Raw genomic sequence first — 72,089 nt, 5'->3', positions numbered from 1 at the left:
CTCTTCGGCCACCAACGCCTCTCCGTCAAATACACTACGGCTGCTGCTCCTAAACTCCCAACGGGCCCTCGTGCGCCTACTAGGTGAGCCCCGCCGTGGTTTCCCCTTTGTCTGATGCTCAATCTGCTGCTATTGCTTGTTGTTGCCGGTGGTGTTACTCCGGTCGTCGCGTTTACCTCGTCTCATCGCGCCCCGCCTTGTTCCTGGCCGGAACCGCCGTCGCGCGCCTGCTCACCCGCGTCCCTACTGGCCGCTGCGCCCGCGAGCCCCCTGCTCGCGCCCACGCGCCCCAGGCTGCACCCGGCGCCCCCATGTCCAGGCCCTCTTACGCCCGCGTCCGCGCGAGGCCTTGCTACCGCTGTTGGCCATGGCAAATGCCATGGCAGTGGGTTGTGCAATGTGTGTGTGTGTAGTGTGTGCGTGCAGTGCGTGTGCGCGTTGAGTGTGGCCACGCCCACCTTCGGCCTCGCCTCCACTCGCCGTCGTCCGCGCCCGCCTGCTAGCTTTGCTGTTTCTACATTGAGTAGCCCTCTAAACAGCCCCTAAACACAAACTAAAAAGTTGTTAACAGTACTAAAAAAATATGGGAAGGTAGTATACTTGACAAACTCCATTTAACCCCACTGGACAAATTCCTTTCGATGCATGGATTAAAGTCTACGAAAATCGCAAAATGCTATGTTCTGTTAACAGAATAACCGGAAAACAGCTTTATTTTCATAGCTACTTTAGAGCTGTTGTTGATCAAACAAATGAACTCTAATATGGATGAAAGTGTTAGTAGCATGTAGATCACAGAAAAATGCTCACAATTGATTTAAGGCACAAAATTATAGGATGTGCAGAACAATAGCTTTAGCCTCTAGAAAACAGCTAAGTGATGTTTAAAAGAACTGACGAATTCTCAGACTTGGTGAAATTTCAGGGATTTTCCGGGTATTGTTAAAGCTTTGAAAAATCTTAGAAAATAAACCATATCTCGGATGAAAATGTTTTCTACATGAAAGTTGCTCAGAACGACGAGACGAATCCGGATACACAGCCCGTTCATCCGCCACACGTCCGTAGCATAGCAAACATGCAATCGCCCCCCTCCATTTCATCTGTCCAAAAAAGCCAAACAATGGGAACACTTTCTCGGATGTTTCCCCCTTCGCCGGTATCACCTAGTACTGCGTTAGGTCACCTCTAGCACAGCGTATTTCCTTGTTATGCTTTGTGATGCTTTGATTGCTCTGTTATATGTTGTGTTCCCCCTCCGTTACTTCTTTTCGGTAGACCCCGAGACCGCTACCGGTACCCCAGTGATCGACTACATCGATGACGAACCCTTCTCTTGCTAGAGCAACCAGGCAAGCCCCCCCCCCTTGATCACCAGATATCGCCTATTCTTCTCTATACTCTTGCATTAGAGTAGTGTAGCATGTTACTGCTTTCCGTTAATCCTATTCTGCTGCATAGCCTGTCTTTTGCCACTACTGTTGTTACCTTTACCTGCAATCCTAAATGCTTAGTATAGGATGCTAGTTTTCCAGCAGTGGCCCTACATTCATGTCCGTCTGCTGTGCTATACTATCGGGTTGTGATCACTTGGGAGGTGATCACGGGTTTATACTATATACTTTATACATTATACATGGGGTGACTAAAGTGGGGTCGGCTCGTGGAGCACCCGCGAGTGATTCACGGATTGGGGGCTGAAAGGACCTTTGTCCCGACGGCCCTCTGGGTGAATCTTTGTGGCGGAGCGACAGGGCAGATTGAGACCGCCTTGGTGAGAGGTGGGCTTGGCCCTGGTAGGTGTCCGTGGTTACATCAATTAACACGCTTAACGAGATCTTAGTATTTGATCTGAGTCTGGCCATTTGGTCTATACGCACTAACCAACTACGCGGGAACAGTTATGGGCACTCGACGTCGTGGTATCAGCCGAAGCCTTCGTGACGTCAGCGACTGAGCGGCGCGCGCCGGGTTGGACCGCGTAACGTGACTTCCTTTGAAATGGAGGTTGCTAGGTCTGCTCTCCGGCCGCGTACGCAACGTGCAGGTGTGCAATGGGCGATGGGCCCAGACCCCTACGCGCATAGGATTTAGACCGGCGTGCTGACCTCTCTGTTGTGCCTAGGTAGGGCTGCGACATGTTGATCTTCCGCGGCCGGGCATGACCCAGAAAAGTGTGTCCGGCCAAATGGGATCGAGCGTGTTGGGTTATGTGGTGCACCCCTGCAGGGAAGTTTATCTATTCGAATAGCCGTGTCCCTCGGTAAAAGGACGACCCGGAGTTGTACCTTGACCTTATGATAACTAGAACCGGATACTTAATAAAACACACCTTTCCAAGTGCCAGATATAACCCGGTGATCGCTCTCTAATAGGGAGACGAGGAGGGGATCGCCGGGTAGGTTTATGCTATACGATGCTACTTGGTGAACTTACCATCTACTCTCTCCTACATGCTGCAAGATGTAGGTGGCCAGAAGCATAGTCTTCGACAGGATTAGCTATCCCCCTCTTATTCTGGCATTCTGTAGTTCAGCCCACCGATATGGCCCTTTACACATATACCCATGCATATGTAGTGTAGCTCCTTGCTTGCGAGTACTTTGGATGAGTACTCACGATTGCCTTTCTCCCTCTTTTCCCCCTTTCCTTCTACCTAGTTGTTGCAACCAGATGCCGGGGCCCAGGAGCCAGACGCCACCGTCGACAACGACTCCTACTACACCGGAGGTGCCTACTACTACGTGCAGCCTGCTGACGACGACCAGGAGTAGTTTAGGAGGATCCCAGGCAGGAGGCCTGCGCCTCTTTCGATCTGTATCCCAGTTTGTGCTAGCCTTCTTAAGGCAAACTTGTTTAACTTATGTCTATACTCAGATATTGTTGCTCCCGCTGACTCGTCTATGATCGAGCACTTGTATTCGAGCCCTCGAGGCCCCTGGCTTGTATTATGATGCTTGTATGACTTATTTATGTTGTAGAGTTGTGTTGTGATATCTTCCCGTGAGTCCCTGATCTTGATCGTACACATTTGCGTGCATGATTAGTGTATGATTGAATCGGGGGCGTCACAACACAGGAAGTTTATACTGGTTCGGCCCCTTGCGGTGAAGGTAAAGGCCTAATCTAGTTTGAGGTGGTGCTTATGTCTCGATTACCAGTGAGCGAATACGCTTGACCTAGCTTTCGATCTCTTGTTTCTTGCCCCTAACTCGCTGTCGGGTCGTCCCTTTATATACATAGGTTGACGCCCGGTGGCTTACAGAGTCCGAGCCGGCTCATAAGCAACGTGTCCGGCTTGGTGACTAAATATACATGCCTTATAATACAAGTTACACTTATATGGCGGTTTACAATTATTGGGCCTTAAGCTACCTTCGGGCTTCGGGCCCTCAATGAGTCTACATGATAAACCGCCTCTTCATCAGCCCATGACTTCATCTTGATATATCACCCTGGGCTTAACCCGGCCCCTCCTGGGCGGGTTACCTCAATAGTTATCTCCCCAACAGTAACAGTGATACTAATGGTTTTGTAGCAGTAGCAATAGTAACAGCAGCAGTAGTGTTGGGGATATTCCCCACGACCAAGACCCGGCTCATAAGGATAAGCCGCCCTGAGGCTTAAATCTTTTCTGGGTTTAAGTCGCCGTGACGTTAAGTCATTTCAGATCTTAACCCGGCTGGGGAGACCCGGCAGGTGAGACCCGGTAGACAGTTATGACCCGACAAGTACTTAGCCATGAAAATGAGTCGCCTGGAGTTAAGAAGCCCAAGGTGTTAAGAAGCCAACGGAGAAGCCCGTGATGAGAAGTCAGAATCGGTTAAGTCTCAATTCGACTAGGACTCTATATGTAACTTGCCCCTTCAACTTTTATAAGAAGGGGCAGGGCACCCCAAGAGGGTCAGGTTTTTCTAGACGTCTCAATAGACAGGTCTTAGACAATGTCAAAGTAGATGCTCTCGAGATAGAGGTAGCGAAACCTCGCCCTTGTAACTGAGATCGTCATGATGATCAATATCAATCAAGCAGGATGTAGGATTTTACCTCCACCGTGACGGGCCGAACCTGAGTAAAATCTCGCGTCTCTCTTCCCGCTCAACCCCTCTCAAGCTACCAGTTAGATGCGTTGGCCTCACGACTAAGTCCTCACACTAAGGACATCTACCGTGAGAAATCCACGACAAGTAGTAACTTAGCAAGATCAATATGTAGGAAAATCGTAGGCATTGGATCGGAGATTTGTTGGATGATATTCATCATGTGACAGTTACAACCTAGGGCGATACAACACTAGCTCCAGTTCATCAATATAATGTAAGCATGCATTCCGTAAATAGTCATACGTGCTTATGAAAAGAACTTGTATGACATCTTTTGTCCTACCCTCCCGTGGCAGCGGGGTCCATAAGGAAACTAAGGGATATTAACGCATCCTTTTAATAGAGTACCAGAACAAAGCATTAGCACATAGTGAATACATGAACTCCTCAAATTACGGTCATCACCGAAAAGTATCCCGCATATTGTCACTATAGGGTTTACGGATCAAAACACATAATAGGTGACTATGACTTGCAAGATCGGATCTAGAACATAGATATAATGGTGATAACATAAACGGTTCAGATCTGAATTCATGGCAGCCCAAAGTGTCAAGCATTAAGCATAGCAAAGTCATAACAACATCAATCTCAGAACATAGTGGATACTAGGGATCAAGCCCTAACAAAACGAACTCGATTACATGATGAATCTCATCCAACTCCTCACCGACCAGCGAGCCTACGAAGGAATTACTCACTCTCGGCGGAGAGCATCATGGAATTGGTGATGGAGGAGGGTTGGTGATGACGAAGACCGAAGATTCCCTTCTCCGAAGCCCCAAACGGACTCCAGATATGGCCTCCCGATGAAGAACGGGAGGTGACGGTGGCTCAGTATCGTGAAACGAGATAATTCTTCCTCCCTGATTTTTTTCTCCGAAAGTAGGATTTTATAGCATCGGAGTTATGGTTTGCGGGGCCACCAGGTCGGGACAACCCACCTGGGCGCGCCTGGAGGGGGGTGCGCCCTGGTGTGTTGTGCCCACCCAGGTGCTCCCCCTCCGATGGTTCTTGGCTCCAGTATCTTTCTTTATTCATATAAAAATCCTCGCAAATTTTCGTTCCAATCCGAGAACTTTTATTTCTGTACAAAAACTACACCATGGTAGTTCTGCTGAAAACAGCGTCAGTCCAGGTTAGTTTCATTCAAATCATGCAAATTAGAGTCCAAAACAAGAGGAAAAGCGTTAGGAAAAGTAGATACGATGGAGACATAACAATGATGTCATTGCTGCAGAAATGGCACATGCGACACCTTCAGAGAATGAACCGAAGGAGCTGGAGGCAACCGCAAAGGCCTACTTGGAGGTCTTGGCCTCGCCGAAGAAACCTCCTTATGCGGGTGCCAAAATATCTCAGCTGGATGCCATCTCGCAGCTGATTGCAGTCAAGGTTGAGTACGGTTGTAGCCAGAAATGCTTCGAAGCATTCCTTGGAGTATGGGCTAACAACCTCCCTGAGGGTCATGAACTACCGAAAAGCATGTACGCTACAAAGAAAATCATGAAGGCGTTGTCTTGGATTATGAGAAAATACATGTTTGTCCGAAGAATTGCCTTTTGTTTACGCACGAGTATGCGGATGACAAGTACTGTAGGGAGTGCGGTTCGTCTCGGTACCTTGAGGTAGTCGGCGAGGATGGTGAGAAAAGGTAGCTAGCCATCCCCGCGAAGGTTCTTCGGTATCTCCATTTCATAGAAAAACTGCAACGCCTTTTCATCACAGAAGAGTCTGCCAAAATGATGAAGTGGCACAAGGAAGGTATAAGGTACCATCCAAATAAAATCGTACATCCATTGGAAGGGGAAGCATGGAAGTCGTTCGATGAAGAATACCCCAAGGAAGCAGCCAAGGCTGGGAATGTCAGAATTGCCATATCAGGTGATGAGTTCAATCCATATGGTATGTCGTCCAATCCGTACAGTTGCTGGCCCGTGTTTGTAATTATGCTCAATCTCCCTCCCGGTGCCCTAATGCAACGCAAGACCATGTTCTTGTCGCTCATCATTCCGGGGCCTGAATACCCCGGGAAGAAATTACGTGTGTTTATGCAGCACTGGTGGATGATTTGCACCATTCTTGGTACTTTCCAAGATGAACATACGACCAGGATCTGCAGAGAAATTTCTTGATGAAAGTTTGGTTGCACTATTGCATGCATGACTTTCCCGGCTATGCCCTATTCTGCGGATGGTGTACAAGTGGGAATATGCCATGCCTAGTGTGCATGCAGGCTCTGCATTTGATTTGGCTGAATAAGGGTGGCAAGTATGTAGCCTTTGACCTGCATCGACAGTTCCTCCGTCCAGACCGTCTAGACAGGGAAGACTAGAAGAACTTCACGAAAGGCCGGGTTGTCCATTAAGTAAACGAGATTCCAACGTTTTCGGGGGCAGATATTCTTGCTCAGCTAAAGCTCTCAATCCTAAAGGCAAAGGCAAAGGCTTCAAGGGATATGGTGAGACGCACAACTGGACTCACATTACCCCCTTCTCGAAGCTTCCCTATTTCAAGGACCTCAAGCTTCCTTACAACATCGATGTGATGCACACTGAAAAGAATGTCGCAGAGTCCCTTTTCCGCACGATCCTCAACATTCCTGATAAGACGAAGGATAACGTTAAAGCTAGAGCCGATGAACAGGAATTTGTGATAGACCACATCTAAACATGAAGCCTCCAACAGGCGGTCGAAGAAACTGGTTCAAGCAGATGCTGACTTCGTCCTTAAACCGCCAGAAAAGAAGGAAGTACTTATATGGCTCGAACTCATTTTGAAGTTCACTGATGGTTATGCATCAAATATAAGTAAGGGAGTCAATCTTTCAACGGGTGAAGTGACCGGTCTCAAGAGTCATGACTACCATGTATGGATTGAGCGGATAATGCCGGTGATGGTTCGAGGCTATGTCCCCGAGCATGTCTGGCGAGTGCTTGCCGAGCTAATCCATTTCTTCCGCACACTCTGTGCTAAAGAAGTAAGTAAAGACGTGATTGAACAACTGCATAAGAAGGCACCGGAGTTGATATGCAAGCTAGAGAAGATCTTTTTGCCAGGCTTCTTTACTCCGATGACACATCTCATTTTGCACCTCATGAATGAGGTATTGTTGGGGGCTGCAGAATCATTGGTAGTACGACCCTGAGAGACAGAAGAAGCATCTCTGACAAAAATGTGGAAACAAAGCTAAGATTGAAGCTTCCATAACTGAGGCAGTTATCCTAGAGGAGGTGTCAGACCTCAGGACATCGTACTATCCAGACCACATTCCCACTCTGCACAATAAGGTGCCTCGATACAATATAGAAGAGCCCAAGTATCAACCCAAGCTCCATCTATTCAGCGGGCAAGGTGGCAGGGCTGGGGGCTCGAAACCTTATAACATGCCACAACAAGAGTGGGAGGACCTCATGTCCTATGTCTTGCACAATACCAAGTAAGTTGAGGATGAGGTAATACGACTACACCATTCCTTTATGTCTTGCACATCATCATGTTCTATGTTCACTTAGTCCCGGTCTAACACCGCTTTTAGTCTTTTAGTGAATTCGTTCAAGAGAAATGGAGGGGAATGATTCCTCCTACTGAGGCGGAGGCACTTACCCTTCTCCGGCATGGAAACCCTGGACATAAAACTTTTGTTGCTTGGTTCATGGAGAAAGTATTTTTTTCACATCCCCCTATTAAGTACCTAGTTCAACATTTATTAGTTAACCGAACTAATGCACCCAGCAATTTCAATTAAACTTGCAGGGAAAATATCGGAACATATCTATGGATGACAAATTGAGATGGGTTTCCATGGGTTTTGACCCTGCCGTAATGACATGTAAAAAGTATGATGTGAATGGGTATCGCTTCCATACAGAGGAGCACCAGAATACCCGGCCTGATCCTAAAACTGTAAATACCGGAGTGTACACCCCCAGTCAAAATTCAGTAGACTACTACGGAAGGGTACAAAAAATATACGAGCTTACATTCAGAAAAGGGCATGAAACCCTAAGTCTCCCGGTGTTCAAATGCCGATGGTTTGACCCGCGGGAGGGGCTGAGACATACGTCTTCCATTGGTTTGGTCAAAGTTAAACTATCAACCGTCTATGCCGGAGCCGATCTCTTTATTGCGGCTACCGAAGCCACACAAGTTTATTATCTTCCTTACCCATGCCAGAAAGAGTACCTAAAGGGTTGGGAAGTTGTGTTCAAGGTGTAGCCACATGGTAAGCTACTGGACCCGAACGAAGACGATTACTACAACATTAACCCCATGACATACGACGGAGTGTTCTATCAAGAGCAACCTGATGATGATGTGGTCAGAAACGATGACGCTGACGCCTTGGGTGATGATGATGTGGATCCAAACAATGACGATGCACGGAATGATGGTGATACCATTGTTAATGAAAATGACATACTTATGCTAGAAAGGTTAAACGAAGACGCTGACGATGAGGAAGAGCCTCCACCTCCGTCAGACAACGAAGATGATATGCATGATAGTGACGATGAGACCGATCGAGAAATCGGTTACAAAATTGATGATTTGTATGGGTTCTAGCAGATGTACGTTTCATGTCTTTTTTCTATGGTTTAGGAATATGCCATTTATGCTTATTTATTAATGTGTTTTTTATTCCTCGTTATTATGTTTTTTCTTCATTATTAATGTACTAATTTTTTATTCTCTTTTCAATGCAGGTTCGCGGAACATGGGCAAGGGGAAGGCCGATGGCGCGGGTTTCCTAGCCAAGGTCGTCGGCATGGTTAGTTGGAGTGGTCGACCCCGTACTCTTCCCCCAGACTACTTGAGGATGACTCATCACAGGGAGGTCGAGGGAGAGGTGCCTCTAGAGGAGGAGGGGGTGGGGGAGAGCCCCTAGAGGGGGACGGGGTGGGGGAGAGCCACTAGAGGGGGTTGCGGCCAGAAAGAGCCCTCCCTCACCGATTTAGGGGCGTTGTCTTTGAGGCCCTCCTCTAGTGAGGTACCCTCCTCTAGTGAGGCACCCTCTACCGAGGAGGAAGACGACGAGGAGGAGGAGGTTCGCGAGGAGGTTCAGGAGGACGAGGAGGAGGAGGAGGTATGGAGGGGGGCGAGGAGGAGGGGAGGAGGTTGGGGAGGGGGGCGAGGAGGAGGAGGCAGGCGAGGAGGATGGTGGTGGCGGGGAGGGGGTTGGCAACAAGAAGGGGTGGCTGCGCGGTAACGCAAAGCTCCCTACCCACCTTCCTGCTACCGAGGAGCAGAAGTGGCTCATTGAGCCCACGGGGAAAGAGTAAGTGCCACTTAATCATAATTTAATTCTTTTGCTTGTACACATGCTTATATTTTCATTCTTTTGGTTGTACACATGCTAATATTTTCATTATTTATATCTTTTGCGGCAACTGGAGAATTCCTAAAGGGGGCCGCCTTCCCAACGGCCTCATCAACGTCTTGCTGAAGACACACTGGCTGGGGCTGTTCTGTCCGGATCCAGTCAGGCAGCCGGAGCGCCGGGTTTTGGCCACGAGCTGGGACCACTAGGAAGCGGCCCCCACCCAGACCATGAGTCGCATGCTAAGGCCGTGATCACAAATTTTTGGGTGAGTTCTCTACAGAATCACGAGTCTTTAGTTCCGTTCATAGTTTATCATCGAATGGTTTAACTCATGGCTTCTTCCATTCTGGTTTCATGAATGATTGTACAAATACTATCGAGTTCTTCATGAGCACAAGTCCACTGCCGACGAGATCGTGTTGCGCCAAGCGAAGAAGAAGGCCCGCCAGACGCAGTACGAGGTGCGTTGGGTGGCCATCTCGCAATATTATCACGATGCTCTTGGCGTGAAGATGACCAAGGGAGAAGCACGGAGGGACAACCTTACCTTGCAGAGGGACGAGTACCTGATGGTAAGTATAACAAATTTTTCATTCCGACGTTTGTGGTAAATTTCATCATTTCGTGTTGACATGCCATTATGCTTTCATTATGTAGGTGTGTTCAAATTGGTCTTACGGAAAATACGAGGGATGGGCGGCATTGGTGGATCTGTGGCTCGGTCAGGATGGAAACCGGGCGGCTAAGAGCACGAAAAACACGGCTAACCGAGGGAACGAGGGAGTACATGCCCAGGGAAACCGGAACCACTTTGTCCACAAGACACTTCAGGTATATCTATGTACATTAAACATTCTTCTTCTTCTATTTATCGTCACTTTCTTATGTATGACTAACCTCTGTTTGGTGGTGCAGGAGGAGAAACTGAAGCGGCCGCTCTCACACATGGAGGCGTGGGAGATCGCCCATACGCGGAGAAAGCCCAAGCCTGGCGAGGCCAAGTACTACGGCAAGACCGCGGAGAAGAAGGAGGCCTACTCTCAGGAGTATCTGAGGTTACATCCTGACACACCTCTGTTGGGAATCGTAGCATAATTTAAAATTTTCCTACGCTCACCAAGATGCATCTATGGAGTCTACTAGCAACGAGGGGAAAGGAGTGCATCTACATACCCTTGTAGATCGCGAGCGGAAGCGTTCCAATGAACGTGGATGACGGAGTCGTACTCGCCGTGATCCAAATCACCGATGACCGAGTGCCGAACGGACGGCACCTCCGCGTTCAACACACGTACGGTGCAGCGACGTCTCCTCCTTCTTGATCCAGCAAGGGGGAAGGAGAGGTTGATGGAGATCCAGCAGCACGACGGCGTGGTGGTGGATGTAGCGGGTCTCCGGCAGGGCTTCGCCAAGCTTCTGCGAGAGAGAGAGAGAGAGAGGTGTTGCAGGGGAGGAGGGAGGCGCCCAAGGCTGTAGCTTGCTGCCCTCCCTCCCCCCCACTATTTATAGGACCCCTGGGGGGCGCCAGCCCTTGGGAGATCAGATCTCCAAGGGGGGCGGCGGCCAAGTGGGGGGAAGGGGGTGCCTTGCCCCCCAAGGCAAGGGGAAAGCTCCCCCCTAGGGTTCCCAACCCTAGGCGCATGGGGGGAGGCCCAAGGGGGGCGCCCCAGCCCACTAAGGGCTGGTTCCCTTCCGCTTTCAGCCCACGGGGCCCTCCAGGATAGGTGGCCCCACCCGGTGGACCTTCGGGACCCTTCCGGTGGTCCCGGTACAATACCGGTAACCCCCGAAACTTTCCCGGTGGCCGAAACTGGACTTCCTATATATAATTCTTCACCTCCGGACCATTCCGGAACCTCTCGTGAAGTCCGGGATCTCATCCGGGACTCTGAACAACTTTAGGGTTTACGCATACATATATCTCTACAACCCTAGCGTCACCGGACCTTAAGTGTGTAGACCCTACGGGTTCGGGAGACATGCAGACATGACCGAGACGCCTCTCCGGTCAATAACCAACAGCGGGATCTGGATACCCATGTTGGCTCCCACATGTTCCACGATGATCTCATCGGATGAACCACGGTGTCGAGGATTCAATCAATCCGTATGCAATTCCCTTTGTCAAACGGTATGTTACTTGCCCGAGATTCGATCGTCGGTATCCCAATACCTTGTTCAATCTCGTTACTGGCAAGTCTCTTTACTCGTACCGCAATGCATGATCCCGTGACTAATTCCTTAGTCACATTGAGCTCATTATGATGATGCATTACCGAGTGGGCCCAGAGATACCTCTCCGTCACACGGAGTGACAAATCCCAGTCTCGATCCGTGCCAACCCAACAGACACTTTCGGAGATACCCGTAGTGCACCTTTATAGTCACCCAGTTACGTTGTGACGTTTGGCACACCCAAAGCACTCCTACGGTATCCGGGAGTTGCACGATCTCATGGTCTAAGGAAAAGATACTTGACATTGGAAAAGCTCTAGCAAACGAAACTACACGATCTTTTATGCTATGCTTAGGATTGGGTCTTGTCCATCACATCATTCTCCTAATGATGTGATCCCGTTATCAATGACATCCAATGTCCATAGTCAGGAAACCATGACTATCTGTTGATCAACGAGCTAGTCAACTAGAGGCTTACTAGGGACAGGTTGTGGTCTATGTATTCACACATGTATTACGATTTCCGGACAATACAATTATAGCATGAATAATAGACAATTACCATGAACAAAGAAATATAATAATAACCATTTATTATTGCCTCTAGGGCATATTTCCAATAGTCTCCCACTTGCACTAGAGTCAATAATCTAGTTCACATCACCATGTGATTAACACTCACTGGTCACATCACCATGTGACCAACATCTAAAGAGTTTACTAGAGTCAACAATCTGGTTCACATCACTATGTGATTATCACTCAATGTGTTCTGGTTTGGTCATGTTATGCTTGTGAGAGAGGTTATTAGTCAACGGGTCTGAACCTTTCAGAACCGTGTGCTTTACGAATATCTATGTCATCTTGTGGATGCTACCACGCGCTATTTGGAGCCATTTCAAATAATTGCTCTACTATATGAATCCGGTTTACTACTCAGAGTCATCCGGATTAGTGTCAAAGTTCGCATCGACATAACCCTTTACGACGAACTCCTTTCCACCTCCATAATCGAGAAAATTCCTTAATCCACTAGGTACTAAGGATAAGTTCGACCGCTGTCATGAGATCCTTTCCCGGATCACCATTGTACCCTCTTGACCAACTCATGGCAAGGCACACTACATGTGCGGTACACAGCATAGCATACTATAGAGCCTATGTCTAAAGCATAGGGGACGACCTTCGTCCTTTCTCTATCTTCCGTTGTGGTCAGGTCTTGAGTCTCACTCAATACTCACACCTTGTAACACAGCCAAGAACTCCTTCTTTGCTGATCTATTTTGAACTCTTTCAAAATCATGTGAAGGTGTGCTGTCTTTTGAAAGTATCATCAGGCGTCTTGATCTATCTCTATGGATCTTGATGCCCAATATGTAAGCAGCTTTATCCAGGTCTTCCTTTGAAAAACTCCTTTCAAACAACCCTTTATGCTTTTCAGAAATTTTACATCATTTCGGATCAACAATATGTCATTCACATATACTTATCAGAAATCTTGTAGCGCTCCCACTCACTTTATTGTAAATACAAGTTTCTAACAAACTTTGTATAAACCCAAAAACTTTGATCACCCCATCAAAGCGTATATTCTGACTTCGAGATGCTTGCTCTAAACCTTGGAAGGATCGCTGGAGCTAGCATACCTTTTAGCATCCTTAGGATCGACAAAACCTTTCTGAATGTATCACATACAACCTTTCCTCACGAAAAACTGGTAAGGAAACTTGTTTTGACATCCATCTGCCAGATTTCATAAATGTAGCTAATGCTAACATGATTCCGACGGACCTAAGCATCGCTACGGATGAGAAAAAACTCATTGTAGTCAACTCCTTGAACTTGTGAAAATACTCTTTGCCACAAGTCGAGCTTCATAGACGGTAACATTACCGTCCATGTCCGTCTTCTTCTTAAAGATCCATTTATCTCAATGGCTTGCCGATCATCGGGCAAGTTCACCAAAGTCCATGCTTTGTTCTGATACATGGATTCTATCTCGGATTTCATGGCCTCGAGCCATTCGTCGGAATATGGGCCCACCATCGCTTCTCCATAGCTCGTAGGTTCATAGTTGTCTAGCAACATGACTTCCAAGGCAGGATCACGCATTACTCTGAAGTAGTGCGCATCCTCGTCGTCCTACGAGGTTTGGTAGTGACTTGATCCGAAGTTTCATGATCACCATCATAAGCTTCCACTTCAATTGGTGTAGGTGCCACAGGAACAACTTCCTGTGCCATGCTACATACTAGTTGAAGCGACGGTTCAATAACCTTATCAAGTCTCCACCATCCTCCCACTCAATTCTTTCGAGAGAAACTTTTCCTCGAGAAAGGACTCGTTTCTAGAAGCAATTACTTTGCTTCCAGATCTGAAATAGGAGGTATACCCAACTGTTTTTGGGTATTCTATGAAGATGCATTTATCCGCTTTGGGTTCGAGCTCATCAGCCTAAAACTTTTTCACATAAGCATCGCAGCCCCAAACTTTTAAGAAACGACAACGTAGGTTTCTATAAACGGTGTCGTCTCAACGGAATTGCGTGGTGCCCCTTTTAAAGTGAATGCGGTTGTCTCTAATGCCTAACCCATAAATGATAGTGGTAATTTGATAAGAAACATCATGGTATGCACCATATCCAATAGGGTGCAGTTATGATGTTCGGACACACCATCACACTATGGTGTTCCAGGCGGTATTAATTGTGAAACACTTTCCACAATGTCTCAATTGTGTGCCAAACTCGTATCTCAGATACTCATCTCTATGATCATATCACAGACATTTTATCCTCTTGTCACGACGATCTTCAACTTTACTCTGAAATTACTTGAACCTTTCAATAATTCAGACTAGTGTTTCATCAAGTAAATACACTCAGCATCTACTCAAATCATCTGTGAAGTAAGAACATAACGATGTCCACTGCATGCCTCAGCACTCATTAGACTGCGTACATCAAAATGTATTACTTCCAATAAGTTGCTCTCTTGTTCCATCTCACTGAAAACAAGGACTTTCAGTCATTTTGCCCATGTGGTATGATTTGCATGTCTCAAGTGATTCATAATCAAGTGAGTCCAAACGATCCATTTGTATGGAGTTTCTTCATGCATATATACCAATAGACATGGTTCGCATGTCTCAATCTTTTCAAAAATGAGTGAGTCCAAAGATCCACCTACATGGAGCTTCTTCATGCGTTCTACACCAATATGACTCAAGTGGCAGTGCCACAAGTATGTGGTACTATCATTACTATCTTATATCTTTTTGGCATGAACATGTGTATCACTACGATCGAGATTCATTTTAGGTGCAAGACCATTGAAGGTATTATTCAAATAAACAGAGTAACCATTATTCTCCTTAAATGAATAACCGTTTTGCGGTAAACATAATCCAATCATGTTCAACGCAAACGCCAAATCTCGATGGTAGAGGGAGCATGCGATGCTTGATCACATCAACCTTGGAAACACTTCCAACACATATCATAATCTCACCTTTAGCTAGTCTCCATTTATTCCGCAGCTTTTATTTCGAGTTACTAACACTTAGCAACCGAACCAGTATCTAATACCCTGGTGCTGCTAGGAGTACTAGTAAAGTACACATTCATATAACGTATATCCAATATACTTCTGTCGACCTTGCCTGCCTTCTCATCTACCAAGTATCTAGGGTAGTACTGCTTCAGTGACCGTTCCTCTCATTACAGAAGCACTTAGTCTCCGGTTTGGGTTCAACCTTGGGATTCTTCACTAGAGCAGCAAACGACTTGCTGTTTCATGAAGTATCCCTTTTGCCCTTGCCCTTCTTAAACTAGTGGTTTTACTAACCATCAACAATTGATGCTCCTTCTTGATTTCTACTCTCGCGGTGTCAAACATCGCGAATAGCTCAAGGATCATCATAATTATCCTTGATATGTTATAGTTCATCACGAAGCTCTACTAGCTTGGTGGCAGTGACTATGGAGAACTATCACTATCTCATCTGGGAGATTAACTCCCACTCGATTCAAGCGATTGTGGCACTCAGACAATCTGAGCACACGCTCAATGATTGAGCTTTTCTCCCTTAGTTTGCAGGCATAAGAAACTTGTCAGAGGTCTCATACCTCTTGACGTGGGCACTAGTCTGAAATCCCAATTTCAGTCTTCGGAACATCTCACATGTTCTGCGATGTTTCAAAAATGTCTTTGGTGCCACAATTCTAAACCGCACTGAACTATCACGTAGTCATCAAAACGTGTATGTCAGATGTTTCGTAACATCTACAGACGACGCTGAGGTTCAGCACACCGAGCAGTGCATTAAGGACATAAGCCTTCTGTGCAGCAATGAGGACAATCCTCAGTTTACGGACCCAGTCCGCATAATTGCTACTACCAACTTTCAACTAAATTTTCTCTAGGAACATATCTTAACCAGTAGAACTAAAGCGCAAGCTATGACATAATTTGCAAATACCTATTTGACTATGTTCATGATAATGAAGTTCATCTGATTATGAACTCCCACTCAAATAGACATCCCTCTAGTCATCTAAGTGAAACATGATCCGAGTTTAACTAGGCCGTGTCCGATCATCACGTGAGACGGACTAGTCAAGATCGGTGAACATCTCCATGTTGATCGTATCTTCTATACGACTCATGCTCGACCTTTCGGTCCTCCGTGTTCCGAGGCCATGTCTGTACATGCTAGGCTCGTCAAGTCAACCTAAGTGTATTGCGTGTGTTCCGAGGCCATGTCTGTACATGCTAGGCTCGTCAACACCCGTTGTATTCGAACGTTAGAATCTATCACACCCGATCATCACGTGGTGCTTCGAAACAACGAACCTTCGCAACGGTGCACAGTTAGGGTGAACACTTTCTTGAAATTATTATAAGGGATCATCTTACTTACTACCGTCGTTCTAAGCAAATAAGATGCAAAAACATGCAATCAAATAGTGACATGATATGGCCAATATCATCATGCTCCTTTGATCTCCATCTTCGGGGCACCATGATCATCTTCGTCACCGGCATGACACCATGATCTCCATCATCATGATCTCCATCATTGTGTCTTCATGAAGTCGTCATGCCAATGATTACTTCTACTTCTATGGCTAATGCGTTTAGCAACAAAGTAAAGTAATTTACATGGCGTTATTCAATGACACGCAGGTCATGCAAAATAATAAAGACAACTCCTATGGCTCCTGTCGGTTGTCATACTCATCGACATGCAAGTCGTGATTCCTATTACAAGAATATGATCAATCTCATACATCACATATATCATTCATCACATCTTCTGGCCATATCACATCACATAGCACTTGCTGCAAAAACAAGTTAGACGTCCTCTAATTGTTGTTGCAAGTTTTTACGTGGTTTGTAGGTTTCTAGCAAGAACGTTTCTTACCTACGTATGACCACAACGTGATTTGCCAATTTCTATTTACCCTTCATAAGGACCCTTTTCATCGAATCCGTTCCGACTAAAGTAGGAGAGACAGACACCCGCTAGCCACCTTATGCAACTTGTGCATGTCAGTCAGTGGAACCTCTCTCACGTAAGTGTACGTGTAAGGTCGGTGCGGGCCGCTTCATCCTACAATGCCGCCGAAACAAGAAAAGACTAGTAGCGGCAAGAAGAATTGGCAAACTCAACGCCCACAACTGCTTTGTGTTCTACTCGTGCATAGTAACTACGCATAGACCTGGCTCATGATGCCACTGTTGGGAATCGTAGCATAATTTAAAATTTTCCTACGCTCACCAAGATGCATCTATGGAGCCTACTAGCAACGAGGGGAAAGGAGTGCATCTACATACCCTTGTAGATCGCGAGCGGAAGCGTTCCAATGAACGTGGATGACGGAGTCGTACTCGCCGTGATCCAAATCACCGATGACCGAGTGCCGAACGGACGGCACCTCCGCGTTCAACACACGTACGGTGCAGCGACGTCTCCTCCTTCTTGATCCAGCAAGGGGGAAGGAGAGGTTGATGGAGATCCAGCAGCACGACGCCGTGGTGGTGGATGTAGCGGGTCTCCGGCAGGGCTTCGCCAAGCTTCTGCGAGAGAGAGAGAGAGAGGTGTTGCAGGGGAGGAGGGAGGCGCCCAAGGCTGTAGCTTGCTGCCCTCCCTCCCCCCACTATTTATAGGACCCCTGGGGGGGCGCCAGCCCTTGGGAGATCAGATCTCCAAGGGGGGCGGCGGCCAAGTGGGGGGAAGGGGGTGCCTTGCCCCCCAAGGCAAGGGGAAAGCTCCCCCCTAGGGTTCCCAACCCTAGGCGCATGGGGGGAGGCCCAAGGGGGGCGCCCCAGCCCACTAAGGGCTGGTTCCCTTCCACTTTCAGCCCACGGGGCCCTCCGGGATAGGTGGCCCCACCCGGTGGACCTCCGGGACCCTTCCGGTGGTCCCGGTACAATACCGGTAACCCCCGAAACTTTCCCGGTGGCCGAAACTGGACTTCCTATATATAATTCTTCACCTCCGGACCATTCCGGAACCTCTCGTGACGTTCGGGATATCATCCGGGACTCCGAACAACTTTCGGGTTTCCGCATACATATATCTCTACAACCCTAGCGTCACCGGACCTTAAGTGTGTAGACCCTACGGGTTCGGGAGACATGCAGACATGACCGAGACGCCTCTCCGGTCAATAACCAACAGCGGGATCTGGATACCCATGTTGGCTCCCACATGTTCCATGATGATCTCATCGGATGAACCACGGTGTCGAGGATTCAATCAATCCGTATGCAATTCCCTTTGTCAAACGGTATGTTACTTGCCCGAGATTCGATCGTCGGTATCCCAATACCTTGTTCAATCTCGTTACCGGCAAGTCTCTTTACTCGTACCGCAATGCATGATCCCGTGACTAACTCCTTAGTCACATTGAGCTCATTATGATGATGCATTACCGAGTGGGCCCAGAGATACCTCTCCGTCACACGGAGTGACAAATCCCAGTCTCGATCCGTGCCAACCCAACAGACACTTTCGGAGATACCCGTAGTGCACCTTTATAGTCACCCAGTTACGTTGTGACGTTTGGCACACCCAAAGCACTCCTACGGTATCCGGGAGTTGCACGATCTCATGGTCTAAGGAAAAGATACTTGACATTGGAAAAGCTCTAGCAAACGAAACTACACGATCTTTTATGCTATGCTTAGGATTGGGTCTTGTCCATCACATCATTCTCCTAATGATGTGATCCCGTTATCAATGACATCCAATGTCCATAGTCAGGAAACCATGACTATCTGTTGATCAACGAGCTAGTCAACTAGAGGCTTACTAGGGACAGGTTGTGGTCTATGTATTCACACATGTATTACGATTTCCGGACAATACAATTATAGCATGAATAATAGACAATTACCATGAACAAAGAAATATAGTAATAACCATTTATTATTGCCTCTAGGGCATATTTCCAACAACCTCACCCCATGAAGGCGGCTCTGGACGACCGGGTGGTGGTGGCCATGGGTTCGAAGGCTCATTGTCGGCAGCCGGTTCTGGATGCTGTGGTCACTCCTTCTATCTACTACACACAGGTCTGAGCTACCGAACCGAGCGTGAGTCAGCGCACGAGCACCAACAGTGCACAGTCACACTCCCTCCTAGCTGAGCGGCACTCTGTAAGTATTTTCCCTCTTATCTTCCATTATTGCTCACTTTATTTTCCGCATTGAGATGTTTTATTAGTTCCATCATGTCATACTGTAGGCCTACATGGAGTACACACACCAGGGGACCATGGCGTCGAGCGCGAGAGTTTTAGCAGTCACGGCGCACAGCACTCACATGATGACGTTTAGTTTAGCTCCTTTCATTTCACTTCCATATTTGCACTTTCATTTCTTCTAACATTCGTGTTTGCTTGGTCAATTAACATGCAACACGTTGTTGAGTGCATGGCGGACGACATGCTTCCTGTAATGGAACCACCACCACCACCTGCTGGACCACAACCAGTGCTACTTACCTTTGAGGAATTTCTGGCACAGCACCTGGTGACTACGGTGGTTAGTACATCCCCAAACTATTCAACCACCGCTTACCATTTATTCAACACAATCATATATCCCCTTAACATCTCTTTTCAAACATCCAGGGAACCGGTGGATCGTCCGTTGGTGGTGGTTCCGGTCTTGGCATCACTCCTGAGTCACAGATCCCGGTCACTCTGACTATCGAGGAGGTGGCGGTGGCGGTAGCGGTAGCGCTATCGCTAGCAGTGACGACCTGGGCTTTGGCGGACTTGGCTGTAATGAACTTGGCGGTGCTGGTGGACGTCCTGGCGCTTAAGCATGTGGGTCTTTAGATGACTTGTGCTCTTTTATGCTCCTTTAGATGACTTGTGCTTCTTTAGATGCTTATGTTGTTTGTGATGATGCTTATGTTGTTTGCGATGATGCTTATGTTTGTGATGATATTTATGTTCTTGTGATGTTGGTTGTGAGGATGTTGGTGATGTGCTATATGTGTATTTCATCATATATATCTGATGTCTATTTGAATTGAATTGAATTGAATTGAATTAAAACAGAGAAAAGGAAAAAAAATTAGAAAGAAACTATGCCGACGGCCTTGCCATCGGCATAGGGTACGGCAAGGCCGTCAGCATATATTTAAACATACGCCGACGGCCTTACCGTCGGCACAGGGGGCACGTGGCTGCCACCGGGCAAAGCTGACACGTAGGTGCCGTCGGCATAGATGTGGATCTACGCCGACGGCTTAGCCGTCGGCACAGCTGACATGTGGAGGCCACTTGGGCTGCTCCTGGTGCGCAGGTATGCCGACGGGGAGGCCGTCTGCATAGATTTGAATCTATGCCGAAGGCCTCCCTGTCGGCATAGACGTGCCACGTGGCTCCTCCTAGTTGGGTACTAGTTGACGACGGCGCCGTCAGTCGCCGTCAGGCGCCCAAGTTTGCCGACGGTGATACTATGCCGACGGGGGTACGGAAGCCGTCGGCATAGGCCTCTATGTCGACGGCTTTTCTATTCCAACGGCCTGCCCGGGGTACGCCAACACAAATGTTGCCGATGGAGCTATACCGTCGGAGGCCGTCGACATAGGCCTATCCCGACGGGAAACAGGCCTATGCCGACGGCTCTGGCCGTCAGCATAGTCTGTCATTCCGGTAGTGGACGACGACCCTGTCGGCGGCGGCCTCGACGTATGCTTCCTCCTAGTTGAACTCGTACCGCCCACTGCGAAGGCGGATCGCGAGCGCGGATAGGGCCGGGGGCTCCAAGACGCGCGCCAAGAGCGTGACGCCGTCGACAAGATCCTTGTGGGCGCCGGCGGTCCTGGTGGTGGTGCATCTGATCACCGCGTACTCCGACGACGGCTCGCTATTATTCAGGTGGGGGGCGCCTGGAGTTTGTCGACGTCATGCGCGTGCGGGCTCAGTAGGGACCCAGCCGGGCGCGGTGGCTGAGCCATGCTGTGAGACGTGCCACGATGGCGATGGGGATCGTGTTCATATACAGGTGAAGTAGTGAACCACCATTGGCGCACTGCCTCGCTCTCGTCTGATCCGATCTGAGGATGATTTATTTGCTTTTTTAGGCAAAGATGATTTATTTGCTGGCCCAGCAGCCCATGCTGGCACGATCATCGCCGTCATACAGACCCTACCGTAATTCGTAGGTGGGTCAGATTTTGTTTTCTGTTATTTATTTACTTTTCTATTTTCCCTTTTAATCTACATGAACTTTCTAAAACATTTGTGACAATTTCTGAATTCTTATTTTTAAATTAATTTCATGTACTTTCCCTAAGTTCCCAAACTCTTGTCAAAATCCATGATTTTTTTGAAATATGTGATTATTTTTGCAAATTTAGGATTTTTTAAATTCATAAGCTTATTAAAAATTCATGAACATTTTATAAAATCTTCGAACAATTTTCAATTTTCCAAATTGTTTTAGTTTTCTTATCATTTCTAAAACCCATAAAAACTTTAAATTCGTGAACATCTTTCAAAATTTTGATTTTTTTGAACTTGTTTTTTACAACTTTAATATTTACAAAATTGTCAACATATTTTTAATTCAGTGAATTTTTAAATTGTATAACCTTTATCAAAATTAATGATATTTAAAAACTAAAATTTGTTTTCAATTAATAAACACCCAAAATAACAAAATCTGACAAAGTTGAGAAGTCGAGCGATACACATGTAGAGATTTCAAGCCGTCAAAGCTAGTCGTAAGTACGGAAACAATGTAGCTAGCTCCCCGCAAAAAAAACAATGTAGCTAGCTGTGAAAGCTAATGGGTCATGGCCTGTGTAGAGATCGCGCGAGCGCGAGTGCGTTCGGGACGCACGCTATAGAAGACCTCCCCAGCTGGGGATGATGGCTGGAACCTGTTTCTAGAAAAGTTCGGGAATTTTGTTAAGCCAAAACTACGTTACATTGTGCACCATCTACCTTACAACCGATGCCGATAGCTCCTTAATACACATCGAGGGTGGGATCCATACCACTAATCTAGCTAACTCATGAGAGACACAGTTTGCCTACACATGCGCTGGAACTTGCTGAAGTGGATTGGTATGGCTCCCCAACGGTCGTCTTGCTCCCACGCTCCTCCAGCCGCCACTGCCGCCCCTCTCTGTGGCCGCCGCGTAGTCCCCCCACAGCCTCACCCATCGAGCCTTCATTCCAAAGCGCGACGGCCAGATAACGTCCCTCGCCACGCGGCGCCCGCCCCTCTGCGTCGTGTGATGCGCCTCTGCCAGGCCGTTCGCGTCCTGCATCGGCGGATCTAGTGCCGGCTGACGGATGGACTGAAGTGCGCAACCGCCGTCACCCACGCCATTATGCGGATGCGCCGGTCGTCAGTCATGGGCCCGCCCCCAAGCCTCGGATTCCTCGGTGGCTGTGGGGCCTCTGCTTTAAATGCCTCAAGCCTGGGCATGTCAAGGACAAGTGCGCCGGTGAGATTCGCTGCCACCATTGCTGGGTCACGGGCCATTTAGCTAGGGACTGCTCCACCCACTCCGCCCAGAAACAAGTTGCTCTTCCTATCCCCTCCCGCCCCTCGCATGGCCGCGCTGCTCATCCAAGATCCACCCAGATCCAAGCGGCTCGCCCACGCCGCCCTGCCCAGGGAAGCTCGGCCTCGCACCCCCCTTGGACCTGCGAGGTGGAGAGCAGGCATGTGAGGGTGGAGGTGACTCACCCGGCCGATTTCTTCCTTCACTTCGCCTCCTCCGACGACTGCGAAAGGGTGTTCAGGAGCAGTGGGCGGATTCGATGCGCCTGAGCGCCCATAGCCTTCCAGCGCTGGCACCGGAGCGCACAGGCCCACAGCGGTAAGCTAGATTTTTTCTGCAAGATAGGCATCGAGGGTCTGCCGGCGCCTGCGTGGGAGTGGGGCGCTGTCAGCCAGCTGATCAACAACCTGCAGGGGCAGCTGGTTGAAATCCTTCCCCAAGATGGTAGGTGGCAATTGGATGTCACGGCTTGGATGCGGAACCCCTCAGGCATCCCCAAGATCTACGATTTCGAGGTTCCGGAACCCACCGGACTCCCGAACTCGGTGGATTCGGAATTGCCGATGGAGCCAAACCCTCCTGCACCACCAACAGAACGGCGGACTCTGATCCGCCCTCTAACCATTCATGTGTTGGATGTGGTGGATCGGACTGTGCCTTACATGCAGTTCAACCCCAATTATGAGCTGGACGAAGACGAAGATCCCACCAGGAGGCATGACTACTCGCGGGACTGCATCAAGGGAAGGATCGATGGCACTGGCAGGGTGACACGCCTCGCTCTGGGGGCCACCCCTTCGGAGGCCCAGGCGGCCTGGGCATCGCTGGCGGCTGGGGTGGTCGTAGAGTTAATGGCCTGCTCGTCCCTGCGGGGGGCATCCCTCATCCGTACCTGCAGGCGGCTGGGGAGGCTGCTCGACGGCGTTCGGGGCCCCCCTCATCCACATCCTCTGCCGGCGGCGGGAGTGCCTTGGTCTCTGCGGCACCGGCCGTGGGGGGGTCTGCGGCGACCACTGTCAGGGGCTCTGCAAGGCAGGTCGTCATGCCCGGGGCGTCCACTGCGGCGGGGATACCTCTGGTTCACATGTCCAGGAAGTTGTTCTCGGCGGCCACCACGGTGGTGGGCTCGAAGGCTTGGGGGACACTCCCCTTGGCAGTGGTCTTGGTTCGCCGCGGTGTGCTCTGTCGCCAGGCCGCTCACTATCGTCGCGCTCCCTGGGTGCCTGCTCTACGGCCGTGGGCTCGAAGGCTAGGGTGTTCACTCCTGAGCTTGGGACGGGGGGATCGCTGTGTGCCCCGTCGCCCTGCCGCCTCTCTTTCAGCCCGGCTATGAGTGTGGTGGCTGACGAGGATAAGAAGTTGCTGGAGGAGGAGCCGGCCATGCAGGTCGGCAGGGAGGTGGACGCTGATCACGCATCACCAACCGAGGTGGTTGTTATGACCCAGCTGGACAAGATGGATCATGGCGACAGCAGGCCCTTGCATCTTGTGTCTGCCAGGCCGGCCGGTTCTGAGATCAGCGAGGCCAGTTCAGTGCGCATGCCCATGGCTATTCCCCTTAAGCCCCATCAGCTGTTACCCATCAATGTGCTGCAGTTTGGGCCAAAAACTGTTGTCGACATGATCCGGGAAGGCCTCATCTCATCTCTGACTCCGTCCATCTTGGGTCCAAGACCGGCGGCCTCGGTTCCGACGAGGCGCAAGAAGCCGCTGCCACCGGGTTTTACTCCAAGACGAAGTGCCAGGATTTGCAAGCTAAATGAAGGCGTCTGCACAGGGCCGGTGCAACGTGCCCAGACAGTGCTGCTTCGCCGCATGGGGGTCATTCAACCTGAAGAACACCTGTCAGAGGAGGCGTTCGATGCTTACCTAAAGTTGTTCGACAAGCCGCTTGCGCCTCACCACATCAGGGCAGTGGCAGCCCTGTTCAATCTGGAGGGGGGGCACTTAACCGGCGCTGGAGGGTTTCGCTGGCCTGTCACTGCCGGATTTTGTGGAGCCGTGTGGCGCCTAGTTTTCCCTTTGTGCAGTTACTTTCGGGTCTCTTCCTTTCAGTCATGTCTTTAGGTGTTCTGGTCTGGAATGTTCGGGGATTGAATAGCCCCGCGAGGCGTGCTTCGATTAGGCTGTTCTTACAGTCCTACAATGTTTCCTTAGTCTGTTTTCAAGAATCAAAATTGGAGGTGGTGGAGGTGTCTATGGTTCACCAGACTCTGGGGCCGGCCTTTGACGGTTTTGACTTTCTGCCTGCTGAGGGCACCCGTGGTGGCATTTTGGTGGCTTGGAAGTCGGATGCTCTTCGTGTCCAGGTGGTTCACAAAGGTGATTTCTCGATCACGGACAATGTCACCAGTCTAAGGGATGGCAAGGCCTGGATGATGACTTCGGTATACGGCCCGCAAGCGGTGGATGAAAAGGTGAAGTTCCTTCTGGAGCTGGAGCTTATTGGACAGATGGTGAACCTTCCTTGGATCATCAATGGGGATTTTAACCTTGTCAGAGGTGCGGAGGAGCGCAGCATTGGGAGAGTGAACCGTAGGTTGCTAAATAAATTCAGTCATACTATAAACAGTCTCGGGCTGCATGACATGCCATTGGTGGGCCGGAAGTTTACTTGGTGCAATGATCAGGAGAGATCAGTATTGGCGAGGCTGGATCGGGTGCTCTTTAACAATGCTTGGGAGGAGGTTTATCCCATCAGCGACCAACTGCCTCTCAGCTCCAATGTGTCTGACCATTGTCCTTTACTGCTCACTTGCACAGCCGCCCGGCCGCGTGCGCATCGTTTTCGTTTTGAGAACTTCTGGTGCAGACTCCCGGGGTTCCAAGATACGGTAAAACAAGTTTGGGAAGAGGAGGTGGCCAGCAGCGATCCGATGAATATTTTGTTTATTAAGCTGCACCGGACGGCCAAAGCACTCAGGAGCTGGGGTCAGAGAAAACGGAGCTCTATGGATATTTAATTTCAGATTGCCAATGAAGTGATTTTGCGCCTTGACACGGCGCAAGAATCAAGGGCCCTCTCTGCTGAAGAAAAAAGGTTGAAGGCTTTACTAAAAGGAAAGTGCCTGGCTCTGGCCTCTTTGGAACGGGTGAGGCTGAGACAACGTGCTCATATTAGGGATCTGCAAGAAGGGGATGCGAACTCCAAATATTTCCATATGAAGGCTAATGGCCGGCGAAGGAAGCACCTGATCCCGTTCCTGAAAGAGGGTGATCGCACTTTTACTAGCATGGAAGACAAATTAAAGCTGGCACATGATTTCTTCCGTGCGCGGATGGGCTGCCCTGCTCCCACGGGTTGCTCGTTAAGGTTGAATGAGCTACATATAGATCGGATTCCACAGGGCTTAGCACAAGGGCTGGAGGTGCCGTTCACGGAGGATGAGATCAAGAAAGTTATTCAGGACATGCCGGCTGATCGTGCACCTCGGCCGGACGGTTTCTCTAGGCTATTTTACAAGAGCTGCTGGGGTATTATTGCAAAGGACTTCATGGCTGTGTTGCACGCACTTTCTGAGGATCGTTTTTACTCCTTTCAAGCTCTGAACTCGTCCATTATTACCCTGCTGCCCAAGAATGAGGATCCGCTGCAGCTAGGGGACTTCAGACCAATTAATCTGATCCACGGGGTTGCTAATTTTTTGCCAAAGCCCTTACAACCCGGCTGGCACCTCTTCTGCCTTCATTAATATCCCATGCTCAGAGCACATTTGTTTGCAGGAGGAGCATCCACGAGAATTTCAATTTGTGCGCAATGTAGCAAGGGCTCTGCATCAAAATAAAAAACAAGCGGTGCTTATGAAAATTGATATATCCAAAGCCTTCGATACTCTCTCCTGGGGGTTTCTGTTGCAAGTGTTAAAGGCCAGAGGTTTTGGGGACAGGTGGTGCTCGTGGATTTGTGTTTTGCTGAGATCTTCCTCTTCTTCGGTGCTTATCAATGGGGAGCTCAGCGACTCATTCGCTCTGGGGCAGGGTGTTCGTCAAGGGGACCCACTGTCCCCGGCTCTGTTTATTCTTGCCATGGATGTGCTTCAAGGAATGCTTCGATGGGCTGACCAGCGGAGGGTACTGTCGGACTTCGGTTTGGGCTCTGAGGTGCCCAGGGCCTCCATTTTTGCTGATGATGTGGTAATCTTCTTCAGGCCACACACAAACGACCTACAGGCAATTTCTGCCAAACTCCAACTCTTCGGACAAGCTTTTGGTCTGCACATTAATCTTCACAAAAGCTCTACCACATGAATTCGTTGTGACGAGGCGGTCGTTTCCATGGTGGCGGAGCATTTTCAGTGTCAGCAACAATCTTTCCCGATCAAGTATCTCGGGCTGCCCCTCTCGGTCTTTTGTTTGAGGCATCAAGATGTTTTGCCCTTGGTGGACAAGTACTCGAGCAAGATGAAAGGGTGGAAGCCCAAATTGTTGCCGGCAGCGGAACGACTGACGCTGGTCAACTCAGTTCTTATGGCACTGCCGATTCACTTCATGGTTGTTCTTCCCTTGCTGAGTTGGGCCATCAAAATTATAAACAGAAGATGTCGAGCTTTTATCTGGAAGGGGGAGGAAGACATCAACGGAGGGCACTGCCTGTTGCCTTGGGCACAAGTTTGTTCCCCCAAAGAGTGTGGTGGTCTTGGCGTACTTAATCTGAAGTGGTTTGGCTGGGCTCTAAGATGCTGCTTGATACGTCTCCGTCGTATCTACTTTTCCAAACACTTTTGCCCTTGTTTTGGACTATAACTTGCATGATTTGAATGGAACTAACCCGGACTGACGCTGTTTTCAGCAGAATTGCCATGGTGTTATTTATGTGCAGAAACAAAAGTTCTCGGAATGACCTGAAACTCCACGGAACTTATTTTTGGAAAATCATAAAAATATTGGAAGAAGAATCCACATCAGGGAGGCCTCCACCTGTCCACGAGGGCGGGGGCGCGCCGCCCTGCCTCGTGGGCCCCCTGACGCTCCACCGACCTCAACTCCAACTCCATATATTCGTGTTCGGGGAGAAAAAAATCAGAGAGAAGGATTCATCGCGTTTTACGATACGGAGCCGCCGCCAAGCCCTAAAACCTCTCGGGAGGGCTGATCTGGAGTCTGTTCGGGGCTCCGGAGAGGGGAATCCGTCGCCGTCATCATCATCAACCATCCTCCATCACCAATTTCATGATGCTCACCGCCGTGCGTGAGTACTTCCATCGTAGGCTTGCTGGACGGTGATGGGTTGGATCAGATTTATCATGTAATCGAGTTAGTTTTGTTAGGGTTTGATCCCTAGTATCCACTATGTTCTGAGATTGATGTTGCTATGACTTTGCTATGCTTAATGCTTGTCACTAGGGCCCGAGTGCCATGATTTCAGATCTGAACCTATTATGTTTTCATGAATATATGTGAGTTCTTGATCCTATCTTGCAAGTCTATAGTCACCTACTATGTGTTATGATCCGGCAACCCCGAAGTGACAATAATCGGGACCACTCCCGGTGATGACCGTAGTTTGAGGAGTTCATGTATTCACTATGTGTTAATGCTTTGGTCCGGTACTCTATTAAAAGGAGGCCTTAATATCCCTTAGTTTCTGCTAGGACCCCGCTGCCACGGGAGGGTAGGACAAAAGATGTCATGCAAGTTCTTTTCCATAAGCATGTATGACTATATTCGGAATACATGCCTACATTACATTGATGAATTGGAGCTAGTTCTGTGTCACCCTATGTTATGATTGTTACATGATGAACCACATCCGGCATAATTCTCCATCACCGATCCAATGCCTACGAGCTTTTCACATATTGTTCTCCGCTTATTTACTTTTCCGTTGCTACTGTTACAATCACTACAAAACCCAAAAATATTACTTTTGCTACTGTGACCGTTACTATCATACTACTTTGCTACTAAATACTTTGCTGCAGATATTAAGTTATCCAGGTATGGTTGAATTGACAACTCAACTGCTAATACTTGAGAATATTCTTTGGCTCCCCTTGTGTTGAATCAATAAATTTGGGTTGAATACTCTACCCTCGAAAACTGTTGCGATCCCCTATACTTGTGGGTTATCAAGACTATTTTCTGGCGCCGTTGCCGGGGAGCATAGGTCTATTCTTTGAGTCACTTGGGATTTATATCTGCTGGTCACTATGAAGAACTTGAAAGACGCAAAAACAAAAATTTATCCCTCAACTACGAGGGGAGGTAAGGAACTGCCATCTAGCTCTGCACTTGATTCACCCTCTGTTTTGAGTAAGCTTGCGACACCTAAACCTGCTTCTGCTATTAATTCTGACATGTCGCATGTTATTGATGATGCCACTTCTCTTATGCATGATACTTATGATGAAACTACTTCTATGCTTGATACTACTGTGCCACATGGTGAATTTCTTGATGAACAACTTGCTAGGGCTAGAGAGAATGAAATTATTGAAACTGATAATATTGATGATAGTGATGATGAGGACTCTCCCCCTAATAAATATGAATTGCCTGTTGTGCCTGAGGGTTATGTTCTGGATGAAGAATCTGCTAGAGCCATTCTTGCTTGCAATAATAGAAGTGATCTTAAGAAGTTACTAGCTAAATGGAAGCAGCAATCTCTTAATGCTAGAATGAAACCTGACCCTGCTTTTGCTACTTCACCTATCTTTGTTACTGATAAGGATTATGAATTCTCTGTTGATCCTGATATAATTACTTTGGTTGAATCTGATCCTTTTTATGGCTATGAATCTGAAACTGTTGTGGCACATCTTACTAAATTAAATGATATAGCCACCCTATTCACTAATGATGAGAGAGCTCGTTACTTTTATATCCTTAAAATATTTCCGTTCTCATTAAAGGGTGATGCTAAGACATGGTTTAATTCTCTTGATCCTGGTTGTGTGCGTAGTCCCCAGGATATGATTTATTACTTCTCTGCTAAATATTTCCCTGCTCATAAGAAACAAGCTGCTTTAAGGTATATATATAATTTTGTGTAAATTGAAGAAGAGAGTCTCCCACAAGCTTGGGGGAGGCTTCTCCAATTACTTAATGCTTTGCCTGATCATCCTCTTAAGAAAAATGAAATACTTGATATCTTTTATAATGGACTAACCGATGCTTCCAGAGATTACCTGGATAGTTGCGCTGGTTCTGTTTTCAGGGAAAGAACACCGGATGAAGCTGAGATTCTATTGAATAATATGTTGACAAATGAAAATAATTGGACACTTCCTGAGCCAACTCCTGAGCCTAATCCTAAACCAACTCCGAAGAAGAGGGGTGTTCTATTTCTCAGTCCTGAAGATATGCAAGAGGCAAAGAAATCTATGAAAGAAAAGGGTATTAAAGCTGAAGATGTTAAGAATTTACCCCCTATTGAAGAAATACATGGTCTTAATTCACCGCCTGTTGAAGAAGTATATGGTCTTAATCCATTACCTATTGAAGAAACTCATGATCTTGATAACCCGACACAGGTAGTAAAGGTAAATTCTCTCTATAGATTTGATGAAGGTGATATTCCTCACTATAAGTCTGCTAGACAATGCTTAGAAGAGTTTGATAATTTTATTGTCAAACAAGAAAACTTCAATGCTTATTTTGGTAGACAATTGAAATACAATTCCGATATGCTTGAACACTTGGGTGATTATATGTCTAGAGTTAAAGGTGAACTTAAACTCATTAGTAAACATGCTTCTATGGTTACCACTCAGGTAGAACAAGTACTTAAAGCTCAGAATGATTTGCTCAATGAATTAAATAGTAAGAATAATGATTTTGCTGTTAGAGTGGCTACTAGAACTGGTAAAATGACTCAGGAACCTTTGTATCCTGAAGGCCATCCTAAGAGAATTGAGCAGGACTCTCAGAGAAATAATATTGATGCACCTAGTCCTTCTAAAAAGAAGAAAAAGAAAAATGATAGGACTTTGCATGCTTCTAGTGAACCTGTTGTAGACACACCTGAGAATCCCAATGATATTTCTATCTCTGACGCTGAAATACAATCTGGTAATGAACATGAACCTAGTGATAATATTAATAATGATGTTCATGTTGATGCTCAACCTAGCAATGACAATGATGTAGAAATTGAACCTGCTGTTGATCTTGATAACCCACAATCAAAGAATCAACGTTATGATAAGAGAGACTTTGTTTCTAGGAAACACTGTAAAGAAAGAGAACGATGGGTTCAGAAACCCATGCCTTTTCCTCCCAAACCATCCAAGAAAAAGGATGATGAGGATTTTGAGCGCTTTGCTGAAATGATTAGACCTATCTTCTTGTGTATGCGATTAACTGATATGCTCAAAATGAATCCTTATGCTAAGTATATGAAAGAAATCGTTACTAATAAGAGAAAGATACCGGAAGCTGAAATTTCCACCATGCTTGCTAATTACACTTTTAAGGGTGGAATACCAAAGAAACTTGGAGATCCAGGAGTAACAACTATACCATGCTCTATTAAAAGAAATTATGTTAAAACTGCTTTGTGTGATCTTGGAGCCGGTGTTAGTGTTATGCCTCTCTCTTTATATCGTAGACTTGATTTGAATAAGTTGACACCTACTGAAATATCTTTGCAAATGGCTGATAAATCAACTGCTATACCTGTCGGTATTTCTGAGGATGTGCCTGTTGTGGTTGCAAACGTTACTATTTTAACGGACTTTGTTATTCTTGATATTCCCGAGGACGATAGTATGTCTATTATTCTTGGAAGACCCTTTTTGAATACTGCGGGGGCTGTTATTGATTGCAACAAAGCCAATGTCACTTTTCATGTTAATGGTAATAAGCACACGGTACACTTTCCGAGGAAACAACCTTAAGTCCACAGTATCAATTCTATTGGAAAAATTCCATCGATTATTTTTGGAGGTTTTGAATTTCCTCTTCCTACTGTCAAGAAGAAATATGATATTCTTATATTGGGGATGTGCATATCCCCGTTGAGGTAACATAGTGTTATTCGAAATTTCTCCGGTTTCATGCGATTCGGAATGAGTTTGTTAACAAGACCTGATCAACCTTGTTAGTGGATTCCTTTTGATGAGCATGAGATGGATGAAAATAGAAAGCACAACCTTCTGTACCCTCCTTTTACCTTCTGTTATTTAGTTGAAATAAAGCAAAAATAGTATTTTTCCTGTCTGTTTTCTGAATTATCCGTGCAATATAAAAATACCCCGAAAATAAAAGTTCTCCAAATGCCCTGCCAATTTAATATGATTTTTTCTGGAATATTTGAGAATATCTGGCACCGAGAACAAAGCAGGGGGAGCATGCACCTGGCCACGAGGGTCCAGGGCGCACCCCCTGCCTCGTGGGCCCATGGTGGCTCCCCTCCACTTATTCCTGCACCCATAGAGTTCTTCTTCCTCCCAAAAAAATCACCATCCAGCTCAAGCACAAGTTCTAGCTCATTTTGCTGCGATTTTCGATCTCCTTGCTCAAAGCACCTCGCACAAAACTGCTTTAGGGGATTGTTCCTTGGTATGTGACTCCTCCATTGGTCCAATTAGTTTTTGTTCTAGTGCTTTATTCATTGCAAATTTGTGCTGCCAAGGTGACCATGTTCTTGAGCTTGCATGTCAAATTTATATGGTTCCAAGTAGTTCTAATGCATGATATAGGCTCTAGGCACTTGTAGGAGTGGTTGCTATCAATTTTGTTGAGCTTGGTTCACTTTTATTTGAAGTTACTAAAAATTTCAGAATTTTTCAGCAAATAATGAAGAGATTTTTGAGGGGCTCATCGAGCCGAAGCTCGAAGGAAAAACAAAGTGAAGAAGCAGAGAGACCCAAATATAATCTGCCTCGCACCGCGGAGGTTCGGCCGTGTGAGTGGCCTTCCAATGATTTCTTGAGAGCGGCCAGGATTTATGATGATTTTTATGAATTGGCTGAGAATGCAGGCCTCACCGACTTTCTCCGCGACCAACGCGAACACTATCTCTTACTCACCAATACTTTTGTGCAAAACTTCTACTATTATCCTAAGGAATCACCTCCTTCAGTAGAGTTTCATTTATATGATATGGTTAAGAAGATGTCACTAGATGAATTTTGCAAGGTTTGCAAAATACCTTTCGAGGGCAGTTTAGAGGAACCACGTCGTAAAGATGTGGGCGGGTTTATTGACACTATTACTGTAGGGGAAACTAGGAAGGTTTCCGATGCAAGAATCACTAGCATACATTTTCCTATTTTACGCTACTTTGCAATATTTGCTAGTCGTTGCTTAATTGGTCGCAGAAACTGTGGAAACCTTAGTGTTCCTGATATTATTATTTTGTTCCATGGTTTATTCTGTGATAATACTGTTAGTATGGGCGGTATTATTGCCAAACGGTTAAGTCTGAACCGTACAAAGGGTCCCATCTTTGGAGGTATCTATGCTTCACGCCTAGCTGCACATCTTAACATACCCATTAGGCACTATGAAAAAGAAGAAAAATTGCTACCCACTGTTTATTTAGATTATAAGAGTATGGTAGCACATGACTTTATTGTTAAGAATAGGGAAGGGGCGTTTAAATACAAATTGTTCTTTGATAAACATCACCCTGAGACTATTACCTTGCCTGCTCCTTCCTTGTTTGATTTATCTGCAGGTCTGTATCTCGTTCCGCTGGCAGCCATTCACGCATACCGGAACCCTACATCAGCCACAGAGCCGGAGCCGGAACCACAATTTGAACCCCCACGCCAGTCTAATTACCAGTGGGACCCGGAGGCAATTGCCAACCAGTGGCAATTCGAGGCCTCATCTCAGTACGACCCCAACTACAGCTTTGGATATCCGCCAGGCCATCCGTGGCAATAAACCAACTTAGGCCAAAAGCCTAAGCTTGGGGGAGTACGTATTTCTCACCAACATTACATTCATGTTCACACACTCATTGCTAGATGTCGGTGCTCATACTCTTTCTCTGTAATATCCATGCTAGTTTATTTCCTTTTTCTTGCTTTCTTCTTGTGTGTTTAATAAACCTTAAGAAAAAACAAAAAATTAGTGTAGCTTTTAGTTAGTTTACTTTTCTTGCTGTAGTAGTAATAATTAAAAAGAAAACCCAAAAATATTTCCCGTTCTTCTTTTGCTTGTTGGGAGCTTTCCCGTGTAAATAGTTTTATTTCTTTTCTTTTCTTTGGGGGTCGATAGGAGAAGACCATAATTAAATTGTTGAAGTGGCTCTTATATGCATTATTGTTGATTTAACCAAGAGTCCATATTGCCTTGGCTTCTCCTGTTTACTGAATGCTCGCAGATTCCAGCTTAGTCCAATGCACGTGCATTCTTATTATTATTCACATCGTTCAGTCATGCAAGTGAAAGGCAATAATGAAAATATATGATGGACGGGTCGAGATGAGAGAAGCTGGTATGAACTCGACCTCTCTTGTTTTTGTAAATATGATTAGTTTATCGTTCCTGATTCAGCCTATTATGAATAAACATGTTTGCAATGACAATTAGAGATCATAGTTGCTTGTGCCATGCTTGATTAGCTATGAGTTATAATGGTTTACCTTGCGTGCCAACATGCTATTAAGATGGTTGTGATGTGGTATGATGGGGTGGTATCCTCCTTTGAATGATTCAAGTGACTCGACTTGGCACATGTTCACACATGTAGTTGAAACAAATCAACATAGCCTTCAAGATATTTATGTTCATGGTGGATTATATCCTACTCATGCTTGCACTCAATGTATATTAATTTTAATGCATGTTCATGACTGTTGTCGCTCTCTAGTTGGTCGCTTCCCAGTCTTTTGCTAGCCTTCACTTGTACTAAGCGGGAATACTGCTTGTGCATCCAATCCCTTAAACCCCAAAGTTATTCCATATGAGTCCACTATACCTTCCTATATGCGGTATCTACCTACCGTTCGAAGTAAATTTGTATGTGCCAAACTCTAAACCTTCAAATAAAATTCTGTTTTGTATGCTCGAATAGCTCATGTATCAACTAGGGTTGTCCGTATCTTCCATGTTAGGCGGGTTATTTTCAAGACGAGTGGACTCCGCTCCTCACTCACGAGAAAATGGCTGGTCACCGGGATGCCCAGTCCCATGCTTTATGCAAACTAAATCAAAATAATTGCAAACAAAACTCCCCCTGGGACTGTTGCTAGTTGGAGGCACTCGTTGTTTCGAGCAAGCCATGGATTGATGCTTGTTGGTGAAGGGGGATGACCGTAGTTTGAGGAGTTCATGTATTCACTATGTGTTAATGCTTTGGTCCGGTACTCTATTAAAAGGAGGCCTTAATATCCCTTAGTTTCCGCTAGGACCCCGCTGCCACAGGAGGGTAGGACAAAATATGTCATGCAAGTTCTTTTCCATAAGCATGTATGACTATATTCGGAATACATGCCTACATTACATTGATGAATTGGAGCTAGTTCTGTGTCACCCTATGTTATGATTGTTACATGATGAACCGCATCCGGCATAATTCTCCATCACCGATGCAATGCCTACGAGCTTTTCACATATTCTTCTCCGCTTATTTACTTTTCCGTTGCTACTGTTACAATCACTACAAAACCCAAAAATATTACTTTTGCTACAGTTACCGTTACTATCATACTACTTTGCTACTAAATACTTTGCTGCAGATATTAAGTTATCCAGGTGTGGTTGAATTGACAACTCAACTGCTAATACTTGAGAATATTCTTTGTCTCCCCTTGTGTCGAATCAATAAATTTTGGTTGAATACTCTACACTCGAAAACTGTTGCGATCCCCTATACTTGTGGGTTATCACCGCTGGCCATGGCTGAGATGGGACGAGCACCCTAGGCCATGGAAACTGTTGATGGATAACACAGAGAAGGCAGTCCGGATGATGTTCAGCGCCGCCTCGGCAATATCACTTGGAGATGGAGAATCAGCAAGGTTTTGGATTGATAACTGGCTTCCGGATGGCCGCTCGCTTGCTTCTATGGCGCCGGCCCTGTTCTCTTTTGTCAAAGACTCCGGCTGCTCGGTTCGGGAAGCACTGCAGAATCAATCATGGATTAGGGACATCTCTGGTGGCGTCTCGGTGCAAGCATTGGCGCAGTATCTGACAGTTTGGGATATCACTCAGGAAACAATTTTGCGGTCAGGATCGCGGGACTGTGCACTCTGGAAGCTCATGAAGGAGCGGGAGTTCTCTGTCAGCAGCGCCTACAGGATGATGTTCATGGCAAATATATGCTTTGCTTGCAACAAGCCGATCTAGAAATAAAAAGCACCACCACGGTGCAAAATTTTCATGTGGTTAGTGGTCCATGGCAAGTGTCTGACGGCGGATAATCTTGCACGCAGAGGTTGGCCCAGGAATCCTTCTTGCCCTCTTTGTCTGTCACAACCTGAGGATTGCACACACTTGTTTGTGCATTGCCGATACACGCAGCAGCTTTGGGGCTTGCTGAAATCCTGGACTCGGGTGCAGTTCATTATGCCGGACGATCGACACGGCTGCACGGAGGAGTGGTGGCTCGAGGTCATAGCGGGCGTACCTAAACCAATGTGCCGCAATTTTGACACCATTACGATCTTGATGCACTGGAGACTGTGGAAGGAGAGGAACTCCAGAGTGTTTGATCAGCTGGCAAGCAGTGCAGAAAGAGTACTAGACGTAGTGCGTGAAGACATAGCAGTGTGGCGATCTGCGGGTTGCATTACAGACTTGGGTCATTAGCACGATCTGGTGTATTTTTCCTTTTCTTTTAGTGGATTGGCGGTCTTCTACGGTTGCCCTCCTTTCGTGGGCGTCAAGTGTTCTTGACGGCAATCTTGTATTCTGTATTTTCTCCCCTATCTAATAAAGATCGGCCATTGGCCCTTCGAGACACAGTTTGCCTCCAAGGGCAGTGGAGAAAAGAAACCGAAATATACCTTATCGATAGGACCTTACAGTCCGCATAAATTGCTGCAGCACCCGACACGGTGAAACCTCCATTGTTCATCATGTCTATTACCTCCATACAGTCATACTCAACCACCAAATTGCTGATTCTGAGTTGCTGCACCAACAGACGCCATGCCGTAACATCTGTTGCAGCTTCATCATCTGTTGCACCCAATACATGCTCGATTTACTCATTTGACGCTGCAATGAAACCACCTTTATCATCTCGGAGGATAGCTCCCAGTGCTCCTTGAAGTGTCTTTGAATGGAACATCGTGTCAACATTGAGTTTCCCTTAATCTGCATGATCCATCCTCCCCTCTTGATACCTACACTCTTCTTCCTCCCCTCTACTTGCCAATTTGAGGATTATTTATTTGCTGGCCCAACACCCCACGATGGCACGAGCATGGTTGGATTTTTTTTCTTTCTGAGTAGGCGATCCCCGACCGGATGGCCAAATCCTCTCGGGTGTTTGATTAGTAGCCAATCGGTCAATAGCGCCCACAGACCCTCCGATAGTTCATAGGAGAGCCAAATTTCTTTTTTCACATGGACATAAAAAAAATTGTGAGCATTCTTTTAAATTTTTATCAATTTCATGTACTTTTTCTAAATTCACAAACTTTTATTAAAATCCATAAAAATGAATCTATGAATTTTTTTTTTCAAATTTGTGATTTCTTAAAATTCACAAATGTATGCTGCAATCGCTTAACATATATTTTTAATGCAAAAACTATTAAAAATATAACTTATAATTAACAGGCATGAATTGATTGGCGCGTTGCATGCATAGAGAGTAATGTAAAAACAATTTAATTTATGACTTACATGCATGACTTGCTTACATGGCATGGTTGCATGTCCAGAAGAAAATAGGGACTGGGTTGTATTGTTTTGTAAGGGGAGGGCTAGCTATTTAGACACAGAAGATGGCATCAAGGTGAATTTTATTAATTGCAAACAATAGTTACATCGTCTACAAGATCCTTTAGGAAAAACAAAGGGGTTCACAGACCCAATTATATATAAAAAAATAGTAAAAACAAAATTTAGCCATCTGATGTGTCGTGTCATTCGCCTCACTTAGACAATGCTTGCTATATAGTCTTTAACGCTCGTTTACAAGCAACGTCTCTCTTATACTCCAACAAAATACTGAAAATTACTCGCTGATGCAGGCGGCGGCGCGGCAGTCACTTTTGCATGGATTGACGCACAGGGGCATGTACAAGTTCCAACAACCGCTACATCCGTAGAACCTGACTTTGCAATTGTCGTTGCACATAACCTCGACTTTGGCTAAGCACGTGTTGAAGCAGCGTTTGTCACAGACGCTGCATAGTATCGCCGGTGTCGGCGCAGGCGTGGGCGCTGCCCATTTGTCCATTTGTCACAGTCGCTGCACACTATCACCGGTGTCGGTGCAGGCGTGGGCGCTGCCCCTTTGTCACAGTCGCTGCACACTATCGCCGGTGTCGGCGCAGGCGTGGGCGCTGCCCCTTTGTCACAGTCGCTGCACGGTATCACCGGTGTCGGCGCAGGCGTGGGCACTGCCATTGACCCAAGCGACGGGCAGCGCCCCATCAGGGCCGTCTCCAGAAATTTGGGGCCCCGGTGTGAAATGGAAAAGAAGACCCTAAATTTTTAGAATTTTATATAACTAAAGAACCAATATAACTTGAGCGTATAAGTAATGAACTATTAGAATCCAAGGGGGGCCGCTAGGCGGAGTACAGGCATAATTCTCCCTACTCCAGTGTCCGACTAATGCCGACGACGGTCGATTGTTTAGGGCATTCGTCGGGGTTAGATTTGTTAGGCGTGATCAGCAAATCACACATGGCGTGACGGATCGAGTTTTGACTGTAAATTTCTATAGAATACATAAAAGAAAGCATTTTCCACATACAAGCATTCTCACAAGCACCTTGCGAACAGACCGCACTCCATGCTATAAACTCACAATATACACTCCAAAGCAAGTAATCAGCATAAATCACAAACACAACAATTGCATGATTATAGGAAGAGAACACCAGAAAAATAAAGAAATAATGTAATGCAACAAGGGACGTGAGGGAGGGAGGGAGGGAGGGAGAAGGAACGATGACAGAGAGGTTACCTGGCTAGGGGAACTGTAAGTCGTCCACATAGCTACCACTCCAGAGGATTCCGCCGGATGAGAAAGGCGGAGGAGACCGAGGCCGGTATAGAGAAGCCGGGATGGGACGCCGAGGGCTGGTAAGGGGTGCGGCCGCCGGGTCGAGCCGCTGGAGTCTCGGGAGGAGAAGTTAGAACCCTAGGCGCCCTTGACTCTTGGTCGTCCTGAACGGAGGAAGAGAAAATGTTCTCTTTTTTTTACGTGGAGCAGGAGAAGAAGTTACGTACGCGCACAGGTTTGGAGATCTCTACTCCTAATGGAGCAGTTGGTAGTCTCCATTCCGGGTTTATTTTCGTCCCACCATTTTCGTCCGGTTTTTTTTTTCGTCCTCACTCCCACCTATGACTTATCCACCAGAAACCGAAAAAATCTCCTCCTGAGGCCCCAACCCGCACCCATCCACGTACCAAAAAAATAGACCTACGAAGGTTAACCAACGAAAAAAGACCTACCAAGATTAACCAGCGAAAAAAAACCTAATGGAGGAGTTGGTAGTCCGGTACGGTTTATTTTCAACACTTTCCTAATGACAAAAGATCACGGATCTAACTTTCCTAGCTTAGCCAAATCAACGAATCTATTTCATAAATGCAATTTGCTTTAGGAAACAAATGATAGATTCTTTCCTACCATAGCCAAATCAACGAATCTCTTCCATTAATGCAATTTGCTTTAGGAAACAAATAATAGATTCTTTCCTACCTTAACCAAATCAGTGAATTTCTCTCATTAATGCAATTTGCTTTAGGAAATAAATAATAGATTTTGAGGAAACAAATAATGGATTTAAAAAAATTCATAAGTAAACCATCTCTACTACTTATTAAAGAAGAAAACATGTACATCGCTAAGTGTACCCAGCCTAACGTACACATAACAACATAGCTCAATTATAACCACACGATCAGAATCACTTAATTTAATCTAATCCAGAGCCAAAAACGCGCTTAGCAATTTACCTGGGCGGACGAAAACTCTGCCGTACCAAACGTTCCGCGCGCCCCGCGTCGACCCCGGTACATCGTTTCCTAATCCAAGGAAAGGAAAACACAATCCGATATCGAAAGATCCCTGAATGCGGGTGAGCGACGCGGTCAACACGGGGAGGCGGCGGCATCTCGAGGGAACGGTGATGGCCAAGTTGTGGGCTCCGGCGGGGCTGCTGTGGATCTGGCGGATGGCAGCAGGATCGGGTCGACGACGGACGGCTCCGGCGAGAGTCGGAGGGACGGCGGCGGCGGCTGAGCTCCTCCATGGCCTGCTGCGGTTCCAGGGAGAACAGAAGGAAGGGACGGGAGGAAGGGCACGGCCAGCAGGCTCTCACCTCTCTTACCTCCATGCCGCCGTCGACACGACCCCCGAGCCTAGACCACGACCCATGCGACGGGACCCCGCTGATGCCGGCGGCGGTGCCGGGTTCCATGATCTATTCGACTTCATGTGTCGAATCATCAAGTCCGCACCAGCACTCCGCCGGGCCCCTCAGTGGGATCGGCATCCGTATCAGCTCCTGCCTCTGCAAGTCAAGGGGTAGGCTGCTCGATCGCATCTCCAAGAGTCCCCCGCCGCCACAACGCCTAGAGTCGCGGACGGCCGTACCTGTCGACGGGAGCGGCTGAGCAGGGGACATCCCGCCGATTCGATGGCGGAAGGGCGAGATAATGGGCAAGTCTACCTCGGGTTGAATCTGGACACCAGCGAGCTCCTTGCAGTAAACCAGGTGCTGGACTTTTGCGTTTTGTTGATCAGGTTTGCACTGTGTGAATCACGCCGGTCCGGCTCTCACCCCTCTCTGACCTCCATGCCGCAGTTGGGCGCTCCTCCGAAACAAGATTATCGCGTCCAGGTATACAGTCCGCCACAAAACTCTCCCGTGCAGTGGGCGTACAGAAGGTACCTTCCTCTCCTGATTTTATATATGGCAGTGTAGTACTATGTGGTTAACTAAAAACGAAGAGTAAGCAAATTAGTTCCTGTCAGAACAACTGTAGCCGGCATCGCCGCCGTCGCTTATGGAGCTCCACACCATTCCCCAATTGTACGAGAGCATGTTCAATCTTCGCCATTCTATACTATGTGCAAATGGTTAACTCTTTTCCAAACAAGAAGATATGAGGATTAGGCATATATGCCCCATAAGGTAGCTATATTCATGTGTTGTAGTGTGGATTATGTTCACGCTCTGTCTTGGACTGCAGATAGCTAGGTTAACAAAAATGGATACTCTGCATATTTTCTGAATTTTTAGTAAGGTCTACATGAATAAGGTTAGCGGTAGTTCTGACTTGGGGCACTGGTTAATTCTTCACATGCAGGAACGTGGAGAGATGGTGGGCTCCAAGCCCATGGTGATTTTATTGTGCTTGCAGCTTGAGATGTACTTGGTCCAAATGAAAATCATCATTTTGAAGGGTTAGTAGATGATGCTCAATGCCATAAACCTGCACCGATCGTCACTCATGTCATCTCATAGAAGTCTATTGAATTTTAATTAACTTTTGCTGTATGCTATCCATGATGTAAGTGGAGATAGGAAGTTCCAAAAAAATCCTGCACAATGGGGATGTGCACCAATGATTTGACAGGATAAGATGTTTGTGAAGTATGAAAAATTATGACCTAAGCAAAACTTTTATTTACATATATTCATACATACTTTGAATTTTAGAAACATGTATTGCACGTATATAGGTAGATCTTAATTTTGTTTATTATTCAAAATGCTTGTACCCACTAGATTACATTTTTTACCTTGAAGGAGTATTATATTACTATTATTTGGAATCCACCTTGATCCTTCACTTCTATTTTTCCTAGGCAACTTCGCATGGAATTAGGATCACTTAATAAGGTTCTGGTTTCTTTTTCAAATTCACTTGCTTTATGCATGAACCTATTATAGATTTGTTGGTGTTGATTTGCAGTAAGAGCAAATGTAATATTGTTCTCATCAATTTCTTTCATAGCATGTGTAATGCGTTATAACATCAGTTTCATTGAGTTGGAAAAGGTGATAAACATGCAACCATTCTTACTCGATGATATGAATACTTCAGTAGCAATGGTGGCATTTGTTTGCACATTAGTATTCCATTATGTAGTAAAGGATATGGTCTGGTAGTCATTCTTTATCGTTATAGTTATTGTCAAATGGTGGAATATTGCTGCCTAGCAGCTCTGGTTCATGTGTGTGTGAAAAACAATGTAAAATCATTTTTGTTGCTGTAGAATCTCATGAGTCGTATGAAAAAGAAGGCTAGGATATTTATATTTTTTAATTGTTCAGCTGCTTGTGTTACAGATCTGGGCATACCTTTTGTTTGAGATAAATTTGGGCATAAATTGTCACAAATAAATGGGTGGCGTTGGGTCAAGGTTCAGGAACCCAGGGGCATCATGCTTCTTTTGAGCCACATGGGGAGAATTACATCCATGTATTAGAAAAACTAGGTGCCCGCTTAAACAGAAAAAATACAACTCTTGCTGACCGGGAGCTTCATGGTAGTGGCTAGAATTTAATCAGAGATCCATGTACAGGTTGATTGTTATGAAACCATGCGATGGAATCTTGATGTTATGTCCAGAAATCTGATTCGTCAGAGACAAAATCCAACCTTAATTCCCCCATTCAGATCATGAAATATTAGGGTTAACAGTTTGCGATGTAAGATGGGTTGAGATCTGCTATACGTTAATTTTCTTTTGTTCAAATGTTTTCTTTTGTTTTGAAACCTTAATGTTTTCTGTTGTGGGGTGACAATGTCTGGGTTTATGCTAACAAGCAAGAAAAAGTTACATGCAATGAGTTCCCAATCTTGAAATATTGAAATATTGAAGCATATCTTGGAACGACGGAGTTCCCAATCTTCATGGTAGATGATGGGACACTGGATGCTGAAGTTGCTTATTGTCTCGCGTAGAACAATAGCATGCCCTTATTTTTTGCTATGTTTTGCCCATGTTGATTACGATGGCATTGTTTTGAACATTCTATCTGTGTTGATAAAAAAAGGAGATGATTTGGTATGCCCTCCTTGCAGAGGATCGAGCCTGGTCGGTTGGTTTTTGGTTGGGTGTTGTTGAGACGATCCAAGCCACCAGCAATTCGAGCTTGTCTTCATGGTGTGTAATTATATTTAGGTAGACAAAATCCCCTGATGATAGCCCAAAAAGAAGATTCGGCGTGACATGGAGATAAAGTGTTGCGTGCGGCAGGAAAGAGACAAACATATTCAGAAATCCAAACCAACAGGATGACAGTTGCGAGATGGCGATTGGATGGTGCTGACACATCTTGCTAGCGTGGAGGCTGTTTGCCGAAATTGGACTTTGGATTGTTATAAAATTTCAGTTTAGACCAATTCTTGTTAAACATAACATGTTATTGTGACAACTATTATGAAAAAAATTGATTTAGATAATCAAAATGATGAAGAAATTCCTAAACTTACGTGCGCTGCACGTGCACCCTTTCCAATTTGAAGGGCTGCTTATCCGTTTTAAATCTTGAAGTTTGCACGGTCACTAATATGACCATGCTATTTTAGAGTGATAACCTTCATTTCAGGCAGTAATGAAACTTGAAATGTCAGTTGACTAACAGTAATAAACACCAAGAATACTGGTTGATGTTAATGGGAATTATGATTAGCGATGATTCATTTTATGCTTTGGTGGAACAGGTCAAGCCGGTTTGCGCGGTGAGTATTGTCCGTTACTTATTTTCATACTAACTACATATATTGTTTGTGCAGGATGGATATGAGTTGAGAAAGCAGTTTTTATTATACTTGCTAAAACATCGTGGGAATGAAGCTAAAGACAACTTTCCGTATATTGTGAAAGAATTTCTTAAGCGTATAACCTAGATATTAATAATTTTATAATAGATGTTTAGTTGGAACTCCATTAAGTTTGTTACATGGACATGCCGTTAATTTTTCTTTTTGGCAATTTACATTGCAAAAATGTACTTTAATTATTAAATAATTGTGTCTGTGTTATATTGTCCGTACGTGTGAAATTTAACATGCATTATCTTTATATAACTCTTGCAAACTATTTCAAGAGCCCGTAGCAACGCACGGGCATTGTACTAGTATAAATAAAAAATGAATCAATCAGCGAGCTCCTGGTTTCTTGGGTTTTCTAACGGCAGGACTGCTTTATTTAGTTTTTATAATACCTGATCGGGGGCCCCATGATTTTGGGGGCCCTGTGCGATCGCACCTCTCGCACATGCCTCTCGACGGGCCTGCGCCCCATGGAAGGCAGTACTAGGACAGCGAGCATGGCGGCGATGAGGGCTGCCTTGAGAGCGAGGGTAGTGGATGAACCTACAGAAGCCATTGTTTATTTTGGACGCAGAAAGCAAGTGGCTAGAGACTTTAGAAAGGAAGACTGTCAGCGCCCCTGAAGCTGACCCAGCCCACGGTGCACGGCCCAAGCGTGCACGCGTGGCCAACAAGCGAGTGTTGGGCCCGGAGTGGGTGACGGCGGCCCAGGCCCACGCGGCAACTACTTAAGCCCCAGCCTTCAGAGGCAGAACCATCCAGTGGATCACGGAGACGGCGGCGGCTACCACTTTCCCCTTTCCCTCCGAACCCTAGTTCATCCCCATTCTTGTACTCGAATTAAGCCTGTAATCGAGAGCTAGTGTTGTTAATCCATACTACTGTAAGGAAGACCCTATCATCTGGTATCAGAGACCAAACTCCACCCTCTCCGCGGCGTTCTGGCGCGTCTCGTTGAGACCAGGAGCCTGCATCAAGCCCGAGCGCATCTCGAAGCCATGGATCCGAGCGTCTCTGCGTTCCTCACCAAGCTGGAGGCCAAGATCGAGGCCTCTATGGACGCGCAGACCAAGGCCCAGCAGGCGACATCCGCCAAAATCGATGAGGTCCTCAAGTGGCGGCCCGATCTGGAGCGTCGGGTGGCGGATCTGAGCGATGCGGTGGCGGCGCTGCAGCTCGCTCAGCCCACGGCGCCCAAGGAGGGCGAGGAACCACCCTCGATGCAAGATCCGCAGCAACAACCGCCTGCGACACACGGCATCCACACCAGACCCGTGCTCGGCGCGACGACCCATCAACGAGGGCCCGATGGCCACGACGTCTTCAACATAGCACGGGGGCCGTCGGCGGTGTCGTTCCAGACGCCGCCGACGCTCCCGGCAAGCGGTCAGTCCGATTCTCTCTTGTCTCCGTCTTTGGTCTCTCCCTTTGCTCATGCGAGCCAGACGCTCGCTGGATTAGGCCAAGCACACCCATCGATTTCATTTCCTCACTTTACGGGTGAGAACCCGAACCTCTGGAAAACTCTGTGCGAACAGTACTTTTCCATGTTCGGTATTCATACAGCATTTTGGGTTCCGATGGCGGCGCTCAATTTTTCTGGAACTGCATCAGTTTGGCTGCAGACGATTCAGAAGCGTCTGTCGGAGTTCGATTGGGATGCATTTACTTCTCTGTTGTGCGCCCGTTTTGGTCGGGATCGCCACCAAATGCTGATTCGCCAATTCTATTCCTTGCGACAAACCACTTCAGTAGCTGACTATATTGAAAAATTTGAGATGATCATTAATCGCTTGAGTTCATATTCTGACTCTATTCATCCTTACTACTTTCTCACTCGTTTTGTGGAGGGCTTGAGGACCGACATCCGAGCTGTGGTGCTAGTCCAGAGACCACCCGACCTTGACACGGCGTGCTCTTTGGCGCTCTTGCAAGAGGAGGTGCTAGGTGGCACGTTCGGGGCACTGCCCAGACCACCCGACGTCGCAACCAAAACAGCGGTTCCCCTGCCGCTTCCACCACCCCCGAGCCGCCCCGCACCAGCAGCGGGCGCGACTGATCGACGAGGCACGGACGCCGCACGCGTCGAATCCACCAAGCTCAAGGCACTGCGGGACTATCGCCGCGCCCGCGGCTTGTGCTTCAAGTGCGGCGAAAAGTGGGGGCACGATCACATCTGCCCCACTTCGGTCCAGCTGCACGTCGTCGAGGAACTTCTGGACGTCTTCGGCATCGACAACACCATTGATATGCAGCTACCACCGGAAGACACAGTCATGGCTATCTCTCTCTCGGCTGTGTCCGGGGGCATATCAGCCAAAGCATTCCAGTTGCGCGCTTGGATTCAAGGCCGTGAGGTGCTCATGTTGGTGGACTCCGGCAGCACCAACTCGTTCATCAATCAAGAACTCGCGGCGAATCTGTCCGGCGCGCGCCCTCTTCCACGCGCCTGTCGTGTTCGCGTGGCAGACGGGGGCGAACTCCTCTGTTCTGCGGTGGTGCCAGCTTGCGAGTGGTGCACTCAAGGGCACGATTTTCGCACAGATCTGAAGGTGCTCGCCTTGGGTACTTATGACGCAATCCTCGGCATGGACTGGCTGGAGCACCATAGTCCCATGACGGTGGATTGGCGTGCCAAGTTGCTGGAGTTCCAATCTCCGTTGGGCACAGTCAAGCTGCAGGGGCACGACTCTGAATTGTCGACTTGCCTGCTCATCAACGCAGTGCAACTCCAAAGTCTGTGCAAAAACAAGGCTGTCAGTCATATTGTGCACCTGTGTCCCATATCTGAAGACCAAACTGAAGGGCAACATATTCCTGAATGTCTGCAACCTATACTGGATGATTTCGTTGATGTCTTTGGAGAACCAGAAGGGCTGCCACCAAAGCGCTCGTGCGATCACAAGATACAACTGCTACCAGGAGCTCAGCCTTTTAGCATCAAGGCATACAGACACAAGCCGGAACAGAAAGATGAGATCGAGCGACAGGTTGTAGAACTCTTGAAGTCGGGGGTGATCCAAGCCAGCAACAGCCCGTTCTCGTCTCCTGTGATTTTGGTCAAGAAAAAGGACGGCACATGGAGAATGTGTGGATTACAGACAACTCAACGCTCTCACATGTGTGGCAAAGTTTCCGGTTCCGATAATCGAGGAATTATTGGACGAGTTGCAAGGGGCTCAGTGGTTCTCTAAATTGGACCTGCGAGCAGGGTATCATCAGATACGGATCGCTGAAGGGGATGAGTTCAAAACAGTGTTCCAGACCCATTTCGGACAGTTTGAGTTTAAGGTGTTATCGTTCGGCCTGGCGGGAGGTCCAGCCACTTTCAATGGAGCAGTTTACACAACTCTGAAACCAGTCAACAGGAAGTGTGTGTTGATGTTTTTCGACGACATCCTCATTTTCAGCCACACACTCGATGAACACAAGGAGCATCTTCGGCAGGTCTTGGCACTGTTGCGCAAGGATCAATGGAAGGTCAAGCTTAGTAAGTGCGCGTTTGGTCAACAACAACTCGTATATCTGGGGCACGTCATCAGTTCCAAAGGAGTGGCTACCGAACCAAGCAAGGTTAAAGCAGTGGTGGAGTGGCCAACACCGATCAATGTCAAAGAAGTCAGAGGGTTCCTCGGCCTTGCGGGTTATTACAGGCGCTTTATCAGGCACTTTGGGATGCTTGCACGACCCATGTTCAACCTGCTCAAGAAAGGAGTGCCTTTTGTCTGGACTTCCATCATAGAACAAGCCTTCCAGGCCTTGAAGAATCAGCTGATCACAGCCCCGGTCCTTGCCTTGCCTGATTTCTCTCAGCAGTTCGTGATTGAGACGGATGCCAGTGACAAAGGAGTGGGCGCAGTACTTCAGCAACGTGGTCACCCAATCGCGTTTATGAGCAAGGCTCTCTGCCCAAGGTACCAAGGACTGTCTGCATATGAGAAAGAGTACCTGGCAATACTTGTCGCGGTGGACCAATGGAGACCTTACCTGCAACACGCTGAATTTCTGATCCTCACCGATCAACGCAGTCTCGTGCACTTGGAGGAGCAGAGGCTGACCACACCATGGCAACAAAAGGCCTTCACGAAGCTATTGGGGTTGCGATACTGCATCAAATACAAGAAGGGTTCCGACAATTCAGCTGCGGATGCTCTTTCTCGAGCAAGGCCACAGGAAATGTTATCTGCCATCACTTCGTGCCAGCCGGCTGGGTTGGAGGATGTTGTCAACAGCTACAATGCAAATCCTCACGCACAGAAACTGCTGGAGCAGCTCTCCATTCGTCCTGACCCCAAGAAAAGATTCAGACTGCACCAAGGCGTTCTTCGCTTTCGAGATCGCATTTGGCTTGGGGGATCAACTGCTCTTCAGCAACGCATCATCTCGGCTTTCCACGACAGCACTCTCGGTGGTCACTCGGGGTTCCCAGTGACGTACAGGCGTGTGCGCCGGCTGTTTGTGTGGCCCAAGATGAAGATCCATGTCAAGCAATACGTTGCCTGCTGCCCTACCCGTCAACAGGCCAAACCGGACCGCGCAGCCGCGCCAGGACTGCTCACACCCTTGCCGATTCCTTCGCAGCCTTGGGAGCTCATAACAATGGACTTTATTGATGGCCTGCCACAGTCGGGAAAATACAACTGCTTGTGGGTTCTGGTGGATAAGAGGACTTGCTTTGCTCACTTTTTTACCACTGGCACACCCCTACACGGCAGCCACGGTGGCCCAGCTTTACATGTCGCAGATTTACAAGCTTCATGGGTTCCCGGGTGCTATTATTTCTGACCGCGACCCGGTGTTCACCAGCCACTTTTGGCGAGAGTTGTTTCGATATGCAGGCACTGAATTGAGAATGAGTACATCTAATCACCCGCAAACTGACAGGCAAACCGAGCGAGTCAACCAGTGCCTGGAAACTTTCCTCCGCTGTTTTACTCACGCGTGTCTAAGGCGATGGAGCTTCTGGGTCCCTCTCGCCCAGTTCTGGTACAACACTTCTTCGCACTCTGCTATTGGAATGTCGCCGTTCAAAGCGCTGTACGGGTACGAGCCGAGGCATTGGGGTCTCACAGCAGAAACAACAGTGTCTGTGCCTTCACTTCAATCATGGCTGGAGGAGCGTCGCGTAATTCAAGACCTCATCCAGCAGCACCTCAACAGAGCTCGGCAGTGCATGAAACACCAAGCGGATAAGAAGCGTTCAGTCCGGATGTTTCAAGTGGGTGATCAGGTATACTTGAAGCTACAACCATATATTCAGACATTTGTTGCTCCCCATGCCAATCACAAGCTGTCGTTCAAGTTTTACGGGCCGTTTACTATCATCCGCAAGATCAACGACGTGGCTTATGAACTCCAACTGCCGGCTTCTTCAACGGTGCACCCTGTGTTCCATGTATCGCAACTCCGCCAAGCTCTTCTTCCAGGTACTGTTGTTACACCTATGCTTCCAGTTTGCACTGACGATTTGGCGGTGCCTGTGGAGATCCTTCAAACAAGGTGGTGCAAGAGAAGAGGGGAAGTTGTTGAGCAAGTGCAAGTCCGTTGGTCCAATCCCTCAACCATGGGTGTCACCTGGGAAGATAAAGAAGCACTTCATGCTCGTTTTCCTATGGCGGCGGCTTGGGGGCAAGCCGCTGGTCAAGGAGGGGAGGATGTCAGCGCCCCTGAAGCTGACCCAGCCCACGGTGCATGGCCCAAGCGTGCACGCGTGGCCAACAAGCGAGTGTTGGGCCCGAAATGGGTGACGGCGGCCCAGGCCCACGCGGCAACTACTTAAGCCCCAGCCTTCAGAGGCAGAACCATCCAGTGGATCACGGAGACGGCGGCGGCTACCACTTTCCCTTTCCCTCCAAACCCTAGTTTATCCCCATTCTTGTACTCGAATCAAGCCTGTAATCGAGAGCTAGTGTTGTTAATCCATACTACTGTAAGGAAGACCCTATCAAAGACACACAACTAGGCAGCACAATATATGTAGGAGCCGGGGACGATGTTATTTATAGGCATTCAAGAAAGAGCTCTAGGGTTAGCTACACCTCATTTAGTTTATTATATGGATGGATCCTCGATCGAATTGAATGCACAAGCAACAAGTCAGAGGTCGGTGCCATGCACGTTAGCATTTCTAAGTTGCACTGGAGCGAGAGAAAGTTGACTTGGAGATACAAGTACACACATAGTATAGTGCAGTACATGTATTATATAGTGATGTTACCAATGTCCCCGAGCTTTCACTTGCCCGTAATTTTTGAGATAACGCAGATGCTCTATTCTAGTTGTGGTGACTATTAAACATTCTACTGCTTTGTGTTTCACTAGGAGTTGGATGTCATGTTACTGATGATGCAATTGACATAAGCTAGATGAAGTAGATAATGATATACGTGGAGCTCACCCTATTTAGATGAAATCTCAGAAAATATGTAGAAGTGAAAATTAATTATATTTATTGAATTTGTAGGCATACCAATGATACCTTAGGTTGATTACTTATAACTTAACAAACTACATGGTAAAAGTTACACCGAGTACACACATACTCCCTCCATTCCTTTATGTAAGGTGTATTATTTTTGGCACGGTGACCAAGACACATAATTATACATATGTTAGGACGAAATTAACCTTGTTTAAATCATTGATTAGCGGCAACTAAATAATTTATGCTAGGAAACTAAGAGAGAGGTCCAACGAAACCCCCGCGTCGCCAGCCCCTGGCGACACGGGGGGCGATCTAACATGCCGGCCCTAGGCCTCAGCTCCTCTCTCCCTCCTCCTCCTGCCGCCCGAGGCCAGGCCAGCGTTGCCTGGCCAGTGACGGCGGCGGGGGGGGGCCCTCCCCCTCGCGCGGTGGTGGCGATCTCCTGTCGGCGGCGGCGGCTCATGGATCGGCGGTGCACCGGCGGCAAGGAGCAGCGGGCGCCCGACGGCGAGTGTGACGGCAACGACAGCGCAGGCGCGTTCTCCTTGCGGACGAGGAGCACCTGTGGCAGCGGCCCAGATCGCGGGCTTCGTCCGCGGGCCAGCAGATCTGGAGGGCGTCTACAGGCGGTCATGGTGGGCCTGATGGCGCCGGCTTAGGCACAGCGGTGGTGCCGTGGCCGGTCAGGCAGCGGCGGCCTGGATCCATCGTCCAGTCCCCGGCAGAGATGGCGGCAATCCATGCACGAGATGCTTGATGGAGGTCCTTCGAACAGATCCGGGGGAAAACTTGCTTTCGGCTTACTGCCAAAGCCGGCGGTGGCGGCGCTATTTTGCGACATTCCCTTCTTGAAGGCATCGCCGAGGAGAGTTTCAAGGTCACTGTCTGTTATCTCCGTTGGAAACCCTAGATCAGTTGATCGGAAGACGGCGGCATTCTTATGTCGTTCCCCCCTTGGGGGCGTCGTTCTTGGAGGTGCGCACGGGCTCGAGGGACTAGTGGACCGCGTCTTAGGTGGAGCGGTGCTTCATCCTACACATTGATGGCGACGGATCTCGACGGCGTGGTGCAGTGCAGATTCGGTGTCCGATGTGTGAGGATGGACTCGTGCAGGAGGACGCTGCTGTCTGGCGTCGTGGTGGCGTCGATGGCAGAGAGACCTGTCACGGTAGATGCAACAGTACAACTCTGAAGATGGGTTGGTGGCAGGTGGCTGCGGCGGCTTCATACCCGGCAGGCGTCCGGGTTGAAGAGTGCGTCGGACTGGTGGGTGCCCCATACCTGGCAGGCGTCCTGGTTGGGACCTCAGGTCATAGATGTTAGGTTTGGCTGCGAGGTCTGTTTGGTATTAGGCCCAGACTATCAGCATCCCTACATCAACTGAATAGGAGTAGCGGCAGATATAGACGGTGGCTTTAGTCTTACTGTTATATAACTTTTTAAGGTCTTGTGAGAATAATTAATAAAGTGGCCGCATGCATCGCCCAGATGCAGAGGCCGGGGTCGTCCCCTTTTTTTCTAAAAAAAAAGGAAACTAAGAGATGCACGCAATAAAGAGAGAGATACTTTCCTTTTTCTCTTTACAAGAAGAGATGCATGTAATCAGGGGAAAGATACTTTCCTTTATTTGAAGGGCTAACGATGGAATTACGAGGAATTAGAAGAAATGCACCTTACATTATGGAATTTTATCAAAAAACAAATACACCTTATATATGGAACGGAGGGAGTATATTGTAGTACATGTATTTTTATTTACGTTACCAATGTGCCTCAAGCTTTGCACTCGTATTTTTCGAGATAATGCAAATCCTGTAGTCTAGTTGCACCGACTGCTAAATATTCTACTGCTTTTTGTTTCATTAGGAGTAGGGTGTCAAGTTACCGTTGATGAATTGATGAAGTAGATGATATATGTGGAGCTCTCCCTATGTACATCAAATCTCACAAAATATGTAGGAGTGAGACAATTAATGCTATTTATTCAATTTAAGGCGTACCGACGTTACTACCATAGGTTAATTAGTTATCACTTAACAAACTACATAGTGTTCGAAATATGCCCTAGAGGCAATAATTTGTATTATTATATTTTTCATGTTCATAATTAAGTTTATATTTCGATGTTATAGTTGCATTGGTTCTTGAATATGAGATTCAGAGGAAAATCTAATTGCATGTGTGGAAACATAAACACCAAGATGATCCCTAGTAATGCCTCTAGGACTAGCTCATGTATTGATGATGATCTTGTTTTCCTGATCATGAGCATTGTTATTGTAACAAGGATACTATCAATAATGAGAACACATTATTGCCGGAATAATGGAGTTGGATAGACCTAACTTATGAATTACTAAGAGATGTCTACGTTGCTATGTTATCGGTATTTTATATAACTTGTTCACGGTTGCATTGTTCCTACAGATAAGCACGTAGACGAAGACTTGGTGTAGCTTCCTGTAGCTAAGTATTGGGCGTTCACATTGTGCATAGTATCCTCTTTCATTTAGTGGCCAAAAACAATTGAGTTAGCTCACTAGACTCGCATGCATGCATGCATGTGACTCCAGATCGATGACCATGTGCTATCCTCTCTAATTAATTGGAAAAGTGATTTGAATCACTTCCTACCATATATATATATAGGACAAATGTTTCCTACAAGCAGTGGTAGTTACCATCACTTACTTTTTGTATGTTGTATGTAGTATCTATCGAAACCGAGAGTACGTACGTGTAGTATGTAATATATAACAATGATTACATAGTATATATACTAATTTTTAGGTAGTATGTACCATGTTTTGAGTATGCTCTTTTTTACGTACAAATATGTACGTATTTCACAAATATAACAAAAACTATGGGCTCATATGCAATTTTTTCATGCAACTTGCTTTGAAATATCTTAGATATAGTATATGAACATATTTAAAATAATAAAATAGTATATATATATATATATATATATATATATATATATATATATATATATAGTACCACATGGTAGTATATGAGATATGTGGGGTAACTATCACCGGATGGTAGGATGGATTTATATATATATATATAAGTTATTCTTCATCTGAGGTAATCTTACGATCACTTCATAATTAAATTACATTTGGAATTCAAATAGTTACATTACCTTTGATTCACTACGTAAAATTTGGTATAAGAAACTAAAAATATAGGTCATAAGACAAGAAAATTTGGAGTTTATGTATATTTTACACTACGTTTTTACGTTTGTAATTTTACATAACATAAAATATTTTTTACGGCGATTATATATTTTTTACGGTCTTTTTTTAGTCAGAAATAAGACAAAACTTACGGAACGTAAAATTACAGTGCATTGGTGGTAAAATAGAGGGGGTGAAGAATAGTCAATCCCTATATATATATATATATGTGTGTGTGTGTGTGTGTGTGTGTGTGTGTATAAAATGTATTCCCTCAAAAAAATGTATAAGTAAATAATAAAATGCATAAAAATGATATCAATGTCAAGTAAGTTATATATATTATTTCAAAACAAAATCTAACATTCTTAGATGCAAGGTCACTAATAATGTTGTTATCCATGGAAGAGAATGAGAGACATACATTACGTAAACTTTGGTGGTTTCCTCTTTGTGACTCGTCCTGTCGACTTGGCCGTGTGGGGGTGGGGGGCCTTCAAACAAAATGCACGGGAGATTAAACATTGGTCGTTGGAGGTCACACATGAGATCAAGCCAAATTGTGGAATATCATCTTATAAGCCAAATTACATTCGTGATGATGCAGGATGAACCGAACTTTTGGTATGGTGAAACAAATAGCAAAGAAAATTCTATGACATAAAATATATAATCAACCTGATAATCAAAAATAGATAATAAAAACTACAATGGGCCAATACGAACATATTAAGGCCAAGGTTGGATAACACGTTCCACACTAAATAAATTTGTTAGAATAATCGGCCATCAATTTTGAATTGGAGCTGACTGTGTGTCCCACGGCCTTTTTTTAACCGGAGCTGACCGTGTGACCCACCGTCATTTTCCAACCAAAAAAGGGATTGCTTTCTATTTTACATAGATAGCTTTTTCTTTGTGAGGCAAATTTTACACAGATTGCTGAACTCACGTTTTCATGTTCTAATTAAGCACTTTCCATTTATGATATGATTAAAGGAGAAGATTGTTCTTTAATCAAACATATGCAGATCAAATCACGTCTTATAATAACAAGAAGCCCTTTTTGTTGCGTAATTGTTCCAACTAGCCAGGTGTGACCCACGGCCATTTTTTAAGAGCTGGCCCACCAGGCTACCACAAGATCCGATAGACATCCAGAAGAACGAAAAAAGCCCAAGGCCCAGCAGCTACAGAAAAATAACTTTTCAGCCTTCTTCTTTTTGGAGACAGATCGAACAGAGCTTCATGGCGTCTCCAGCGAGCGGTTGCCGATCTCGTAGAACCGTAGAAGGGCTCACACATACCTGGGCGGAGCCCGGGGCCGCCGGCCCTCCCTCCCTCAGGGCCGGCGCTGCATGCACGTGACTGGAGGGATGCTTTTGACTCGTGGGTCGTCCGCACGTGTGTGTTCGTGGCGGTTGGGTGAGTTCGTGTGTCTTCGTGGCGCCTTGATAGGCATTCCCTTGCACACGTGGGTCTCTCTCTCCCTCTTAGCGTCGTGTCCCATGGCCATGACCCACAGGCAGCCGCCGCAGTCTGCTGGTCTGTCGTAGTTGGATGGCGTCGCCGTGCCGGGGCTACCTCCGGTCCTGGAGCGGGGAACGCGCCTCACAGGGAGGAGCCTATATCATTGACTATTTTTTTGAATGTTTTGTGTGAAGTTATATGCGTATAAAGTTGTACTAGGCTTGAGACACTTATCATGGGACGGAGGAGTATGTAGGTGATGCCTGTATCATTGACTATTTTTTGAATGTTTTGTGTGAAGTTATATGCGTACAAGACAACCATTCATTGTTATACTACTGGTTGATCACAGGCAAAGATTAAATTGGGAATCTCCATTAGTTTTCCTTCTTGATTGAGGCCTTGGATCCTTGGATCCATGGAGATCGACAACATATGTTTTTCCTCCTCTGCAATGTTGTTCTTCTTTTTGTGTGACAGGATGATAGAGATGTGTGTCTTGCAACTGCATAGACAGAGAAATATATGAAGAACAACGATTTTCTAATCTTTCTGTTTGGCCTATTGCTCTGATTTGTAGAGCGAAAGTGATCAGTAACTTATTAGTGGTAAAATGATTAAGAATAAATAGACTCTGGTTTCATTGGTGACATGTATCCACTAAAACTCAAACTCCCTTGATGGGAAGGCTTCTGGTTTATTGAGGGGTGTGGCCTGCAGGGTGGGGTTTCTTTGTAAGTGTATTGCTCGCTGGTGTCGCTCGGTCGGTTCACGCGTGTGTACTTGTGGCGCTTGTGCACGCGTTGAGGGTCATGTGGTGATCTTTTCTTTTACTCTTGGGGCTGCGGTCCTTCCTCTTCTCCCGGTTTGGGTGAGGCGGTTGGCAGCGCTTATTCCTTTTGTGAGAAGGCGTGGTGGCGGCAGTCTTTTCGGTGAGCTTGGTGTGTGCCCATCTTCGGCTATGGGTTTAGTCTCGGCATTTTCCTTGGGGGTTTGGTGGCTGCCTCTTCGCCGTGGATCGGATCTGTTCATGCCAGCTTCTTCTTCCTTTGCATCAGTTTTTCAGAGGGAGGACGTGGGGTGTGTCAGCTGGTGGATTTGTGTCTCCCGCGTCCTTCTTCTGGCTGCTCGGAGGTTTGTGATTTTTGTGGTTCTTTTCTATTGTTGCTGATGTATTGCTTGGGTAGATTTACGCTACTGTGTGTTTGTGGATTGGGGTTCCTGGGCCTGGTCGAGTGGGTCGCATTAGTGGTCAGTGTGGTGGATGCGGCCATTGTGTCACTACTTTTTTGTTATTTTCCTTCTGTTTTTCTTTATGCTTTGGTTTGTTATTGGAATTTGGCATGCGCCTATTAAGGTTTGGGGTCGATTCTGCGTTTGCGTCATGGGGTTTGGTGGATTTGGCATGGGATTGACACCTTCTTGGTGATTCAGTCAGAAATTAGGATTACTTATTTCAGCGACCGGTGAGTGTTTTCACGTGAAGGGAACAATGAAGACGATTAGGGTGCTCACGAAGCGAAATTTGTTCAGTTTATTCAGCTCATATGGTCCACCCTTAGAGGTATTGGAAGAAGATTAGACCTGAATTTTTTTCTAGTTCTTTCTTTTATCATTGGATTTGGTGGATTGTACTTATTTTTATTCATGTGGTTTGGTTTGTGTTTTCTTGGGGCTATGATGTTCTGGGGCTATTTGTGCTCCTGAGCGCAGTTTGTTAACTTTCTACTTGGTTTGATGATGGTTGGATGTGTAACTTTATTATATATGGTTGATGCTTCACCTGTGTATGGGCATCACAAGCGACCTTGTATTTATTTTACAGGACAATTGTTCTTTCCTTCCACTGGAGTCAATTGCAAAAAACCACCACATTTGCGGCTAGGTTTGCAAGAAACCACCAACTCGTTAATCCGTTGCAGAATACACCGGAAAATTTGTTAAGTCGTTGCAAAAAGCACTGATCGGAAGATTTGGCCCGTTTAATCACTTTCTTATAAGTGGGGCCAGATTGTAAGGAATTGATTTAGCAAAAAAATAACACATACGCCCCTAGATCTAAAACACAAAAGCAATCAGACCCTCCCAACACCGACGCCCTATCCACTACGTGCCGCCGTCGGTCTGCTCCATCATCGCCTCAACCACAACCAGCAACGGCGTCGGCAGCAGCAGCGGCCGGGCCATCGACCGCCACTCGCCGCGCCTCTGCGACCCTCACCGCTCCTCCACCTCCAAGCCGCCAAGGCCAATCACGAGTACCAGCAGCACCAAAGACTCGGCATCCTCCGGCTACTCCAAGCAGCAGCACGGCCATGGCAGTAAGAAGAAGAAGAAGAGCACCACCGCTGCTGCTGGGACTTCAGAGAAGAGGTTGGTAAGCCCGGCGACGTCATCCAGGTTCCTCAACTCCTCCCGCCTGCAGTCCGATGACCTCGACGTCCTCGCGCTACCCCCGCCTCCGCCGCCGCCGTTCATCGACGTGTTCCCCAGCGGCGAAGGGAAACCGCCGTCCTTCATTGATGTGTTCCCCGGCGACGCCTCGCTCCCTCTTTCCTTTGCCAAGATCGCTGAGCGGCCGGCCCCGTGCGTGGGGATGTTGAAGGCGGCGGGGAGATCGCGGGTGATGAGCCAGTGCGAGAGCGGAATGAGCTCGTCCGGCGACGGCAGGTCCTCGTCGAAGCGCCCGAACCAGCTGGGCTCCTCCTCCTCCCTCATCCTCCCGGCCCGGAGCATAGCGGCGGCGGATAGCAGCAGCGCGGCGGCGGATAGCAGCAGCGCGGCGGCGACGCGTAGTGGACAAGGCGTCGGTGTTCCACGGGGGAGGGTCTGATTGCTTTTGTTTTTTAGATCTAGGGGTGTATGTGTTATTTTTTTGCTAAGTCAATTCCTTACAATCTGGCCCCACTTGTAAGAAAGTGATTAAACGGGCCAAATCATCCGATCAGTGCTTTTTGCAATGACTTAACAAATTTTCCGGTGTTTTCTGCAACGGATTAACGAGTTGGTGGTTTTCTGCAAACCTAGCCGCAAATGTGGTGGTTTCTTGCAATTGACTCCTTCCACGGTGAATCCTTATTGCCAGATGCATAACCAAGATATGTCTCAGATGTTAAAAGGAAAGAGACTACATAAGTTGACTGTAGTACTTACTCACAACTATACTTTTACATCTGCATTATTCACTTCCCCTCATTTTTGTGTTTACTGAAAACACTTCACATTCATCTATATTTCACCTGAAGACAGCATGATATGATGGTCTAGAAGGTTATAGTTTTATGTGCTATGAGCTTATGATTATCTGGCGTAAGTGACTTTGTTTTATGATTCAATAAGTTGCCATGAAAACAACAGAGTTTTAAGGAAAATAAACATTGTTGATTCCTTTCTCTAGGATTGTCATCTCAACCACATGGTAGACGCCTTATGTGCGGAGCGATGGTCATTAAGCTGGTACCATCAATCTGGAATGAGTGGAATTCTGTTCCATCAACCTGTCGCACTTCACGTCCGTAGCTGATCTTTTTAGCTATTCTACGCTTATATTGTATACTAGCAAATATGCACGTGCTTTGCAACAGGGGAATAAATAATTGTGCATTCAAATTTAACAAAATACCCCAGCATGTGTTGCAAGAGATACATAATAATTTAAATATTTCATGTGGTATCTGAGAGTTTACTGATGCACTACTGAGTTTTAGCTCTTAGTTCATCTACCTCCACCCCCACCTTATCTTCCCTGGGCAACCATGCAACTATCAAGATCCAACGCTAATAAAAAAAATAATATTATTTAGATATGTATGTAGAACTAAGCTATAAAGTTTTCACCGGATAGGTTTCAAAAAACTGTTTTCACTGGATACAATTACAAAACAGAAAATTATCTTATCACCAAGCCGATAAATCATGGAAAATATATGCCACATTCATAGATTACAGAGAGAATTGATATAATTTTTAACTGAATTTGGACCAAAACAAATCACCTTAGTTTTATAAAAAAAACTTCTTTTGAAGTGTTAAATTACCTCTTTTTTGTAGGCCTGGCCAATATTTGCAAAGTATAGTGATCCTCATGACACCAAAAATCTTATGCGGCATCCGAAGATTAATTGTGGAAATGGATGTAACATACTCCCTCCGTAAACAAATATAAGAGCATTTAGATCATTATTTTAGTGATCTAAACGCTCTTATATTTCTTTATAGAGGGAATACATATTACTATAACAAACAATTTACACGTCATATACCTATTCAAGAAAATAAAGGTTCGATGGGGAGATAGAGATTGAGAGCAAGTCCAGGTGAGCCTCAAATATCTTCTTCCTTAAGAAATATACCTTTCAGTTATATTTTCCTAAACTCTAGAAGAACGCAGATATGTTATCTCCAATATTTTCATGAGGTATGATAGGCATGAACAATAAACTATGGCAGTAACAACAAACAAAGCTTTGCCGGAAAAAGAGTAACAACAAACAAAGAAGTGCTAGCACGTAGAGAAACATCTAGCGGAGCTTCCAGTCGAAATCTCTCTCTCTCTCTCTGTCTATCTCTCTCTCTCTCTCACCATCTAGTAGAAGCAACATCAGCAGAACCCCAAACAGCAATATTTCTCTCGAAAATTCTGCCTCTCACTTTATATACGATAGCAAAGGAACCGCACGCAACACCACAACTTCAGATATATATAGAAAAATAACAGTCACACGCAGCACCACAGTGTAGCCTCTCCTCTCTTTGTGTCTATTTCTCCCATATCGCTAGCAATCAGCAGTTAACAAATTCATCTCAGTTCACCCCCCTCGTGCCACGGATGCCTTTTATCTCAGTTCCATCTTGCATGTTCGTACTGCGCTCCCGCAGCAGGTCAAGGCCACGAGCAGTTCTCCCCGCTGCCAACTAGCTCCTCCTCCCCTTGGTGACCTCACCTCTCCCGGCAGTCCTGCGAGGCTGCGACCCACCCGCGACTACGCCTCTCCGCAGCATCGCCTCCTCGGTGACCATGTCTCTTCATCTTGACATCATTTTCATGTTCACACCTCCCCTTCGACCGGCGACCTCACCCTCCTCTAGGCACGAGCTGATATATGAACAAGCCTCTGCAGCACCTCTGAATCACGGGCTTCGGTACAACACCCCCCCCCCCCCCCCCCCCCCCCCCCTACAAAACGTATAGAGGGTAATATGGATATTTCACAACTTTCGTATGTATGTGCATCATCCACCGAGACGTGTATACGCGGTACGATAGAGCAGCACGCCCGCTGCTGGGCCGGCCCACTAAGAGCAACTGAAATAGAGCATATATAGTCACAAAAAGAATAAAGGCGCTGCCAAGATTCGAACACGCAACCTTAGACCGTGTGAAGTGCGCTGCTAGCCAGTCGAACTATCAACACATAACTAAAAGCTACCGCGGGTCTCTTATTAACACACAGAAGCTTTCGAACGTTTCACTGGAAATGTGCACATCTTTTAAATACAGAATATTTTTTAGATTACGTGAACAATTTTCTGAAACATAAACATTTTTTTAAATTCGGAAATACGATCATTTTTTGAAACCCAATAACTTTTATTAATACGCTAATTGTTTTTGAAATCCATTATTTTTTTATATGCAAACATTATTTGAACCAATGAAAAATATTTAAAAGGAGAACAATTTTTTTTAAACATGAATAACCCTTGAAAAATTGGAAAACATTTTGAAATTCCAAACACATTTTGAAACGAGAACCAAAAATTGAAATTCCGAAAAAAATGGAAAAAAAATCACACGAGAAAATTTTACAACTCTAAGTTTTTTTGAAAACACGAACAAATTTTCAAATTCTGATTTTTCTAAATTGTGAAGAACGTTAAAAACCATAAAGGAAAATTTGAAACTCCATTGGAAAACATGAACAAATATCAAAATTCTGGACATGTTTTAAAACGCAAACTATTCCTAAAAACATAATGAAAAATTAGGATTTTCGATCATATTTTGCAAAAAAATTGATTTTTTTAATATGTTGATTTTTAAAAAAAAATTGACTTTTTCCAAAAGAAACATAACAAAAAGAAAAAAACAAAAAAATAGAAAAATAGAAACAAAACCAAAACTGAGAAAACAAATCAGAAAAAACGGCTTAGGAACCTTCTAGAAGTCCTAAAACGGTAAGTAACCTTCCAGAAGATTCGCAATACCGGTGGCTCGAATGCATAGATGGGCCCACCCATTCTACAATCATGTGTGCGATTGCATGACGATTTGCCGCAACAAAAAAAGGTTGATAAATGGCCGAACGTGTCGCGACTTGCATACTGTGTCGAAACTCGCTCAAATCTGACATGGGTGCCTACCATGGGCATTTCCACCTTCTTGCAAAAGTCGAGGCCATTTCAAGAATGACCAAAAATAGGCCATGTTCAATGGAGGGTGCCCGCATACGCTAAGAAGGCTCCATTTGAGAGCACGTTGTTTCTCAACATCGTTAAAATGGCTCCAATTCTACCATGGACTTGTATGACCAATTCAAGGCACCATGCCAAGTTGTTTGGGTTTTCCGACAAGCTTTGCATTTTCTGGAGTTTTCTCGGTAAAAAAAAACCCCGATAAATAGTCGGACAAGTCGCAACTTGCATACGGTGTCGAAATTCGTTCAAACATGGCATGGATGCCTACAATGGGCATTCCCACCTAGTTACAGAAGTTAGAGTTATTTCAAGAATGTCCAAAATTAGAGAATATTTAATGAAGGGTGTCCTACCAGAAGGCACCGTCTGAGAGCACGCTGTTTCTCGACAACCTTGGAATGACCCCAAGTTTTTTTCATGACCTTGTATCACTAATTCAAGGCATCATGCCAAGTTGTTTGGGTTTCCATCAAGTTTTGCATTTTCTGTAGTCTTCTCGGTCAAAAAATGCTCATAAATGGCCGGACCTGTTGCAATTTACATATGGTATCGAAAATCGTTCAAACATGGCATGAAAGCCTACCATGGTCATGCCAACCTATTCACGAGAGTTGGAGTCATTATAAGAATGTCCAGAAATAGTCGTTGTTTCGCACATACCAGGTCGATACGAGTGAACATGGGCCTGCCCATTTTAGTATGTTCGTTGCCTCTGAGATGCCGGTTTTGAGAACTTTCTACATGGTTCCAGGTCGGTTTTTACCGGTTTGGGAAAAGGTTCATGAATCATTTTTTTCTGTTTCTTTTTTCTTTTTCAAATTTGCAAAGTTAAAAAATGTTTACCATATTTATTTATCTATTCGTATTTTTCCAAAAAAATGAAGAATTCAAAAAATGGTCTCGTTTCAAAAAAGTTCAGAGTTGTAAAATTGTTTGTGTTTTAAAAATGGTTTGGAATTTCAGTTTTTCCCATTTTCAAAATTTGTTCGGAGTTTCAAACTGTTTTCCACTTTGGAAAATTTTGTTTGCCTTTTCATATATTTCTAAAATTTTAAACAATGTTCACGTTTTAGAAAAAATGCGTTTAAAATTCCCAAAAAGTTTAAATCTGTCATCGTTCATACTCTCCCCGCCCCGGTATAATTGGCACAATGACCAAAAATCTAAGACCAAGGCTTCGTCTCATGGGTACTAAATACAGTACGGGTAATTCTCACCGGTAATCGCATACGGGTTCTTTTCGTTTCCTATATTAACTAGGAAACATGCCCGTGCGTTGCAACGGGAGAAAAAAATATCGCACACCCAAGCCCAATAAGCATGACTGAATACCCTAGATACATGTCCTCTATTTTCAACATGACTCTACATTAAAAAAATAGTAGCTAGTTCAAAGTTATTGATCAAATACTAACTCATTAATTCCACTTAAAATAAATTAATAGGTTAATCCTTTAACCCGTCGAACGGTAATGCTCTCCTTTTGTGATGCTTGGATGAATGGTGAATTTCAGAAACTCACCTCAGCCCCCCTTCTTCTGAACATATACTTGGTGCTTCGCTACGGAGCAAAAGAGAGCAACAACTCCAAGTGTGTCGCAACAATTGCTAATGTTCCTCTCTCGCATCACGTGTCTCCATGGAGGGAATGTAGAACTTTGATATTTGGTACTTCATATGACAGTAAGAAAATAAGCCATGCTAAGCAAATTTGCTAGTCAACAACCATTATTGCACACACACTTTAGTTTTATAAAGTACATAGTTTATTTTGCATACAGCAAGAAGGCCATGATCTTCCAAGGCGATATAAGCTCTTCACTGCCCATGTTTCAAAAAAAATTCTCTTGACTACCCCTGTCAGGTTTGTAAGCAGAACCAATTATCGACACATAGAAGCGTCAATCCTCGCAAATCCCTCCCTCCCACATTTTTATTGGCATGACATCCCCGCTACCATTTACTAATATATAAGCATTCATGCATGGATTCATCCCATTTATTTATAGCCTCCTGTATCAAATCTCCCTCCCATTTATCAACACAGCATGCGTGCATGTCCTTCCTCAATCACGTTCAATTAGGAAGCCAATCAGAGTGCACCCTCGTTCATCCCATTTATTTAGCCTCCGAGTCTTTCTCCTCCCTCCGTCAACCCATTTAATTAGGAAACCAATTAGCATGAGTGCATATGTCCCTCCATCCCATTTATAATTAGCCTCTTCATCAAGTCTTTCTTCTTGATTTTCTATTTCCTTTGTTCTCGGGGTAACTTGCTGATATTCCGGTAGCTTATAAATGTATTTAAATTGGTGGAATTAAGTCTAAGGAACCGAGGTGGGACTAATAGATACTGTTGCCTTCCCTTGAGGTCCCGAGTTCGAACTCAATAGGGTGCAAGAATTTTTCCCAACCATATTTTTTCTGATGGACAGAAAACACACAAGCGCGAAGCAGTCCCAGTTCGGCCCATGTAGGACGACAGACGAAATATAAAGGGACGGTCAGCTTAACCACCTTGTACGTTGTCTGGGCCGGTCAGCTTGCGGTTGTTTGATTTCCCTTGCCAGTGTTTTTTTTTTGAAACGAGGCAAAAGACTTGCCATTTTCATTGATTAAGAAGGAGTGAGAATTGCCCGGTTAATTGACGGAAAACCGAGCTAAAACCGATACAATCCAACCCATATAACATGGGTACCACCGGCCAACCTGGCCACCAACATGGGATCACGGAGCTACAACAGCTGCACCAAAACCATGACGGCACATGCCAACAGAAGGCCACACGCGCGAACAACTGACAGCTCCGACTCTGACGACGATCATCACAAGGGAATATGCAGGACTTGCGCCGACCGTGCCCGCCGTAGCCGACCAACGGGCACCTCGGACACGCCGGGAAGATCCGACTACCGAAGCCCGAGCCACGACCAAAGCTCCTCTCGACGCCATCATCGTTGCCAAACAGAAATCAGCGCCCGAAATGGCCGCCTCAGCAAACTACACGGCGAAGATGCCGCAACCCACGCGGCGAAGATGCCGCCATCCACTGGTCTCCAGGTTGTGGCCGGCTCCGAGACGATGCCCCCAAGGAGGAAGAAGACGTGAAGGCGTCTTCCCTTGCCAGCGTTATGTATACAAATAAATTGCAACCCGACGATCTTCACATGAGGGCTCTTGGTGTATTGGTTGTGAAGTATCTATGGCGTGCCTTAGGTCTTGAGTTCGACGTCCCATGAAAGCCCCTTTTTTAATCTTTTTTCGCTTCCTGTGAGCTGTTGCGTGAGCCACCAACGGACGGTCAAATGAAATCTGGCAAGGACGAATCGTTATTTTCCAAGACGGACGCGTGAGCCACCAGCGGACGGTCGAAGAAATCTGGCAAGGGCGAATCATTATTTTCCAAGACGGACGAAAATCTTATGGTCCCACCATATAACCAAAAAAATTGAAGAAACAATCTGTCCTTTAATATTAGACTAGCTAAATGCCCGTACGTTGCCACGGAATGGACGAATCGTTATTTTCCAAGACGGACGCGTGAGCCACCAGCCTGTGAGCTGTTGCGTGAGCCACCAACGGACGGTCAAATGAAATCTGGCAAGGACGAATCGTTATTTTCCAAGACGGACGCGTGAGCCACCAGCGGACGGTCGAAGAAATCTGGCAAGGGCGAATCATTATTTTCCAAGACGGACGAAAATCTTATGGTCCCACCATATAACCAAAAAAATTGAAGAAACAATCCGTCCTTTAATATTAGACTAGCTAAATGCCCGTACGTTGCCACGGAATGGACGAATCGTTATTTTCCAAGACGGACGCGTGAGCCACCAGCGGACGGTCGAACGAAATCTGGCAAGGGCGAATCGTTATTTTCCAAGACGGACGAGAATCTTATGGTCCCACCATATAACCAAAAAATTTGAAGAAACAATCCGTCCTTTAATATTAGACTAGCTAAATGCCCGTACGTTGCCACGGAATAAAAAAAGTTTACACCAAAATGTATGTCGTTCTTGACGGCATGTGTGGTTTCCATTTATACATCGATAAGATGTAATTCTCAGTCACTTCTTACATCATTAACAATTGTGATGTCTCCTTAGCAACATCTTTAGTATGTCCCCTCGTATCATCTGTCATGAGATATAATGATAGTCCAGTGAAAATGACAATGTCCCCTTATTCTTCAATGACAACAAAGAAACACTTTTCTGCTAAATACGATTACGAGAAAATCAAAATAAAACAAAGGCATGACTAACTAAACTGACCCTTTCCTTAAAATTCTCCTATTTATTATGCTATGCACATTGTCGCACGGTGACTTGCGATGTACAAATTTAACTACAATAACTATAATAGATGGTTAGTAAGAACACTTAAACGAAGTCTCTTTGCTGGACGTCTCACTCACTACTCCCCACGGCCAACTAAAAAAACATGGAAGCAAGCCCCCTCAAGCAGCTCTGTCGGTGAGGTCTGCCATGTCTAAGAAGATGAGGGAAAAGCTAGACAATCCTCCATCGCCGATCCGTTTCTCATCCTCCTTCGGCACCCCTCGTAAGTTGGGCCCGCCGACAACATCGAAACGGATATAACAAGCTAGTACTTGTTTTCCCATCGTCCTCCCTACTGGCAAGGAATTTTTCCTCTCCATCTGCTTCCCCACCGTTTGTTGTTGTAGCCCCCTAACTCCAATGAATTCTTTGACATTGGAATGGATACCAATATTTATTCCCCTATTACTTTATAAATATCACTACATGACTAAACGTTTCAGATTTCTATCCCTAGGGAAAGTAAAATTTTGATCTAAATGCAACATTTGTACGACTAATGTCTCAAATCTAAATGAAGGACCAGTTCACATCTTTTGAAAACTTACAGAAATTGCGGTTTGACCATATCTTGCCCCTCTATTTTTAATAGATAAATAAGAAAAGCCTCTAGTAGTTTAGAAGCAACATGCTCTTGATTATCCATGTTTCCCTAGTATTTGCAACTGTTCCATCCAAATATACAATGTATTTTTACTTGTTTTTGGTTGTACAACAGTACAATATTACAGTGCCCTCAAACATGTGACTACTTTCTGAGAACACACATTTGCTCAAACCAGGAGTTTACTGTACATACTATGAATTTCTTTGCAAAAAAAATCTTTTACCTTTTATTGAACATGGGACACAACAGGACCTCCTCGATATTTCCTCGTGAGCACTACAGCGGGATAACTCTACGTTATAATTTCATTAAAATGCTCTCTAGAAAATTAAACTACAAACTATAGCATTGCTTTTTTAAGATGCTCTAAAAATGTACTCCATCCGTCCCGAATTACTTGTCTTAGATTTGTCTAGATACGGATGTATCTAAACGTGGTTTTTTTAGATACATATGTATCTAGAAAAATCTAAGACAAGTAATATTGGACGTAGGTAATAATGTTTTATGTAAAGTCATGTAAGCAATTACAAAGTCATTAAAGGCTAGGCCCTATAATGAATGAAAGGAGGTACACGCCCCCATCCAAACTTTACTAATCCTATCAGCCTGGGCCATGACCAAAAGATCATGGGCGGGTTTGTTATATCCTCTACCCACTTTCTAAATTTGCAAGATGCAACGTGGCTGTGATGGGACCTGGTTTTTCTGCACACTGCATGGATCCTGTATGCAGCATCCTGGTCAATGCTAACTTTGGTGATTACTACAGAACAATCAGATCCAAACATTACAGAAAGTATCAGCAATGCATACCAACCTAGATCTATGCATCAAGCATTATATCCCTGAGCCGATCAGCAAAACCATATATTTTGAAAAGCTGAAATTATCTAGTGCAACCGTAGTGTGTTCTTTTAAATATCATCCGACACACTAATCCAATACTTTTCTTGATACCTCCTTTCATTTCTCACACTAAACTACTGAAACATATAAGCAAAATTACAAATAATCACTCAACCTGTTGCACTTATACATTATTTTGTTCTCATATTTGCACTGCTTGTCTGACGATGCAATGGTTCTAGAACCCAAACATTAGATCCAAATGATAATATGAATAAAAATGGAATGACATATACCAGAATTAATTCTAGGTCGTACATAAGAATTAGTAAATGTGTCCTGCACCAACATCATATCAAGTTGCATACAAGAAAATTTTCTTCATAAATATGAAAATTCAGGTTTCGTCACTTATCAGGGTATCGTCTTGAATGCAGAACAACCTTCAGATGCAGCCGTTGACCATGATGGTACGGAATTTTTGTCGAGTCATAAATATCATTGGTGGAAGGAAGAAGAGAGCAGGAAGGCACGCTGATGTTGCAACGAACCGGACCCTTAAACAGATAACCATCAATGACCACTTAGCATACAAACTGAATGTGAAATCTCGCCATAAATAATATAACGTAGCTGAAAATAAGGCAACCAATTTGACCAGTCCAAATCGACCAGGAACAAGCCTGAAATTGTTGAACCTAGATGACCTGGCAAAAGAGGATTACGAGGGCAACGGTGGTGTTCAGAAATTAAAGATGGAAGCGCTTCATGAAGAAAAGATGAGAAGGGTCCAATCGCCTCCTATCTCGCCTATGCAACCGCATGCACGGGCCTTCCCACCAAGCAAAGACCCGACGAGGCGTACCTGCGGAAGCGGCGACCTAGGTTTAGGGGTCGGATCCATCGCTGCGCCGAATCATTGGACCTCACCCAGATCGTGGTGCGCCAAACCTGTTCAAGAACAGGTGCGCGAACTGCTCGCCGACGCAGACAACGGGGAAGAGGCCATGAGATCGGCTCGGAGCCCTGTTGGTGGCATCTCCGCCTTCGGGCTAGCAAACCGGTGCCTCGCCGTCTCGCCGCCCGATGAAGTGGAGGTGGAGATCGCAGGAGGGGAGACGTGCTTGCCTATGTTGGGGCTAGGTTCGGCGGTTGTGATCGCATAGGGGAACTGCGTGCGTGGGTAAGTTTTTTTTCTTTGGTTTAAATCGCTCTAAACCGGACGTGGGAGTGGAACTTACCATGATAAAAAAAATCGGTGGGATGCAAGAGGGTGGGAGGACGTATCGATGGGGATGGGATGGGAGGTCGAACCATCACGATGTTCGATTCTCCTTTAATAGTAGAGATTAAATTAGACTAGCAAACATGCCCGTGAGCTGTTGCGTGAGCCACCAGCGGACGGTCGAACAAAATCTGGCAAGGGTGAATCGTTATTTTCCAAGACGGACGAAAATCTTATGGTCCCACCATATAACCAAAAAAATTGAAGAAACAGTCCGTCCTTTAATATTAGATTAGATTAGACTAGCAAACATGCCCGTGCGTTGCAACGGGAGAAAACAACCCTCGCGCGCCCTTTACCCACCGAGCATCGCTAAAGACATCACCTAATGCCCATAACATAATAAACATGACTAATACCTCATCCTCAGGTCCACATCCTTCATTTGAATATAACACCAGACACATGTTTGCCCTTGTCGTCTTTGTCGTCCTCGTCGCCGGTGGTCGCGGTACCAGTTGTCACTAATCAAGGTTGTCCAGCTCCATTAGCTGGATTGTTGGGTCGCCTTCATGTCCGGCAAAGATCAAGAACGTTAAACAAATTTTTTTAATCATCGGGCAAATATAATAGGGAAAAGCACTGCACATAATATATGTTAGTGTCATCATGTAAATTGAGCAGTTTGTATAAGATAGACCATGAAATCTTAGTTGGACTCCTCATGCATTTTGTCGGGAGTCACTGGGCCGAGTAAGACTGGTCGTACGTGAAGACGCGACAGAGAAAAAGATTCCTTCCATATCCCTAGTTTAATAAATTGAACTAAAACAATGCATCAGGTGGGCAAATTTAAAAATTTGCCAAGTTTTATTAATAGGTATAGATTAAGCAATTTAGCTATAGTACCTCCCATTTTTTATAACGAAAACATGTTTTAAAAAATGTGTGCCTTTTCAAATTTAGAGTTCAAAATATATTTGTGTTTTTAAAATGTTTGCAAATTCAAAAAAAATCACAGCAGTACGTTCTAGTTTTAAAAAATACTCAGGTTTCAAAAAAATAAAAAGAGAAATATTGTTCTTTTTTAAATGTTCGATTTTCAGTTTTTATTAACAACTGGGCAAAATTTGAGCGTTCTAAAATATATTTAATTTTAAAATAATGTTTTCCTCTCAGTATCTCGCGCGACTGCTAGCTAAATATAAAATTTCGCGCTGCTAATTAAAGACCAAGGGTTCATTAGTCTAGTGGCTAGCCCTTTGAGCGCTCTAGCCTGAGTGGTTGGGTTCGAATCCATGAAGCGCAGTATTAATTCCTGGATATTTTTTTACTGGGGCGGGCTGTTTGTACGCTAATGGGCCGGGCCATTATGGATCTGTGCGTCCTGTGATATTTTTTCAGACAGAATCGAATCGGGAGAAACAATCCTGGGACGTACGAAAATTATCTTGGTCCCACCGTAAACGAAAAAAATGGAGAAACAATCCTCTCTTTAATATTAGGTAAAGAAAAGATAAAGATAAAAATTAATACCCATAATTATAGCTGCCACAAAACTCGCTCTAATAAACGCTGCATGCCATTGCAAAAGCAAATGCATGTACCGGCTGGTTCCTATTAACATCGCAGCTCTTATCGCGCCATGATATTTAATACTGCATGCCAAGCTTTCTAGTTTTCGCCGGTCTTAGAATCAATATAAACTCGGACGGAGAGAATAGTTTTTAAAATTCTGCGCTGCTCACTTGACATGATAGCTTCGTTGGTGTACGTATGCTACTGGACCGGGCCAGTTGACCTCCGTCGGGCTGTGTATACGTTCTACATATTAAAAAAAAGTTGGTGCGGGGAAAAATCATCCTACCCTTTATTGTGAAAGGGTATGAAAAGATCTCATCCGTTGATGTGTTTAGGTACCGAAGAAGAAGTGTACATATTACTATAACAAACAATTTACACGTCATATACTAAGAAGTCTAGGCCCGTAAGGGTTCCTTTTTTCCGGTTTTCTTGGAATTTTTTTACCGTGTTTCTTTGAGCGATCCCTTGTTTACCTTCGCGTGTGTAATGCATCGTACGGGAGGGTCCCTTTGTTTTCTTAATATTTATTTGACTGGCCGGTTTGCATGGTCAAATTGACGTGCCTGTTATACTTATAGATTTCCTGGGTTTCCTTCGCTCGACGCGTCTCCGCATGGCAGGCAGAACCTATTTGACGCTCGTTAGCGTCAAAAGGTTGCGCTTTCGCTGAGGCGAACCGCCGGTTGGGCCGGCCCATGTATGGGGTTCACGTTTTTTTTCGTTAGCTACAGCTTCCTTCGCTGTTTCCTTCGCTGTTTCCTGCGTTCTCTTTTCGTTTTCTTTTCTGTGGTTTTTTGCTTCCGGTTTTTTTCAATGTTTGTCCCATTTTCAGTGGTTTTGTTATGATTTGTTTGTTTTGGTTCATTTTTCCTTTCGGTTTTTTCTTTTTCTTTTATTTTTTATTTTGTTCTTCTCTTTACTGTGTGTTATATAAAAAGTTCACCTTCTATTACAAAAATGTTCATCGTATATTAAAAAATTGTTCGCCGTACATTATGAAAAGTTCACTATGCATTATGAAAATGTTCATCGTGTATTACAAAAATGTTCATCATACATTTAACAAAATGTTCATCGTACATTTAACAAAATGTTCACGGCGTATTAAGAAAATGTTCGTTGTATACTTGAAAAATGTTCAGTGTATATCACACAAATGTTCAATAGGATCAGGTTCCCTTCTAGAAGGTTCCCAAAACCGGATTGCCTGGCACTGCTCTAACTGGCGAAGTGGGCCGGCCCGTCGCGCGCAGCAGCTCCCGCGCTTCAGCGAAGCCGCGTCTCCTGCACGCACGCGGGCGTCCAATAGGATCCACCATGCATGTCTGCGGCATGCATCTCGCCACGTTTGCCTTCTGGGCTTTTCTCGTGGGTTCTTTTTTTTTTATTGCCTATAAGTACCTGTCTGCCTCCTGTTCGTTTGGTCTGGGCTACTCCGGCGGCCCTGTCCTAATTGGCGTGGACGAACTCGGCGCCTTCATTGCCGCAGCGGAGCGAGATCGCCAGGCCAGCGTTGCCCGCCGACGCGACGGCGAAGCGGCAGGCAAGAGGGTGGAAGCGGTCCAAGGCACGCGCGAGGAGTTCGATTGGCGTGGACGAACTCGGCGCCTTCGACGCCGCAGCGGAGCGAGATCGTCAGGCCTGTGCTGCCCGCCGGCGCGACGGCGAAGGGGCTGGCAAGGGGGTGGAAGCGGTCCAAGGCGCGTGCGAAGGACGACGCGAGGAGTTCGACGGCGCCGTATGCCGGCCGGAGGCTTGGGCATGAGGACGCCATTCTGGCTGTAGCCCATGGTAATCCGCCGCAGGTTCCATGGCCTCAGGTGGAAGGTGTCCGGCTCCGGTGAGTTCTTTTGTTCCTCGTGAGTATTGCTCTCCCTTCGCCTCGCTCCAGCTCCGGCCCCTCGCCTGCGGCCTCCTGCGACGCCGGTGTTCAGCTCGCCTGCGAGCTGTTCTATCAATTGACCAAACCCAAACCGAGCCAGGTCTGAGCATGGACGATGGACATGTATGTACTTTCCTTCTTCCTCAAGTAGTCCTCCTCCGCGGGCGTCCTCCGCGGGCGTCGGCGACCGCCACAGCCGGGACTACGTCGAGCGCGGCCCCCCAACGGGGACTTCTACACGGGGCAGTGGCGCGGCGGCGCGCCGCACGGCGCCGGGAAGTACCTGTGGACGGACGGGTGCATGTACAAGGGGGAGTGACAGCACGGCATGGCCACGGGCCGGGGCAAGTTCTCCTGGCCGTCGGGCGCCACCTACAGGGTGAATTCAAGGACGGCTTCATGGACGGCGACGACACCTACACCGTCGCCGCCGGGGACACGTACAAGGTTTCCTGGTCCATGAACCTCAAGGACGGCGACGGCAGGAAGAGCTACGCCAACGGCGACCAATACGACGGTGACTGGCGCTCCGGGCTGCAGGACGGCGCCGGCTGCTACATCTGGCGCAACGGGACCGAG

General features: G+C 46.1%; 2 protein-coding genes, 1 long non-coding RNA gene and 1 pseudogene across 3 annotated transcripts; all 4 read left to right on the top strand.

The window, feature by feature from the left end:
- Positions 1-19,092: 19,092 nt before the first annotated feature.
- Positions 19,093-20,027, top strand: LOC120962588 (uncharacterized). The gene is made up of 3 exons (XR_005753319.2): positions 19,093-19,275; positions 19,360-19,658; positions 19,748-20,027. It is a non-coding gene; the product is annotated as an uncharacterized lncRNA (long non-coding RNA).
- A 15,454-nt stretch (positions 20,028-35,481) lies between these two features.
- On the top strand, positions 35,482-35,889 carry LOC109774531 (uncharacterized). The gene has a single exon (XM_020333267.1). The coding sequence runs from the start codon at positions 35,482-35,484 to the stop codon at positions 35,887-35,889; it is 408 nt and encodes a 135-aa protein (XP_020188856.1).
- An 8,630-nt stretch (positions 35,890-44,519) lies between these two features.
- LOC120963530 (uncharacterized) lies at positions 44,520-57,695 on the top strand. Its single transcript, XM_040388182.3, has 6 exons — positions 44,520-44,907; positions 45,088-46,647; positions 46,733-47,975; positions 48,148-49,060; positions 55,662-55,737; positions 56,676-57,695. The coding sequence occupies exons 1-6, from the start codon at positions 44,520-44,522 to the stop codon at positions 57,434-57,436; spliced, it is 4,941 nt and encodes a 1,646-aa protein (XP_040244116.3). The 3' UTR covers positions 57,437-57,695.
- Positions 57,696-70,365: 12,670 nt separating this feature from the next.
- LOC109774527 (uncharacterized) overlaps positions 70,366-72,089 on the top strand; it is a 2,782-nt pseudogene continuing 1,058 nt past the window's right edge.

Source organism: Aegilops tauschii, chromosome 4 (genome assembly GCF_002575655.3).
Source record: "Aegilops tauschii subsp. strangulata cultivar AL8/78 chromosome 4, Aet v6.0, whole genome shotgun sequence".
Lineage (NCBI taxonomy): Eukaryota > Viridiplantae > Streptophyta > Magnoliopsida > Poales > Poaceae > Aegilops > Aegilops tauschii.
Note: the sequence above shows the minus strand (reverse complement) of the source record. Positions and strands in the feature narration are given on the sequence as shown.

What these genes read in the sequence shown, in the direction of transcription:
- LOC109774531 (XM_020333267.1), top strand. Translation starts at nt 35,482, where the DNA reads ATGGATAACACAGAGAAGGCAGTCCGGATGATGTTCAGCGCCGCCTCG.
- LOC120963530 (XM_040388182.3), top strand. Translation starts at nt 44,520, where the DNA reads ATGGATCCGAGCGTCTCTGCGTTCCTCACCAAGCTGGAGGCCAAGATC. An exon ending in GCCGACGCTCCCGGCAAGCG is followed by an intron (nt 44,908 to 45,087) that starts GTCAGTCCGATT and finishes GTATTCATACAG; the next exon opens with CATTTTGGGTTCCGATGGCG. An exon ending in CTTCTTCTGGCTGCTCGGAG is followed by an intron (nt 55,738 to 56,675) that starts GTTTGTGATTTT and finishes AAAACACAAAAG; the next exon opens with CAATCAGACCCTCCCAACAC.